General features: G+C 47.3%; 1 protein-coding gene across 2 annotated transcripts; it reads left to right on the forward strand.

Annotated features, from left to right (window-relative positions):
* The first annotated feature begins 3,506 nt into the window (after positions 1 to 3,506).
* npm1b (nucleophosmin 1b) lies at positions 3,507 to 33,919 on the forward strand. 2 transcript variants are annotated; one of them, XM_080465954.1, is made up of 12 exons: positions 3,507 to 3,615; positions 4,202 to 4,284; positions 5,859 to 5,978; positions 6,100 to 6,193; positions 6,537 to 6,628; positions 7,497 to 7,591; positions 7,678 to 7,741; positions 12,271 to 12,378; positions 26,367 to 26,456; positions 26,686 to 26,760; positions 29,601 to 29,659; positions 33,680 to 33,919. In XM_080465954.1, the coding sequence occupies exons 1-11, from the start codon at positions 3,567 to 3,569 to the stop codon at positions 29,652 to 29,654; spliced, it is 924 nt and encodes a 307-aa protein (XP_080322080.1). In that variant the 5' UTR covers positions 3,507 to 3,566; the 3' UTR covers positions 29,655 to 29,659; positions 33,680 to 33,919. The 2 variants fall into 2 exon arrangements, with proteins under 2 accessions (XP_080322080.1, XP_080322081.1); XM_080465955.1 differs by lacking the exon at positions 33,680 to 33,919 and adding an exon at positions 32,604 to 32,847 and having other exon boundaries at positions 3,529 to 3,615.
* Positions 33,920 to 57,500: the final 23,581 nt, after the last annotated feature.

A 57,500-nucleotide genomic window follows, 5' to 3' on the forward strand; every position in this document is an offset into this window, starting at 1 on the left:
GTGGATTGTTCAGGGTGCAGTGGTTATTTCAACATGCAGTGGATTGTTAAGGGTGCAGTGGATTGTTCAGCAAGTAGTGGATTATTTAAGGTGGTTTGTTCAGGGTGCAGTGGATTGTTCAGGGTGCAGTGGTTAGTTCAACATGCAGTGGATTGTTCAGGGTGCAGTGTTGAACAAACCACTGCACCCTGAACAAACCACTGCACCCTGAACAATCCACTGCATGTTGAACTAACCATGCAGTGGCTTGTTCAGGGTGCAGTGGATTGTTCAACATGCAGTGGATTGTTCAGGGCATCGTGCCTGGTTTGGATCCTCTCAGTGATAGGCCGTCCTCCAGGCCACACCTCCAGGCCACACCTCCAGGCCACGCCCCCTCAGCCTCCATTTCCTCCTCCTTTCATCTCCCTTCGTGTCTCTGATGCCTTGAAGATGTGATTTGGCTCATTTGAGAAAAATTCCTTCCTTTGCTGTTTTTGAAAAGCTGCATTGTGTTTTACTACAGGTGCTTCAAGGTTTGTTTCTCCTCTCCTGTCACCCCCCCCCCCCCCCCCCCCCCCATCCTTATCCAATAAAATGTCACCACACAAGATGAACAAGCGACTCGACTGTATCAGACTTCCTATCAAGACTTTGCGCAGCAGCATGGAAGCGTTGTGTTCAGTGTCTCACTCTGTCTGCGCCCATCAGCTGCTGCTTCCCAACAAAGACTAAACGTTTCAGTTCCTCTCAGGCGCTGACGATCCAGTGGAAGAAACTCTGAGTATGAACCTGTGATGGACGGGTGATCCCGTTCACCACCCTGAACGGGATGAAGGTGTGGACGATGGATGGATGAACATTTTAAACCCAGGAAGGAAAGAGTGGCTCAGTTTTGAGGAGGTTTATAAACAAAGCCTCATTATTTTAATGTTTAGTGGTTTTAAACTTCCAACCTGCCAATTTCCCACTGACAGTCCAGCAACAAGCTTCATGTTGATTCTCTTCATTAATTGTTCCCAACATTTTAAATAAATGGGACGGAAAACTTTCCCATGAACTCTGGGCCTTAACGGATTAATGCAGATTATAGGCAGTGTCTTCGAGGGGTCCAGTTCAACCAGGAAACTTGTAATAATCTGTCGTTGACACTCTGACCTTTCCTCCTGCTTTACTGGGCGAATTCATGGCAAGACGAGAAACCTGCTGCGAGACTTTTCCACCGTTTTCTCTGTTGTGACTTAATCTATTGAGAATCGCTTCAGGTACTCATGATGTTTTAATCCAGGTCTGTGTTTCACATCCAACTGGCTCGACCAGACAGATTAACTTTGTTTAGGTTAAGGTTAGACAGAATAACCTTTTTTTAACTGCAGAGCAGTAAGAGACACTGGAACTGAACTTTTTAATGTTGTCAGAGAAAATGAGAAAGTAAAACTAAATCTTCCACCGTGACACGAACCCACAGGTTTGTATGAAAACACTAAAGTCTAAGAAAAGGACTGTGATTGTGTGGCTCTGGACTTTGAGTTGAATAAGCTTGTGTTGGAGCAGCTTGATTCAGCCGGTCGCTCGTTGCCTCCTTACTCAGACCAGTTGATGGTTGGACGCTGGCGCTGCTTCAGCTGGAGCTCCAGGAGGTTGGAGTCGGTTCCAGCTGAATGAAGTGAAGAATGAAAAGCTCCTTCTGCAGCAGGACGGGACTTCAGAGCGAAGTCGACCTGCTGACACGAGGCTCTCTCATCACACTGCCGCTCTCTTTCAGCTGCATGCAGCCACGTCATGGACTCTACAGACATGCACACCTGAAGTTCTGTGAACCAGAGTGCATCCAACCAACAAGCAGCAAACATTTACTTTCTCTTGACATTCAGAATAAGAACAATCATAGAAAACAGAATGAAAAAGGAACTAGTAAGATTCATCAATTGATTTTAGTTTGATTTTGAAGAGAAACTTCAAAGTCTCTGTGCTGATAATAGAATCTCATGATTTCCTGAATTCCTCTCTTTCAGTAATCTGTGTGAAAGTGTGAGCAAACGTGTTGAGTAACTCCATGTGCATCAGCGTTCTGTCAGCCATGAGAACAGATCTGTAGACGTGCCCTGGAAGTATATGACACATTAAAGCTCCCAGTCATGCATGAAGACGACTCATTCCTTTTGCTGCGGCTCCGTTGCTCAATAGGAGCCTGTGACAGGCACATTACTGTGCTTCCAAACACATTTCACAGTCACACAACGCAGCCGCTGTTTCACCATTACATCCAACATCTTATGCTTAAGTTACTTGTTTTTTCTTGCAACAGCAACGACTTGAAATCAAAAGGCAGGAAGAGTCACGTAAGAAGCACTTCTCTGTGTGGCTGTAACGACCAATTCAACACAATGAGCATCTCCGGCTGCAGCTGCTTGGACGCTGGGATTAAAACACTAATTTAGGAGCATCTGACCTGTAATGAACAACAGAAGTTTTTATCATGAAGGAATGAAGATTTATAACCTCCTTTATCTTTGAAACACACAAGAAACTAATCATCTGGTTTATAATTTACTGTGCCTTGCTTTAAAAGTCATCAATCAATTTACTAAATTAAAAAAAGTGCTTATTCAATGCACTTAAAATCATTTATAGCTTTCTAACTAACACAAACAAGTTGCATCATAAAATTATTAAGTGCATTTTGGAAAGTTTCATTTTGGTTAATGTCTCCCATAAACTGTAACTATTCTCTATTTTATCATCAATATTTTTAACGTCCACGGAGGACTCTTCAAGCCTGCAACGGCCTCCAGGGCTGCACTTTTAATATCACTGACCAAAGGCCTCTTTATTTAGTCCAAACAGCATATTGGGCTGCAGACGTCAGGGAGAACATCCCACTCTTATTATGAATCCTGGAAAGATTATTGAGGAATTAGGGAAATGTCGGCTCTCCGAAAGAAATACACACAAGGAACACTTCTTTACTTTTTACCAACAATCTTATGCTTTTGAAAAGGTCGTCATTTTCTGCACATTCTTCATATACATTCATCCATCTGTCTTTAATCCTGTAACATGTGTATGTGGTACTTCTTGTACATAGATTAAAATATTTTGAATTGTGAAGCATTTTTTTCATAACCTATGTAAATCTGCTGCTAATTGTTATTATCCTAATCTTTAATATCAGAAATTCTATCTATAACTCCTCCTTGTAACTTTGCTGTGTTTTCTGTTAACTGCATCCTTTCTGTGCATATATGAGTCATTGTTAAATCTTGTACATTTTGAAAACTGTTTTCAATTTTTTTTGTGTGCCATATTCTGTATGGAGCAATTGTTAAAGTAATCATGGATTCTATTCTATTCTATTCTATTCTATTCTATTCTATTCTATTCTTTACCATAATCCGTATTATCATAATCTGTACTCCCACAGCTCTATCTGGCGTTCATCCTGGGAAAAAGAAAACTCCCTTCCATTTGTCCCGCCCACGTTTCGTTCTTATTGTCGTACCGTCGCTGTGACGTAGCGTCTCTCCATTGGCCCAGACATATGTCGGTCACCGCAGTTGCCGGAAGTGTGACCACCCACTTCAAAGATGGAGGACGCAGCCTCAGCTTTGGGCAGACCTCAGATGTATTTGTTTGGTGAGCCCGTTTCTTCGGATAAAACTCACTTTTCGATGTTCGCACAGTCCGAGTCAGCGCCGCGTTTCGAGGATCAATAAGCTGTGAAGCAGTTTGTGGCGAATAATCAGCGAGCTAACGGCGCTACTCTGCGCGCCTTTTGTTAGCTAGCTGAGCTGAGAGCAACCACACTGATATAACTTCACATTTAGACACACTTACACCACAGAACATCACATTTACACGATATAGCATCAGATTTAAGTGTTCTCCACAAACACCATTACTATTGAAAGTAACTCGCTGAGCTGAGGAGGAACCGAAGAGGTCAGACATAGATCAGATTTATGGATGTAACTACACATTCATACGATAAAACTACACATATTTACAGATGTTTGCGATATAACATATCTATACAGATGCATACACTGTAAATACACATTTCTACTGATTTATACGGTATAACATCAGAAATATACACATTTTATATCCCTCAACTACGATGTCAGTGCAGAATACACATTGAGACAGAGTCCTGCGATATAAATGAACATTTCTGTGTTCTGCAGAAACACTGAGGCTTTAAACGGCGTGTTTTTCTCAGGTTGTACCCTGAAATCGGACAAACGGGAGTTTAAAGTGGACGTGGAGGACGATGACACCGAGCAGCAGCTTTCACTCAAAGCAGTAAGAAACTCCAACAGGACGGTTCTACTGACAGCTCATCTGCTCTGGAGCACGACAGGGAATAATGCACATCTTATTAAATGAGCAGGAAGAAACCTCCACAGGACAGTTACACAGGCGTTAAACTCTTATAATCTGCTCTGAAATATATTAGAATAATATCCATAGTACAGAAATGAGCAGGACGTCACCATACAGGGTCAAACTGGGTAATGAGTGGAGTTAAACTTTATTAATTTACTCTAATATACGACAGACAGAGAGAACAAGGTCCATTGTACAGCAGTCAACAGTAGGAAACGTCACTGTTACAAGAGGTTGATCTTTTACTACATAACAGCTCTAAAAACTCCCAAGTTAGGTACTATGTGGGGTTAAGCAGGCTTTTTTTTAATCTACTCTAAAATAATACATAAATGAAGAGTAAGAAACTCCACTGACACCATACAGACATTTCCAGAGGTTCAGCTGGGTAATGTGTGGAGCTAAACTAACTTCTACTCTAAAATATGACGGAGAGGGAATAATGTCCATCTTACAGAAATGAATAGTAAGAAACTTCACTGTCACAACAAAAAGCTTTACAAAGGTTAAACTGGGAAATGTGTGGAGTTAAACTGTCATGTACTCTAGTATCTAATATATATCAACAGTCACTGTCACCAGAGCTTTACTTGATTAATGTGTGTACGGGCACCACCTAGTGGTGTTGTGCAGTACTACTGTAGACTGAAATGTGAAGCACAGTTTCTATAAGCAGGGTTAATGAATGAAACATTCTGTGGTTGTTTCACCTCTTGGCGTTGTTTGTCTCTGTCAGTGTTCTTCTGGTGATTCCCCAGCTGATGCTGCATCAATGTTCATCGCACCACAGAGAACGTCTGTGTCACTGGGTCAAAGTGTACACTGCCTGGACAATACAACAGTGTGGTTTTTCAACTAGTAAAACAAATATCCTGCACAATGAGAGGATTGCGTCTTCTAAAATCAGCCACATGAGCAGTAGAAGCCACATATTACTGTGAACCCTCCTGCAAAGAGACGAAACTCATCATGAGTGACAGGAATCAAAGCATGAAGGTTCCCCTGCTTCATTTCAGCTCCTTAAAATCACCTCAGTGGTAAAATCTTTCCTAAATCAGAGACATACTTTAACAAGGCCCAGGCTCTGGACTATGGAACTTTCTCTTTTCAGGCTAAATCAGAACCATTTATTCCAGACTCTTCAAACTAAAAAATACAGACTCTTTAATATAAACCTTTGCTTTTGATCTTCAATGGAAAAAGAATATTTGAGATAAAGTGGCACCGTTGTTCTGCTCCCTTTCATGCAGGGATTTGAAAACTTTTGTTCGGTATTATATTGAATTAGTTTGTTTTTTATTTTCTACAGTGAAGCTAAGCTCAGCTTCCAGCAGACTCTCTGAACTACACTCACAACATTTGAAGTACACATGTACTCTTTAAACTGAACCCAGATGAAGTAGAAGTGGTTGAATGACAGTGACCCAAAAACACCGTGAGTTCTAGACATCCTGAAGCATCACGTTGAAGGATTTATTGGTGTTTTCCAGGTGTGTCTTGGAGCTGATGCTGAGGATAAGTTCCACATGGTGGAAGTGGAAGGACTGACCTTCGATGGGAAGACCACCATCGTGCCACTAGTGGCCCTGAGACCGTCTGTCCTGCCGTCTGTGAGTGGAGCCCAGCACCGCCTGTTCAGTCAGGAATAGAATAAGAAGCCAGTGTATTGAGAGGTCAGTGGATTGATGCTCATTATGAGTCTGTTCTGGTCTCTGTGTTTCCATTGGTCAGATGACGTTGGGTGGATTTGAGATCACGCCTCCGGTCACCTTTCGCCTTCAGGCCGGGTCCGGACCGGTTCACATCAGTGGACAACATTTTGTTAGTGAGTATCAGGACTGTGTTTGTGTGACAGATCCTCATGATGAAGTACATCACACGTTTTTTAATCTGATCGAAAATGTCACATTAATATTTTAAAGTAAGATCAAGTGGGAAAAGACACAAATACAAAATACTGAATATGAAACAGTATTTCAGTGATTGATGAGACTAAGGATTATTTTTATGTAGAAATCCTTCAACACTTTCTGAGCATCTTCCCAGGTAAAGGTAAACCTCTCCTGAACCCGATTCAAAGTTCTTCCTACATCTTTAGGATTTAAATGTATTAATAATATTGTGTTAATCAGAACTGAAGAGATTTCAATCACATGTTTACTCTCCAGGTGTGAAAGAGTCGGATGATGAAGAAGAGGAAAACAACACATCGCCGGTGAAACGACCTACAAGCCTGATGTCGGGGAAGAAGCCTCCGCTGGTAATCAGCTGACTTCACTCCTCCTGCAGTTGAACTGAAAAAGCTTCCCGAAGACAAACTGCTTCATGTCTCAGTGTCATGAGGACAAACCCATTTGCTCCATTCTGTTTGAGAGCTCTATGCTAAAGAGTCTTACTGATGTCACTTCCTCTTGGAGTGACTCGTGGTCTTCAGGGAAACTGGTGCAGCAGAAGCAGAACTCCTCTCCTGACAGTTTGTTACACAGAGCCGTCCTCAGAGATGGTTGTGGAGGGTTTCTTTTACTGTCCCTTATGTCCTGGCTGCTCTCTTCATGGGACACCGCAGTAGATCATCCAGATCTGAATCGGAATCGGAATCTGAATCACCTTATTGGGGAAATTCTTTAAACTGCTTTGTAAGAACGATCTGCCTCCAGCTCGTCTTTCTCTGTTCTCCAACCGCCTCCATGCCTGCTTCACTACATACTACATGTACTTGTAAGCATTTGCAGCTTTTTTAGTATTATAATGGATAATTAGTACTAGACGGTGTATTTGGAGGCAATAGGACAGAAAACACTGAAACAGCTTTTAAATCCTGACATGGAGGTTTTATTTTTATTAATTCCTCCAATTTCTCTCAGAAAATCACAAAAATGTGACAATTTATTCCCGATTGTTAAAGTGATTGATTGACTAATCTTTTCACCTTCGATCATTCAATAGGACATAAACTCCTGAAGCCCTGAGTCCCGCTTCACTCTGACAACATAACAAATACTTCATCGCATCATATTACAAATGTGAACTAACACGATCAGCCTCATCTCCTAATAAGAAGAATAATAAGAATAATAAGAATAATCACCATTAATGTGTTTCTTGCTGATTTTTCACGTTTCTTGCAGAAAAAACTGAAGATGGACTCTGATGATGAGGAAGAGGAGAGTGATGATGATGATGATGATGATGATGATGATGATGATGATGATGATGACGACAAGTACGATTTTCTTGATTTGGAACTGAAGCGGTCATCGTGACGTTTTTACCTGAAGACACTAACAGAGTTCTCTTTCTTCTTTTTAGTGACGACGACAGCAATGAACAAGACGCAAAGCCTGAGAAACATGTCGGGAAGATGATGAGAAAGGTACGGCAGGTTATTCAGTTCTTTAAATAATGAGAACTGGAACGTACTGGAGAAGACGTGACAGGAGACGAGCAGCAGCACCAACTAGTGGCCCAACATGCTCGCTACATGGTTCTTACTGTTTCTGCCGTTGCCAAGGAAACGGACATTGTTTCCAGAACAGTGCCGAGTGAAAACAAAACTTTTCTGAAACAAAAATATAAAGACGATTTTGTGTTTGTTAGAGTAACGTGCAAAATGATCCACCAACAGTTTCTTTTATCTAAGATATCCCTTTATTTATCTCGCATGTGGAGAAACTTGTAGTGGTACAGCAGGTACAACATCTCTTTCTTTATTCATCAACAGTTTCACTTATTTTCCATGTTTTTGTTCTCCTGTCATACTTTTCACCTCCAGACATGTAGTTTCTGTCATTGCATCACACATTTTAGATATTGTCCAAACATTAGTGACAAATTGAGTCTTTGCCTTTGACAGTGGAGAGGTATTAGTTCATATAGTTGACCACTAGGTGTCAGGGCAGCCGCTGTCTTCCCCTCAGTCTTCTGGCTCTTCAGGTGTGTGAGAGGAGTTAGTCAGCCCTGCCTGCTTCCTCTTAGTTTCTATATCATCATTTACAGACGATGTGTGGTGGTAGCATTTCATGTGAGCCGGCCCGACCCATCGCTGCACTCGCTGACCGTCCAGCTCTTTGTACGAGACGAAACATCCAACTTTTTCTTCCTGCCCGCTCACGTACCCACCTGTTTTCCTGGAGTAAAACACAGGGTCTGTGTGGTGTAATGATCACATTTCTCCTCTGTAATCTGCTTGAATTCTCACCGTCTCGCACACACGCACACACACACACACACACACACACACACACACACACACACACACACACACACACACACACACACACACACACACACACACACACACACACACACACACACACACACACACACACACACACACACACACACACACACACACACTTAAAGGAGCATGCACATTTGACTGTCTGCACACTGTGTGCAGACATCAACAATAAAGGTCTATTGCATGAAACATATCTGCAGAGTAGTAAAAGTACAGTCACACACACACACACACACACACACACACACACACACACACACACACACACACACACACACACACACACTCTTAGGGGGAACATCTTCAAACTATTTTTCTGAAACGCTGCATATCTTTGTCCCTCTGTCATCCCACTGTTAATATGATTGCTCCTCTTTATCGTTCTCATGCTAGTTCAGCTTTGCACCTGGCTTTTTCCTTTGAACACTTGTTTTTGCGTGTTACCACAATCGCTTGCTTGTGTGTGTGTGTGTGTGTGTGTGTGTGTGTGTGTGTGTGTGTGTGTGTGTGTGTGTGTGTGTGTGTGTGTGTGTGTGTGTATGTGTGTGTGTGTGTGTGTGTGTGTGTGTGTGTGTGTATCTGCCTCATTTGTAGGACGATGTCTGTTTGTGATTTCTTTTTTCCTGAAGCACGCTATCCCAGTGCGAACTGTGCCAGGCAAAAGATCAAAGCAGGGCAGATGCACATACCTGCGACGTGAAGGCCGGTCCTTCCCTCGGGGTTGGACGACAGCTGAGAATTTCTGTCACCTGTTGCTTGGTTCGCTTGTCTTCCACCCAGAGCTCAGTCCTTCTCTTCAGCTCCATTGAGGCCTCGCTCGTTATTTGATAATGAAAAGCTCAAGAAAGGAGGGCTGGGAACATTTAGAGTTCCAGGACAGACGTTTAGTTTAATGTTGGGCTTCATTACTGTACTGCGCACCAACAAATGTATTTTACAACAGTGCTCTTTAACTTTCTCAAATCCACTTTTTTTAAAATCAGAAGGTAGTGATTGGATGGTCCTGGATTGTTTCTTCATGGTAAACACTTTAAAACCTTGGTTTCCTTTACTAAAGGTCACAGTATTTCTGAGATCTTCACTGATCAAACTCACTTTTTGGTCACTTGATAATGATTTGGAGTTTCATTTGATTTCATGTTTTTTTTTAATCTGATCTTTGGCCTTCATGTTTTGTGCTTGTGGTTTTCATTTAAAGCTTTTTACAACATTTTGACCCTGATTGCTTTGACCTATGAGACGTTACGTCGTGACACTGAAAATGAATCTGCTGGTTTCCCTGCATGCTCACATATTATAAAGTAAAAGCTCCTTTTAAACTCAGCCGCTCGGTGTTGTTGCCTCCTGAACTTGCAGTGTTGAGTATTTCTTGATCAAACTTTTGTGAGTTTTGCACTTCGTGCACCGCTCGTTCAGACTGAGGCAGCCGACCTGCCGTGCAGCCTCGATAAAAGAACAAGGAAAACACTAAGCTGAATTACGAGAGAGCGATTTAGACTGTTTATTTGTTAATTATGTGCAGTTACGTGCTAAAGTAGTCACATAAACAGATGTTTAATAGACAGGTGTCTAATTTTTGTGGTAGATGTGAGTACTTCTGCTCCTTCATAATGTCTCCATTGAAATGCCACATGAGGTACATCATGAAACACAAGCCAGTGCTTGTACTTTAGCTTGTGTTTGCTGATTGCTCTGCAGCCTGTGCTCACAGACAAATTCTTCCTGGAACACACTTGGTTCTAGTCGTTTGGAGAAATGTCCATCACACAAGAGTACAATAAGGTTTCTGGCAGTAGATTATTGCTGAAAAAAAGTACATTTAAACTCTGTGTGACCATCAGGTAACCCAATTCATTTTATGAAACCAGCATTTAAAAACACCATGGCTGCGAGGTCCATCATCATGGAGACTTCAGCAACTCCCACAGAACAAATTGACCCCAGAAATTCAAGTTGGAATGGTTGGCTGGATCATAGTGGCTCCTACAAAGTCTTCCTCGCTGTTAGCCTGATGATGGTTTACTACTTGGTGCAAGAAAATGACAGCAGGATCTAACTTCTCTTCTCCTCTGAGTTTTGTTCACTTTTTAAAAGAAAATATCTTTGCAGGGTGAAAAGTGTGTTTTACAGACATTGCATGTGTAATTGCTTCGTAGAAGTTGTGTCATCACAGTAATTATGCCTGTGGTCCATTCCAAACTGAATACAAATGATTACATTGCAAAAAAATAAAAACAAAGAAAAGGGTTTGTGCTCAGGAAGTGCACATACTTGCCTTGGCTATTACAAGGTAATTACAGCAGTGACTGAAAGAAATGGAAACCTAATTTGAAGGCTCTATTGTGGATAACAATGCCAGGACATCAGAGTGCCACATACCTGATTAAAAAAGGTTTGAAGGAATAAAGTTTGTATAACCGGAGCTCTGAAAAGGCTGAGGCAGTAGGTAACCTGTGGATAAATACAACATGTAATGATTTGTAATACTCACAAAACCTCACTTGCTCATATAAAACATCAGATGTTTAAGACATTTGACAGTTTTCTCATTTTGAATTTGAAATAAGTTGAGATAGTTAAAACAAAATGCAGGAAAAATGATTCAAACTCATAAAAACATCTGAATTACGTGAATTAACAACAGGTCAATAAGATGACGTATAAAATAAAACATCTTTCTGAAATAAGAAGCTGTGAGGGAACATTATCCTGAAATGCTGCTGGATTTAAAAAATAAAATAAATCATCTGCACATGCAGCATCCATGTTCTCATTGTACTCGGGCTTACAGAGGAAATAATGAGCGCACGTCATGGTAACAAGCTGCAGAGGATTAATCAACTGCAAACTGTGCAGATGTCAATTATAATCCGTCTTCAGCTGTCAGCGTTTTCACAGAAGAACTCAGTTCTTCTGTTTCCATCAAACATGAGAGAATACTGTGATGATTATCTGATGAGAGAATACTGTGATAGTTACTGTGATGTTATCTGATGAGACAGAATACTGTGATAGTTACTGTGATGTTATCTGATGAGAGAATACTGTGATAGTTACTGTGATGTTATCTGATGAGACAGAATACTGTGATGTTATCTGATGAGACAGAATACTGTGATAGTTACTGTGACGTTATCTGATGAGACAGAATACTGTGATAGTTACTGTGATGTTATCTGATGAGAGAATACTGTGATAGTTACTGTGATGTTATCTGATGAGAGAATACTGTGATAGTTACTGTGATGTTATCTGATGAGAGAATACTGTGATAGTTACTGTGATGTTATCTGATGAGAAAGGAATCGCAGCGTTGATCTGGAGCTCCGCCTCAGGTTCAGAACATTTGCTCCGTCAGTTACATTCTGGTAAACGGACAGTTTGAGTTGGAGGTGGTGGAGGAGGAGTCTGAATGAATTCTGACAGCCGTCCTAAACATAGAGACCTTCACCTGTGTGTTTATGAGAGGGCAGGTTTACTTTATGTGGGGCTTCACTGTTAACATCCATGGAACCAGTTTACCTGGTCAGAGAACGTTCATGTCAGCAACTAGAAGAAATAACGGATTTCATTTAAAGGGATTACCTCCATGTAAGGAGTTTCTTCTTCAGATTTAAATATGAATCAGGATATCTGACTCAGGATGTGTTTGTTTCCTTCAGAGCTCCGAGTCTTCCCCCAAAAAGCCCAGCAAAACTCCCGGGAACCAGAACGGCTCAGCAGGGAAAGCATCAGGATCTGCAGGATCTGCAGGAAAGCCCCAGGTTCAGGTATGGCTGAGGCCGTGTCACATCCACCACTTCAATACAGCCGTTTATTAAAGCTGGCCACTGGAAGGTCATATAATCACACTAACTTCCACTTTTAAAGTGAGTGAAAATGTTCTCTTGTTCTAACATTGGATCCATTTTGACCGTTGACATAAGACGAGAGTCTGACCGGAGGCGTTACCTCCTGCTGTGCACCGACAGACCAACACAAGACTAAGCCTGAACGCTATCAGTGAACCGGGGTAATTGTTTGCATTTATTGTCATTAAACCATTTGAAGAAAAAAGTTGGGAGGGCCTCGTCATTCCAGAGCGGAGGAATGTGATAAATACATGTTGCAATTAGCTCAACCTGATAGTTAATTTCTCAGGTGGAATGTTCCGGACAGCCGAAGCTTGAACTCTGGCTGTGTTTAAGCAAACACACCTGACCTCCAAGCGGGTTTTCCTGGGGCGAGGTTTAAACCCGCGACCCTTCGGCTTGACCCCAACGTCTTGGGTTGCAGCCACCTTTGATGCCCCTCGCCCCCCCGCAGCTCACACGTATATCTGGAAAGAACAAATTGGCGAGCTCCTCTGCAAGTTTACACGTCTGTGTAAAAAGCAGAGATTACAGATTAATCCTCGTGTCGGCCCACAATGAGACAAAGTCTTCCTCAACAGGACCAAAGAAACACGTGGAACAATTTATCACTGCAGAGGGACTGACAGATTATTCAGTTGGGTTTATTAACAGAATCGTATCATTTATTTAAAGGATGTTTTGTGCCACGGCTGTAACTCAGGATGTATGATAGGTGGCGCTCTCATCTTTTCATCTTCTGTCTGTACGGTGGAGTTTCTAAAGATTTACTCTGCATGATAAACATCCTGACGTCAAATCTAATTCAAATAAAGAAAGAGAAAGAAAGCTGTATTGATCCCCTTGGGGAGATTCTTTCTCTCCATTGATCCTTAAAGAGGAACCTTCAAACCTGGGATTGATTCCACATCTGCTGCTCTGAGCAATAAGAGCAAGTTGATCTGAGCTGATGGTTCATCTCACCCAATGTAAATGTGTTGTGCTGAAGGTGAGCTCACTGTGCTGGCAGCGTTTGGTACACCATACAGAGATTGGGTGATATTTATTCTGGTTTGATTGAATCGCCTCTGAAACGTCCAGTGTGGTGCAGTCGTTCTGTCCCCATGTTTGTTTTGTCGCAGTTAATATCCTGTGTTTGACTTTAGTCCCCCTTCAATCGCCTGACTGTGTGTGAACGGCCGACAGAGGATTGTGACCACAGAATGAGTTTTTAAACCATTTCAGTTCAGGGATGACATACTGTCCAGAAAACCGCCAGCATAGTATTCTTTCTAATGTTTCTTCTTTCCCTGAAAACACGATTCAATATCTGATCAAAACTGGAAACCATTAAAATTTACAAACAGAAATATCTAAAAACAAAATAAAAAAATTGACTCAACTTTTCCCGTTCTAACAGTTTAACTCTGCAGAAAGAGTTAAAATCCTCTGCAACAGTTTCCTTTAGTTGGAACAAACATGGCGATTCTCACCACACATGATTCCTCCAAACTACCTGCCCGTTCTGCAGATTCACTCCTGCAGGATTAAAACTGCTTCAAGAACGACAAGAGAACTGACTTACGATTTCTACTGAGCGGAATCAGTGGTGACTTCTATTGAAAGATTTCTTTTTAATTTTTCACTCTAAGATCTGAAGTCCAGATCAAACCAAACGACGAGACACATTTAACTCTGCTGTTCTAAATCACAAGCCTTTATTCCTGAGGTGTCAAACATAAAGCCCGTGGACCAAAACCGGCCCAGAGAGGCTCCAGTCCAGCTGCCAACCCGGAAACATTTCAAAGAAATCATTCGCATTTCTTCAGAGTAGCGACACGACAGTGAGACCAGAGGTGAGACCTCGTGATGCCGCCATGGAAGCTCCCAGGTTACTACCAGAGGTGAGACCTCGTGATGCCGCCATGGAAGCTCCCAGGTTACTACCTGAGGTGAGACCTCGTGATGCCACCATGGAAGCTCCCAGGTTACTACCAGAGGTGAGACCTCGTGATGCCACCATGGAAGCTCCCAGGTTACTACCTGAGGTGAGACCTCGTGATGCCGCCATGGAAGCTCCCAGGTTACTACCAGAGGTGAGACCTCGTGATGCCGCCATGGAAGCTCCCAGGTTACTACCTGAGGTGAGACCTCGTGATGCCGCCATGGAAGCTCCCAGGTTACTACCAGAGGTGAGACCTCGTGATGCCGCCATGGAAGCTCCCAGGTTACTACCAGAGGTGAGACCTCGTGATGCCGCCATGGAAGCTCCCAGGTTACTACCAGAGGTGAGACCTCGTGATGCCGCCATGGAAGCTCCCAGGTTACTACCAGAGGTGAGACCTCGTGATGCCACCATGGAAGCTCCCAGGTTACTATCAAACTCGCCTGGAGTTTGTAAAAACTCCCAGGATGCAACAGCTACAGAAGTGTTTTTTCTGTAGTAATTGTTTGGTTTTTGTGAAAATATAAAAGGCATCAGGCATACTGTGCACAACACAAAGAAAAACCTTAAAGGTTCAATTTAAAGATTCTTATGCACTATTCTAGTGGTCTGGCTGAGTCAGGGTGAAATCAGACTGAATGTGTCTCCTGAACTAATATGAAATGTGACATCGCTGAGTCAAACTATTGTGTTCTGGTTTAAATTGTCACACTCCTGAAAGCTTCTCAATGAAATGAAAATCTAAACAACTAAATATGTGGATTGACACTGTTTTACATTGAGTAGCAGGACCCTTAATCTGATCCTTCAATTCCTCAGGTTCCATCAGAATGCCTCACATTGCTTCTGTTTGCTCACATTACCTCAGGTTGCTTCAGATTACTTCAGATTGCCTCAGGTTACTTCAGATTGCCTCAGGTTGCTTCAGGTTACTTCAGATTGCCTCAGGTTGCTTCAGGTTACTTCAGATTGCCTCAGGTTACCTCAGGTTGCTTCAGATTACTTCAGATTGCCTCAGGTTACCTCAGGTTACTTCAGATTGCTTCAGATTACTTCAGATTGCCTCAGGTTACTTCAGATTGCCTCAGGTTGCTTCAGATTACTTCAGATTGCCTCAGGTTGCCTGATATTGCTTCAGGTTGCTTCAGGTTACTTCAGGTTACTTCAGGTTACTTCAGATTGCTTCAGGTTGCCTCAGGTTACTTCAGATTGCCTCAGGTTGCTTCAGATTACTTCAGATTGCCTCAGGTTGCCTGATATTGCTTCAGGTTGCTTCAGGTTACTTCAGGTTACTTCAGATTGCTTCAGGTTGCCTCAGGTTACTTCAGATTGCCTCAGGTTGCTTCAGGTTACTTCAGGTTACTTCAGGTTACTTCAGATTGCTTCAGGTTGCCTCAGATTACTTCAGATTGCCTCAGGTTGCCTCAGGTTACTTCAGATTGCCTCAGGTTGCTTCAGATTACTTCAGATTGCCTCAGGTTGCCTGATATTGCTTCAGGCTGCTTCAGATTTCCTCAGGTTGCCTCAGGTTACTTCAGATTGCCTCAGGTTGCTTCAGATTACTTCAGATTGCCTCAGGTTGCCTGATATTGCTTCAGATTACTTCAGATTGCCTCAGGTTGCCTCAGGTTACTTCAGATTGCCTCAGGTTGCTTCAGATTACTTCAGATTGCCTCAGGTTGCCTGATATTGCTTCAGGTTGCTTCAGATTACTTCAGATTTCCTCAGGTTGCTTCAGGTTACTTCAGATGGCCTTATGTTGCCTCAGGTTTTTTCAGATTGCCTCAGATTGCCTCAGGTTCCTTCAGATTGCCTCAGACTGCCTCAGGTTCCTTCAGATTGCCTCAGATTGCCCCAGGTTACTTTAGATTGCCTCAGGTTCCTTCAGATTGCCTCAGATTGCCTCAGGTTACTTCAGATTGCCCCAGGTTACTTTAGATTGCCTCAGGTTCCTTCAGATTGCCTCAGACTGCCTCAGGCCACGTTTACACGTACCTTGGTATCTGAAAAGACGGTGATATTTCTCTGTGTTTCGGCCTCACGTTCACACATAAAACAGCTCCGACTCACCACGAACGATGATTCCTGAAAACTCCGGCCACACTGGAGATCTGGATCAAATCTGTTTCTCTGTTTGCATCTAATGGCGGGTAGGCGGATATTTTTATTTATTTTTTTCCAGGATTCTGATTGGCTATCATGGCTTCATGTTTCTTGCTACACCGCCCCCTACAGGTTTGGCTGCTCATAGCAGCTCTGAACCAGGTGGATATGAGGGTCAGTGTAAATGGAGATTTTTTTCTTTAAACATAGAGAGGGAAATATCCGGGGGGGGGGGGGGTTAAACTGTGTACACGTAAACGTGGCCTCAGATTGCCTCAGACTGCCTCAGACTGATTCAGATTGCCTCAGATTGCTTCAGATTGCTTCAGATTGCCTCAGACGGCCTCAGATTGCCTCAGATTGCTTCAGATTGCCTCAGACGGCCTCAGATTGCCTCAGACTGCCTCAGATTGCTTCAGACGGCCTCAGATTGCTTCAGACTGCCTCAGACTGCCTCAGATTGTCTCAGATTGCCTCAGACTGCTTCAGATTGCCTCAGATTGCTTCAGACTGCCTCAGATTGCCTCAGACTGCCTCAGATTGTCTCAGATTGCTTCAGACTGCTTCAGATTGCCTCAGATTGCTTCAGACGGCCTCAGATTGTCTCAGACTGCCTCAGATTGTCTCAGGCTGCCTCAGATTGCTTCAGACTGCCTCAGATTGCCTCAGATTGCCTCAGACTGCCTCAGATTGCTTCAGACTGCCTCAGATTGCCTCAGATTGCTTCAGACGGCCTCAGATTGCCTCAGATTGCTTCAGACGGCCTCAGATTGTCTCAGACGGCCTCAGATTGTCTCAGGCTGCCTCAGATTGCTTCAGACTGCCTCAGATTGCCTCAGACTGCCTCAGATTGCCTCAGATTGCTTCAGATTGCCTCAGGTTGCTTCAGATTACTTCAGATTGCCTCAGGTTGCCTGATATTGCTTCAGATTACTTCAGATTGCCTCAGGTTGCCTCAGGTTACTTCAGATTGCCTCAGGTTGCTTCAGATTACTTCAGATTGCCTCAGGTTGCCTGATATTGCTTCAGGTTGCTTCAGGTTACTTCAGATTGCCTCAGGTTGCTTCAGGTTACTTCAGATGGCCTTATGTTGCCTCAGGTTTTTTCAGATTGCCTCAGATTGCCTCAGGTTCCTTCAGATTGCCTCAGATTGCCTCAGATTGCCTCAGGTTACTTCAGATTGCCCCAGGTTACTTTAGATTGCCTCAGGTTCCTTCAGATTGCCTCAGACTGCCTCAGGCCACGTTTACACGTACCTTGGTATCTGAAAAGACGGTGATTTTTCTCTGTGTTTCGGCCTCACGTTCACACATAAAACAGCTCCGACTCACCACGAACGATGATTCCTGAAAACTCCGGCCACACTGGAGATCTGGATCAAATCTGTTTCTCTGTTTGCATCTAATGGCGGGTAGGCGGATATTTTTATTTATTTTTTTCCAGGATTCTGATTGGCTATCATGGCTTCATGTTTCTTGCTACACCGCCCCCTACAGGTTTGGCTGCTCATAGCAGCTCTGAACCAGGTGGATATGAGGGTCAGTGTAAATGGAGATTTTTTTCTTTAAACATAGAGAGGGAAATATCCGGGGGGGGGGTTAAACTGTGTACACGTAAACGTGGCCTCAGATTGCCTCAGACTGCCTCAGACTGCCTCAGACTGATTCAGATTGCCTCAGATTGCTTCAGATTGCTTCAGATTGCCTCAGACGGCCTCAGATTGCCTCAGATTGCTTCAGATTGCCTCAGACGGCCTCAGATTGCCTCAGACTGCCTCAGATTGCTTCAGACGGCCTCAGATTGCTTCAGACTGCCTCAGACTGCCTCAGATTGTCTCAGATTGCCTCAGACTGCTTCAGATTGCCTCAGATTGCTTCAGACTGCCTCAGATTGCCTCAGACTGCCTCAGATTGTCTCAGATTGCTTCAGACTGCTTCAGATTGCCTCAGATTGCTTCAGACGGCCTCAGATTGTCTCAGACTGCCTCAGATTGTCTCAGGCTGCCTCAGATTGCTTCAGACTGCCTCAGATTGCCTCAGATTGCCTCAGACTGCCTCAGATTGCTTCAGACTGCCTCAGATTGCCTCAGATTGCTTCAGACGGCCTCAGATTGCCTCAGATTGCTTCAGACGGCCTCAGATTGTCTCAGACGGCCTCAGATTGTCTCAGGCTGCCTCAGATTGCTTCAGACTGCCTCAGATTGCCTCAGACTGCCTCAGATTGCCTCAGATTGCTTCAGATTGCCTCAGGTTGCTTCAGATTACTTCAGATTGCCTCAGGTTGCCTGATATTGCTTCAGATTACTTCAGATTGCCTCAGGTTGCCTCAGGTTACTTCAGATTGCCTCAGGTTGCTTCAGATTACTTCAGATTGCCTCAGGTTGCCTGATATTGCTTCAGGTTGCTTCAGGTTACTTCAGATTGCCTCAGGTTGCTTCAGGTTACTTCAGATGGCCTTATGTTGCCTCAGGTTTTTTCAGATTGCCTCAGATTGCCTCAGGTTCCTTCAGATTGCCTCAGATTGCCTCAGATTGCCTCAGGTTACTTCAGATTGCCCCAGGTTACTTTAGATTGCCTCAGGTTCCTTCAGATTGCCTCAGACTGCCTCAGGCCACGTTTACACGTACCTTGGTATCTGAAAAGACGGTGATATTTCTCTGTGTTTCGGCCTCACGTTCACACATAAAACAGCTCCGACTCACCACGAACGATGATTCCTGAAAACTCCGGCCACACTGGAGATCTGGATCAAATCTGTTTCTCTGTTTGCATCTAATGGCGGGTAGGCGGATATTTTTATTTATTTTTTTCCAGGATTCTGATTGGCTATCATGGCTTCATGTTTCTTGCTACACTGCCCCCTACAGGTTTGGCTGCTCATAGCAGCTCTGAACCAGGTGGATATGAGGGTCAGTGTAAATGGAGATTTTTTTCTTTAAACATAGAGAGGGAAATATCCGGGGGGGGGGTTAAACTGTGTACACGTAAACGTGGCCTCAGATTGCTTCAGACTGCTTCAGACTGCCTCAGGCTGCCTCAGATTGTCTCAGATTGCTTCAGACTGCTTCAGATTGCCTCAGATTGCCTCAGACTGCCTCAGATTGCTTCAGACGGCCTCAGATTGCCTCAGATTGCTTCAGACGGCCTCAGATTGTCTCAGGCTGCCTCAGATTGCTTCAGACTGCCTCAGATTGCCTCAGACTGCCTCAGATTGCCTCAGATTGCTTCAGACGGCCTCAGATTCTCAGACTGCCCCAGATTGTCTCAGGCTGCTTCAGACTGCCTCAGACTGCCTCAGATTGTCTCAGACGGCCTCAGATTGCTTCAGATTGCCTCAGACTGCCTCAGATTGCTTCAGACGGCCTCAGATTGTCTCAGACTGCCTCAGATTGTCTCAGACTGCCTCAGATTGCCTCAGATTGCTTCAGACGGCCTCAGATTCTCAGACTGCTTCAGATTGCCTCAGACTGCCTCAGATTGCTTCAGACTGCCTCAGATTGCCTCAGATTGCCTCAGACTGCCTCAGATTGCTTCAGATTGCCTCAGATTGCTTCAGACGGCCTCAGATTATCAGACTGCTTCAGGTTGCTTCAGGTTACTTCAGGTTACTTCAGATTGCTTCAGGTTGCCTCAGGTTACTTCAGATTGCCTCAGGTTGCTTCAGGTTACTTCAGGTTACTTCAGATTGCTTCAGGTTGCCTCAGATTACTTCAGATTGCCTCAGGTTGCCTCAGGTTACTTCAGATTGCCTCAGGTTGCTTCAGATTACTTCAGATTGCCTCAGGTTGCCTGATATTGCTTCAGGCTGCTTCAGATTTCCTCAGGTTGCCTCAGGTTACTTCAGATTGCCTCAGGTTGCTTCAGATTACTTCAGATTGCCTCAGGTTGCCTGATATTGCTTCAGATTACTTCAGATTGCCTCAGGTTGCCTCAGGTTACTTCAGATTGCCTCAGGTTGCTTCAGATTACTTCAGATTGCCTCAGGTTGCCTGATATTGCTTCAGGTTGCTTCAGATTACTTCAGATTTCCTCAGGTTGCTTCAGGTTACTTCAGATGGCCTTATGTTGCCTCAGGTTTTTTCAGATTGCCTCAGATTGCCTCAGGTTCCTTCAGATTGCCTCAGACTGCCTCAGGTTCCTTCAGATTGCCTCAGATTGCCCCAGGTTACTTTAGATTGCCTCAGGTTCCTTCAGATTGCCTCAGATTGCCTCAGGTTACTTCAGATTGCCCCAGGTTACTTTAGATTGCCTCAGGTTCCTTCAGATTGCCTCAGATTGCCTCAGACTGCCTCAGGCCACGTTTACACGTACCTTGGTATCTGAAAAGACGGTGATATTTCTCTGTGTTTCGGCCTCACGTTCACACATAAAACAGCTCCGACTCACCACGAACGATGATTCCTGAAAACTCCGGCCACACTGGAGATCTGGATCAAATCTGTTTCTCTGTTTGCATCTAATGGCGGGTAGGCGGATATTTTTATTTATTTTTTTCCAGGATTCTGATTGGCTATCATGGCTTCATGTTTCTTGCTACACCGCCCCCTACAGGTTTGGCTGCTCATAGCAGCTCTGAACCAGGTGGATATGAGGGTCAGTGTAAATGGAGATTTTTTTCTTTAAACATAGAGAGGGAAATATCCGGGGGGGGGGTTAAACTGTGTACACGTAAACGTGGCCTCAGATTGCCTCAGACTGCCTCAGACTGCCTCAGACTGATTCAGATTGCCTCAGATTGCTTCAGATTGCTTCAGATTGCCTCAGACGGCCTCAGATTGCCTCAGATTGCTTCAGATTGCCTCAGACGGCCTCAGATTGCCTCAGACTGCCTCAGATTGCTTCAGACGGCCTCAGATTGCTTCAGACTGCCTCAGACTGCCTCAGATTGTCTCAGATTGCCTCAGACTGCTTCAGATTGCCTCAGATTGCTTCAGACTGCCTCAGATTGCCTCAGACTGCCTCAGATTGTCTCAGATTGCTTCAGACTGCTTCAGATTGCCTCAGATTGCTTCAGACGGCCTCAGATTGTCTCAGACTGCCTCAGATTGTCTCAGGCTGCCTCAGATTGCTTCAGACTGCCTCAGATTGCCTCAGATTGCCTCAGATTGCTTCAGACTGCCTCAGATTGCCTCAGATTGCTTCAGACGGCCTCAGATTGCCTCAGATTGCTTCAGACGGCCTCAGATTGTCTCAGACGGCCTCAGATTGTCTCAGGCTGCCTCAGATTGCTTCAGACTGCCTCAGATTGCCTCAGACTGCCTCAGATTGCCTCAGATTGCTTCAGATTGCCTCAGGTTGCTTCAGATTACTTCAGATTGCCTCAGGTTGCCTGATATTGCTTCAGATTACTTCAGATTGCCTCAGGTTGCCTCAGGTTACTTCAGATTGCCTCAGGTTGCTTCAGATTACTTCAGATTGCCTCAGGTTGCCTGATATTGCTTCAGGTTGCTTCAGGTTACTTCAGATTGCCTCAGGTTGCTTCAGGTTACTTCAGATGGCCTTATGTTGCCTCAGGTTTTTTCAGATTGCCTCAGATTGCCTCAGGTTCCTTCAGATTGCCTCAGATTGCCTCAGATTGCCTCAGGTTACTTCAGATTGCCCCAGGTTACTTTAGATTGCCTCAGGTTCCTTCAGATTGCCTCAGATTGCCTCAGACTGCCTCAGGCCACGTTTACACGTACCTTGGTATCTGAAAAGACGGTGATATTTCTCTGTGTTTCGGCCTCACGTTCACACATAAAACAGCTCCGACTCACCACGAACGATGATTCCTGAAAACTCCGGCCACACTGGAGATCTGGATCAAATCTGTTTCTCTGTTTGCATCTAATGGCGGGTAGGCGGATATTTTTATTTATTTTTTTCCAGGATTCTGATTGGCTATCATGGCTTCATGTTTCTTGCTACACTGCCCCCTACAGGTTTGGCTACTCATAGCAGCTCTGAACCAGGTGGATATGAGGGTCAGTGTAAATGGAGATTTTTTTCTTTAAACATAGAGAGGGAAATATCCGGGGGGGGGGTTAAACTGTGTACACGTAAACGTGGCCTCAGATTGCTTCAGACTGCTTCAGACTGCCTCAGGCTGCCTCAGATTGTCTCAGATTGCTTCAGACTGCTTCAGATTGCCTCAGATTGCTTCAGACTGCCTCAGATTGCCTCAGACTGCCTCAGATTGCTTCAGACGGCCTCAGATTGCCTCAGATTGCTTCAGACGGCCTCAGATTGTCTCAGGCTGCCTCAGATTGCTTCAGACTGCCTCAGATTGCCTCAGACTGCCTCAGATTGCCTCAGATTGCTTCAGACGGCCTCAGATTCTCAGACTGCCTCAGATTGTCTCAGGCTGCTTCAGACTGCCTCAGACTGCCTCAGATTGTCTCAGACGGCCTCAGATTGCTTCAGATTGCCTCAGACTGCCTCAGATTGCTTCAGACGGCCTCAGATTGTCTCAGACTGCCTCAGATTGCCTCAGATTGCTTCAGACGGCCTCAGATTCTCAGACTGCTTCAGATTGCCTCAGACTGCCTCAGATTGCTTCAGACTGCCTCAGATTGCTTCAGATTGCCTCAGACTGCCTCAGATTGCTTCAGATTGCCTCAGATTGCTTCAGACGGCCTCAGATTCTCAGACTGCTTCAGATTGCTTCAGACTGCCTCAGATTGTCTCAGACGGCCTCAGATTGCTTCAGACTGCCTCAGATTGCCTCAGACGGCTTCAGATTGCTTCAGACTGCCTCAGATTGTCTCAGACGGCCTCAGATTGCTTCAGACTGCCTCAGATTGTCTCAGACGGCCTCAGATCGCTTCAGACTGCCTCAGACGGCCTCAGATTGCTTCAGACTGCCTCAGATTGCCTCAGACTGCCTCAGATTGCCTCAGACTGCCTCAGAATGTCTCAGGCTGCCTTACTGCTTGGTTGCCTCCAGTGACTCCTGCAGTGTGTAGAAATGCTGGCGGGGATTAGCCAGCAGGCAACATCCCACCACTTCACAAGTGTAACCCTGGTGCTGCTCCTTCACAACTGTTGTGTGGACGGCCTCCTCACACCCCTCACTTCCTGAACACACCTTCTCCCAATTGCTCTCATTACCAGTGTTTGATGTCTGCTGCTGCCTGCACTTCCAGATGCCCCTGAGGAACGAGGAAGCGGGCGTGGACGTCTGCTTTTTTCTCCCCTAAATGCAAGTGACTGGTCATTAGATTGTCCTGTCAGATGTGCTGCCAGTTCTCACCTCTGGCCGTCCGGCGCTGCAGCGGCGTGTTGTGTAACGGGCTCGGCATGAGAACCCGCCAACTCCACTTGTGCTGATCTGAGTAACTTCATCTCGCAGCTGGTGTCCTCTGATGGACGACTGCGGAGAAGCTGATGCCTTCCAGCTCACGTCACAGTCGTAAAGTTGTTAACCACTTCACGCAGCCTCGTCCCAAAAGCATGTGAGTCATTGTTTGAGCAACTGATTGACATGTGTTACAGCAGGTGCCGACCGTCTTCATTTATCTCTCCTGTGAGGTTCTGAACGTTTGCCATGGATGACTTTACTGTTTGGATCTGAAGAGTCCGTGTACGTCCACGTGTACGTACAGGATCTGTAGGGTGAGTCACGGCTCCCGGCGGCCTGGACTTCTCTCCAGACGTCAGCCTTCCAGCCTGTCATTCCAACAAAATGACAATTGCTGTTCCCGGACTTGATGAGCGAAGGTGTCGCAACCATGTGTTTGCTCTGGATTGAAGGCGAGAGGCGGCATCAAATGATAGCGTGCTTGTGATTAAGTTCCATGTCTCGTGGCATCTGTAATCAGCGTCTGGCCCAGATGAAAAAGCTTGCTGGCTTTGTGTGTTTATCAGCTGTTTCAGGTCCACAGCTGTCCTTTGGAAGTTGAGAACTGCCCGTAAATAATAAATACGTAGAGCATTTGTCTGGCTGGGAGCCAGGAGCCTTTTTTCTGTAGTGAGGCATGTCTGCATCATGCTTTTGTTGCTTATGTCTTTTGATCTCTCCTGTTAAACACAGATCTCAGGGACAAGGACACATGAATGTTGGGTTTTTTAACTTTGAGAGGAGGAGTACTTTTCTGAAGGTTATTCAATGTGTACAAATATTTCTGATGGATTCTTTTACTGCTCAGTTTGTGACCGAAACCATCCAGAGCAGCTGAAGTTCTCAGGCGCAGTATGAAAGAACTGTTATCAATATTGAATTCCGAATATGTTGATGGCGTTTCCATCCATCTACCGTCTAGACATTTCATCTGGGTGAGAGTCGCAGGATGCTGCGGCTGACGTGGGAGGAGGCTTCACCTGCTCAGGTCTCCAGGACAAACGCAGGCCTTCACTTGTTTCAGACGTCCAGAGGAAACAGCAGAGTGTTTCCTGCCGGGTCACTTTTCAGACCTGAGGGTTCCAGCATGCTTTCCACCATGATTGTGAGCAGCATCTTCCCACAGTGGATTGATCACTTTTCCTTCACAGTGTTTTGTCAGTCCATCTCTTCTAAAGTTGGGTCCATTCAGGGCTGAGCAGGACAACGTCGCCCCCTGCAGGCATGTTGGCAAGACACTGCATACACAGGGAGGTCATGCAAACTCCACACATAAAGGCCTGATCTGGACTCAAACCAACAACCTTCTTTCACTGCAGCATTGCAATCCAGTGTCGAAATCACAAATCCTTTAAATCATAGCTGAGTTTTCCACTTGTCAAACCGACCCTGCTCCTCTGGGAGCCGGTTCTGGCCCACACGCCTTATGTTTGAAGTCCTGATGGATTCTGCAGCGTTTCAGAATTGATTTCAGTATTTAAGCTGTTACTCACCTCATGTGGGTGTTACACATACACACTGGTTGATTGGAGCCGAAGTGAAGAACAAGTTTAGTAGAAAGTCTCTGAAGGAGCATGTTAGTTCCAGTAGGAACAAAGACGCTACCAGAACATTTCTCAACCCTCTCATCTGATCTGTCAAGACACAAGAGAAATAGTGTCCCGAGGTGCAAACAGGCAGAAACTGATCAGCAGTGTGATTTGTGGACAACTATATATTGTTATTCATCTTTTTTTTTTTTTAAGTTGTGGGTACAAATCTGTCCTACATTTAGCTTCTGCTGTCTTTCAAATAGTCTCCAGCTATCAATGAAACCCTACAATTTCCCTGGATTCCTCCCCGGCTTTACATGTAGGGACAGGCTTGTGGCTTGTGTAACATCAGGCACAGCGGATGGCGTGCCTGTTGGTATTGGGTCACCTCCACAAACGGAGGAGCTCTGGATCTCTGCTGCCCAGATCTGGACCGGCCTTCCAGCCCCATGGTTCCGTAAGAATACAAGAGAGACTTCATGTTGACAAACGGCTCCAATAATTCCACCACAAGAAATAAAGTCTTTTTTCTGTTGTAGACTTTAATGTGAAATCAGCTTAGTTCTGCAGAAAAGCAGCAAATAGCTGCACTTGGACCTTTTATTGTTGGTTCTGTCAGAAGTTTCCATCAGTGGAAAAACACGTTTGATAAAGAGTGGGCCCGTGTTGCTCATCGGGGCTCGCCCTCTCCTGCTTGCAAACAATAAAAACATAATTTGTACCTGATGTATTTGTAAAGAAAGATGGTGTAATTAGGCTAGAATTTGTTGTCCTTCTTAATACTTTAATCGTCTTCCAGCTGGTTGCCCACGCCAAGCCTGTAAACACAGACCCAGACTAACTGGGTCACGATGGGCTGCAGCGCCGACCGGCCGGCCGCTCAGCATATTACTTCTTCAACACGTTACAGTCAGCGACTGTTGGCTTGGAGCTGGACGGCAGAGAAACGACTGGAAGTGTAGTCGGCTATGAATCTCTTTGTATTTGATATATTGATCCGAGGTTCTCTTCTGATTGATGTGCTTTTCCAGACGCCCGGCCCAGGAAAAAACAAAGTCCCGGCAGGACCGTCCAAGTCTCTGAGTGACATTCGACTCAAGTTATCAGCAGCAGCCAAAGAGGTGAGGCCGATACCCTCCTGTACAGATATCAGTCTCACTCTGATATCTGGTACAGAGTGAGACTAATATCTGTAGCGATATCTGGTACAGATATCGGTCTCACTCTGTACCATCTGTACAGATATCTGGTACAGATATCTGTACAGATATCAGTCTCACTCTACCCTCTGTACAGATATCCATCTCCTCTGATATCTATCTGCTCACGTGGTGTTTTATGTTTTTTTAGGGGAAACCTCTTCCCAAGACGGAACAGAAGTTTGAGAATTTTGTTCGCAGTTCATTTAAAATTTCCGACAAAACGGTAAGTAATCATATGGACTGTCTTTAGTTCTTATTTTAATTACAAACAAATACAAAATGTGATACATTTTTCAGGGTCTTCAATCCCACTTTAGCAGTGTAAATTGTAAAAAGGTGGTAGATTTTCTGCTCTGCCTCTAGAAATGTACAGATCAGCCATAAGATTAAGGTCACGTCCATACTTGACCAGGTGATAGTCACAATGAGCTGTGATTGGCTCTCATAGCAGGCCGGATCACGGTGAGCTGTGATTGGCTCTCATAGCAGGCCGGATCACGGTGAGCTGTGATTGGCTCTCATAGCGGGCCGGATCACGGTGAGCTGTGATTGGCTCTCATAGCGGGCCGGATCACGGTGAGCTGTGATTGGCTCTCATAGCGGGCCAGATCACGGTGGCTCCAGGTGAACCAGTGTGGTTGGCAGCAGAGACTCTTGGTTTGAAGTCGTTGTGATCCAAAGTGAGTTTTTTAGATTTTCCTCCTGCTTTTCTAACAAACAAACCACACTGACTTGGGTTCTCTTATTTTCCACCACAATGTTCTATAAGTGCAGTACTGTGGTCAGAGAGACCACTTCCTGATGTGTCCTGCTGTCCTCTCCACCCTGTCTCCACCATGTCCTCTCCACTCTGTCCTCTTCACCCTGTCTTCTCCATCTGGTCTCCACCCTGTCCACTCTGTCTCCACCCTATCTCTACTCTGTCCTCTCCGCCATGTCCTCTCCACTCTGTCTTGTCCACCCTGTCCTCTCCACTATGTCCTGTCCACTCTGTCTCCACTCGATCTCTACTCTGTCCTCTCCACCCTGTCTCCACCATGTCCTCTTCACCCGGTCTCCACTCTGTCTTGTCCACCTTGTCTCCACCATGTCCTCTATACTATGTCCTGTCCACCCTCTCTCCACCATGTCCTCTTCACCCTGTCCTCTCCACTCTGTCTCCACCATGTCCTCTTCACCCGGTCTCCACCATGTCCTCTCCACTCTGTCTTGTCCACCCTGTCCTCTCTACTCGGTCCTCTCCACCCTGTCTCCACCATGTCATCTCCACTCTGTCCTGTCCACCCTGTCCTCTCAACCACGTCCTCTCCACTCTGTCCTGTCTCCACCATGTCCTCTCCACTATGTCCTCTCCACCATGTCCTCTCCACTATGTCCTGTTCACCCTGTCCTCTCTACTCTGTCCTCTCTACTCTGTCCTCTCCACCCTGTCCTCTCCACTCTGTCCTCTCCACCATTTCCTGTCCACCCTGTCTCCACTCTGTCCTCTCCACCCTGTCCTGTCCACCCTGTCTCCACCCTGTCCTCTCCATCCTGTCCACCCTGTCTCCACCCTGTCCTCTCTACTCTGTCCTCTCTACCCTGTCCTGTCCACCCTGTCCTGTCCACCCTGTCTCCACCCTGCCCTCTCCACCCTGCCCTGGTGGGACGGCTCCTCCTCCCAGTCTGTTCTTGTTGACTCAGGTTCACTCAGTCTGTGGTTGTGAGATGTGATGGGAGTACACCTGCCAAGGCAAACTGTTTCTCTGTGATTTACTGGACTGTGTCTTTGTAGCCTTAATGAAGGGACTGCTGGTATGTGGATGGTACCAGTCGTTTTCACATTCAAGGCCTTTGAACCTAAATCTTTTCTAATGCTGCTTGTCATTTGTGGAGATAAACATCCTCTGCACATTGTTTAGCAAGGCATGCGTTAATCACCTGAATCCCCGGAGAGACGTCTGCAGAGTAAATGATTCTGAGGAGAAAATAGCTGAAAGCTTTGTCTTCTGAGTCGGAGCTCTTTTGGGAGGTGCGTGGCTGAAATGATTGAACTCCAGTGTTTAGTGTAGTTAGTGTGTTGATATGCCAGCAGGTGAAAGCTCTGGATCTGCGAGGGCCGGCTGGACGGGAGGGAGTGGGTGGGGGTGGGTGGGGTGGGGGTGGGGCGGTCAGGGAGAGCCTGTTGATCCCAGAGTGTAGAAACATCTGTGGAGGTGCTTCAGTTTCATCAGCCGAGGCTGAGCTCTGTCAGACCTGGAGCACCGAGTCATATACTGTGGTAAGCACTGCTGCCCCCACCCAGACCCTCGTCTTCCACCGGCAGACCCTCGTCTTCCACCGGCAGACCCTCCTCGTCCCCACCCAGCCCCTCGACGTCCCCCGGCAGACCCTCCTCGTCCCCACCCAGCCTCTCGTCGTCCCCCGGCAGACCCTCCTCGTCCCCCGGCAGACCCTCGTCTTCCTCCGGCAGACCCTCCTCGTCCCCCGGCAGACCCCCCTCGTTCCCCGGCAGACCCTCGTCTTCCACCGGCAGACCCTCCTCGTCCCCACCTAGCCCCTCGTCATCCCCCTGCAGACCCTCGTCTTCCTCCGGTAGACCCTCCTCGTCCCCCACCCAGCCCCTCGTCATCCCCCGGCAGACCCTCCTCGCCCCCACCTAGCCCCTCGTCATCCCCCACCCAGCCCCTCGTCATCCCCCTGCAGAACCTCGTCTTCCTCCGGTAGACCCTCCTCGTCCCCCACCCAGCCCCTCGCCATCCCCCACCCAGCCCCTCGTCTTCCACTGGCAGACCCTCCTCGTCCCCACCTAGCCCCTCGTCATCCCCCACCTAGCCCCTCGTCATCCCCCACCCAGCCCCTCGTCGTCCCCCGGCAGCCCCTCGTCGTCCCCCACCCAGCCCCTCGTCGTCCCCCACCCAGCCCCTCGTCATCCCCCGGCAGCCCCTCCTCGTCCACCAGGAGACCCTCCTCGTCCCCCGGAAGCCCCATGCTGTCTTCAACCGGAGAGACGGTTCAGTGAATCCTGCTGTACGGGACCGTCTCTAATAGTTTCTCTTCTCTGTGTCCCCTCACCTTCCTCAGGTCATCAAGGATCTCTGGGGTTTTGTGCAGACACTGAAGACTGAGAAGAAGTAACGCAGGTGTACATAAAGTACTTGTTTTATGTAATATTATTTTGCATCTGCAAGACGTTTAAAGGCACACTCGGTGAGATTTCCTGCTCAGCCTCGTCCAGAACGTGACCCGAGCTGAGAGCTGAAGCCATCGACACACAGGCTCAGGTGTCATCGGATTATTTCAGATGCAAAGCACCTGATGGAGACGTTTGTCTGAGGAGCTCCGACAGACTGCAGGGTCTTCAGTGGGAAACTGTTCAGAAGAAGTAGTGAAAACACGAGCGCTCACGTTCTATCAGGGCGCCACCTGCAGACAGTAACAGTTGATTTGTTGTTGGAGGGGCGTCACTAACATGATGTCTCCAGTGTGGTCCACACCTCCACTCTCTGAGAAAGGAACTGGTAAATACAGCATCTAAAGAAATATAGAGGATTTATTTTTCCCATGAATATTCATGAAAACGGTGCGTGTGAGGCGTCGTGTGGTGAGTTAATGAACAGAAACACAAAACCAGCCAATCAGATCATGAACAGGTTTACTCTGCCCCCATCCACCCAGACTGGATCAACCTGATCTACTGGAAGTCTTTAGAATCTGATACGATTCTAATGGGATCGACTTCAATCTGATGAGTTTTGGTTCATGGAACCGCAGCTAGTGAGTCTCCACAGATAGTATTCATTATGAGGCAGAAGTACTTCTAATAACTTACGATCTTTTCTAGACAAACCAATCCAGACCTGTCCCACCAAGGTTCTGTTAGTAGAGACTGTTGGTAGAGACTGTTGGTAGAGACCGTTGGTAGAGACCGTTGGTAGAGACCATTAGTAGAGACCGTTGGTAGAGACTGTTGGTAGAGACCGTTGGTAGAGACCGTTGGTAGAGACTTCTGGTAGAGACCGTTGGTAGAGACTTCTGGTAGAGACTGTTGATAGAGACCATTAGTAGAGACTGTTGGTAGAGACCATTAGTAGAGACCATTAGTAGAGACTGTTGGTAGAGACTGTTGGTAGAGACCGTTGGTAGAGACCGCTGGTAGAGACTTCTGGTAGAGACCGTTGGTAGAGACCGTTGGTAGAGACTGTTGGTAGAGACTTCTGGTAGAGACCGTTGGTAGAGACCGCTGGTAGAGACTTCTGGTAGAGACCGTTGGTAGAGACCGTTAGTAGAGACCGTTGGTAGAGACTGTTAGTAGAGACCGTTAGTAGAGACCGTTGGTAGAGACTGTTGGTAGAGACCGTTGGTAGAGACTGTTAGTAGAGACCGTTAGTAGAGACCGTCGGTAGAGACCGTCGGTAGAGACTGCTGGTAGAGACCGTCGGTAGAGACCGTCGGTAGAGACCGTTAGTAGAGACTGTTAGTAGAGACTGTTAGTAGAGACCGTTAGTAGAGACTGTTAGTACCTGCAGGTTGAGTTTCTGGGAGAAAAGCAGCTCCTTGTTCCTGCTAGAGAGAAAAGCTTTTCCTTCCTGTCTTCTTCCTCTGATGTCTCACCACTCTGGACACTGTCCATCCTGTCCTCCTGGTTCCCAGTGCTTTGCATCGATGACCCTGTGTGTTCAGTCCATAATGCAATAGGAGAGATTGCAGAATGTGCCTTTAAATCTCTCCAGTAGTTAGTTCCAGAGTCTGAGTCCCGTTCTGTGTGAATGTCAACAGGCCGTCTGTTCTTTTCATCTTCAACCTCTTCAGACGATTATTTTCTTACTCTAGCTTTTATCTCGGTTCACCAGCTTGATTAAAGTGAACTTTACATTTGATTTCCGTACCATGGATGTATAAGCTTTCTTTGTGTTGTGTCACATTTTCAACTGACCAGCAAATCAAGTGATATTTTATTGTTTTCATTAGTTAGGAAAAGTCCAATCAACTATTTTTTCAACTCTAAAGACAAACGAAGAGCCGGCCATAGTTAAGCAGTGTTACTCCAGAGAACCGGATACTTCCTGTTCACATGCAGTTATCCTGTGTCAGTGTCACCTTAACTAGCAGCCTGCCAATCGAACACATCAGGAATCCATATCAGGACCATTAACACCTGTTACAAGAGGAGCAGGTATTCATTATGCCGACTGCAGCTGAAAATCATCTGGAGAAATAGTTCCAACACAAACCACAGTCCGGAGTATTATGAGCTCCATAAAACCAACACAGATGCCACAGCCACATTCTCTTCCCAACACATTATCCATTCCAGGCAGAAAGCTGTAAACAAGGTGAAAGATGAAGTCCAGCAGAGGAGCTGCCTTTTCACTGTCTTACTGCACACTAACGCACTAAACAGATCCCGAGCATGATTAACACAGGCTGTCCTGTTTAGCGCAACATAACCATCAGGTAGATGCCAGACAATTCCATTGGAGTGGCGTGACGTCACCTCGCCTGAAACCACATGAGGAACTGAAGCCCTAATTGGTTTCACCCAGGATAAAACGCTCTGAGCTTAGAATGTGTTGATGGTCCTGGGGAGTTCCTTCAAAGAGCCCAATGTTGATGTCTGAGGAGCATCTTTAACCAATCGCTGCGTCCCCATCCGTCTCGGCGGCGTCTCCCGACAACGCCACATCGTCTGGGCTGCAAACGTCCGTCCTCCACCTGCCGGAGGGGGTGACCTTCAGTCTGCATATCAAACCTCTGCAGTCGCCGGTTCCTCCTCCTCATCCTCAGTCCTCCTTACCTCATTCTGACTAAAGTTTTTCTTTCTGTGAATAATCCTCGTTTTTCCTGGAAGGTTCGGCAGCTAAACTGTTAAATTCTACATTTCCTGTGCAGCTCGTGTTTCAAGTATTGTCCTGTTTTTGTTGACCGTCCATTATGTCTTCCTGTTTGTCGTCTTATTGAGAGACATCCTTGTTTCAGCTGTCCAAGACGATTTGTTTAAAATCCCACCGCAGAATGTCGACTGTAATCTGGATTTAAGTACTTCTGAGTTTAATCCAGCTAATTATCTGCTTCATCAATCTAAAGAAAAAGACCGAATCCTGCAGTGGATCCTTTTAAACTGGGAACTGAAACGCTGACCGGACGATTTGAACAGAGCAGAAACCAGCAGCTCTTTCCTCCAGATGTTCTGATGGGTTTTGTCCGTCCCGACTCTCAGACAGGCGAAGGGAAACTTCCTGCTTTCTTCTGATCAATTTGTCCTTTTTTAATCTGTTTGCTTCCCTGAAACATTCTCCTGAATAAAATCGTCCTCGCTGGTTTGAGTTCCACGTTCATGAGTGCTCCGTTCCTTCTCGGTGGTATGGACAGCGTCTTCGTCCTCATTGTTTAAATGGCGCCGCGTTTAGAGGAAACGTGCATTTGTGGGATTAGAAAAATGTCTTCGACTGACGAACTGTTTCTCTGTTTCTGTTTCTCTGTTTCTGTTTCTCTGTTTCTATTTCTGTTTCTCTGTTTCTGTTTCTCTGTTTCTGTTTCTCTGTTTCTGTTTCTGTTTCTTTGTTTCTCTGTTTCTTTGTTTCTCTGTTTCTGTTTCTCTGTTTCTTTGTTTCTGTTTCTGTTTCTGTTTCTCTGCACTCGACTCTCGTTTGTTTGATGATTCAGAAACGAGAGTTTTGTTCAGTTTGACTCTTCAGAACAAACTGAAGCCTCCCAGTTCGGTTGCTGCAGCAGAATCTGGACTCGTCCCCAAACAGTCTTTTACTTTGCTGAAGATTCTTTGGTCCACTTGTCCTGGTCCTGGTCCTGGTCCTGGTCCTCGGCTCGGCTGCATGTTTCCCCCGTCTGGCACCGTTCCAATAGAAACCAACTACTTTTCCAAAAAGCCAGAGGAACACTGAACACCTCCTTCCTTCTGTCTGTCACATGTGAGACAAACTTTAAAATGACTTTCACTTCCACTCAAACACGCAGTATTAGGTTGAGTCTCATTAACTTTAATAAAGTCGTACTATTAGTTTACTGATAAACGTCCTCGGGGTTGTAATGTTCGATTCCTTCGTCTTTTCTAAAGAACTTGGTGTGAATTGTCTTCTGCTCCGTCCTCTAGATCATTTCTACCTGGACTATTTACGTAACGTAAAACTTTCTCAACATTTCAGAGACGAGTATTTCGGATGGTTTTCTCCCGCCGCCTGATCTTCTCCGTTGGTTTAAGATTTACTGCCTCCAGAAAGAAACGTCAGCTTTTTGCATCGACTGGTTTATTTGAACTTTGACCTTTCTAGTCCTAAAGATTGATTCTGTTTTTTTTTCTTGAGACGAGTTGATGAAACTCTTTATATTTAGAAGCTAATTAAAGAAGAAAATAGTCCAACAATTAAAATGCGACTTGTAAGATCAGACCGTCCTCCAGGTGTTTCTATCCTGCATGTTTCTCTCTGCTTCAGCTTCACTCACATCCAATGTTGATTTCTTCATGTCGTCATGGTAACCAGGTGTGTTTCAGCTGGTGGAGGTCTGGACATGCAGGACGGGGTCTCTCCGAGGCTGAACTCCGACCTTAACCTGGTGAACTGGACATTCTGGATATGTTTGACCTGGATCGCAGAACATAGAACTGTGATTCAGGCTCCAGGAACAGGAACGTCTCCACTGGGTGGCGCTGAAGACGGTCCTCCAACACGCTCCTTAATGCTATAAATTGATTAAGGCTTTTACCTGAAGTGTGAGTCGAGCGTGACGTCACTGCCAGCTCAACGCGTTCTGCCCCGGAGCCTCCAGGAAGTGAGGCGGCTGCAGCGGCGTGATGACGCACCGCTTTCAGCTCCAAACCACAACGGAGCGGCGTGGAAATCCCCCCAGTGGTCCCAGCCCAGGGTCTGAACCAGCCTGGAGGCACACACACACACACACACACACACACACACACACACACACACACACACACACACACACATCCTTCATTACTTTGACTATATTCTATATTCATCATGATTTTAACAAAACCACAACTTGAAAATTGTTAAAAATCAAGTTGCACTTTCCACATTATCCTGTTTCTCCTGGTGAAACCACTGGGACGTGTCCACACCACTGGGACGTGTCCACACCACTGGGACGCGTCCACACCACTGGGACGCGTCCACACCACTGGGACGTGTCCACACCACTGGGACGCGTCCAAACGTCATTCATTCATTCCATGTCTGGATTTTCTCATCAGGTTTATTATAACTGAACATTTAATGGTTCACTTGATATTATTTTCTCCAAAATCTGATGAGACTTGAAGTTTTGCCAGTCGCGGCTGCTGCGGTTAATAAAACCGTTGGTTTCTTCTTTGTCATCCTGTGGACTGAAGCTTCTGAAGCCTCCGGCCACTTCAGCCCGTTCTGTCCTCAGAGGTGCTCAGAGGCTCTGGAAACATTTCGTCAGTCACTAAGGAAGCTCATGAGTTTGTCTTTGGACGGGCGGAGGAACCAAGGATGAAGATGGAGAACAAACAGAACAGCTCACAGAAAGACCCAGAACTCACAATCACACCAGCTCCATCAGTCTGCAGGAGGGGGGGGGGGGGGGGGGGGGGGGGGGGGGGGGGGGGTGGGAGGGGAGAGAAGGAAAGAGGGAGACAGAAAGAGATGGGGCGGCCATGATGGTTTCCTCCAGGTGTGTGTGTGTGTGTGTGTGTGTGTGTGTGTGTGTGTGTGTGTGTGTTCAGGGGTAATTTAGCTCCAACTAAACATGATTTACATGTTAAAGCAACTTTAAAGAGACAAACCAGAATTCAGTCTTTACAAGTGAGAGGAAGAGGAAGAGGAGAACATCTCAATCATCTACTCTTCCTCTTCATCCAAACAATCCCAGAATGTCAGGCAGCAACACTCTTTTCTTAACTAATAGAATGAAATATTTGTGTGAGACGAGCCAGAACATGAATCACAACATGACTAATAATCCAGATTAATGTCCAAAACATCTGGCTGGACCAAAATGCAGAATGTGAAGGAAACATGAGAAGAACCTGCTTCAGACGTTTCATCAGAGAACTGAAGAATCTAACCTCTTCCTCTTCACCTCTCATCTTCCTCACTGCTCATCTTCCTCACTGCTCACACACACACCCATCCACCCGTCCTGATATTCCTACAATGATCTTCTTGAAGTTCAGCTACTAGTTCAGTTTGAAGGATTTCAGATAAAATTCTACACATATTCATCCAGTAGTAGAAAAGTATCGTCTGGGACTCCGGCTGCGCCACAGGTGGAGGACGTCTCAGGGGACGTTCTCCTTAGAACAATGAAGAGGACGCATAATCTGGAATTGAATGAAACAGTGTTACTGGATGTAATCCAAGCTCTTTTCCCAGAGTGAGTCTGAGATCTGTAGCTTCACCTGCTTCCCATGTCCTCCTCATCTCCTCCTCATGTCCTCCTCATCTCCTCCTCACCTCCTCCCATCTCCTCATCATCTCCTCCTCATCTCCTCCTCACCTCCTCCTCATGTCCTCCTCATCTCCTCCTCACCTCCTCCTCACCTCCTCCTCATGTCCTCCTCATCTTCTCCTCACCTCCTCCTCATGTCCTCCTCATCTCCTCATCATCTCCTCCTCACCTCCTCCTCATGTCCTCCTCATCTCCTCCTCACCTCCTCCCATCTCCTCATCATCTCCTCCTCACCTCCTCCTCATGTCCTCCTCATCTCCTCCTCACCTCCTCCTCATGTCCTCCTCATCTCCTCCTCATCTCCTCCTCATGTCCTCCTCATGTCCTCCTCATGTCCTCCCTTATCTCCTCCTTATGTCCTCCTCATCTCCTCCTCATCTCCTCCCCATGTCCTCCCCATCTCCTCCTCATGTCCTCATCATGTCCTCCTCATCTCCTCCTCATCTCCTCCCCATGTCCTCCTCATGTCCTCCCTTATCTCCTCCTCATGTCCTCCCTTATCTCCTCCTCATGTCCTCCCCATCAGCTGGTCTTATGGACTGTAAAGTATTACAGATATGAGCAGTGGACTTGTCCCTGTTTGAAGGAGGACACAGGCGTCTGTCTCGATCTGAGTCTTAGGAAGTCTCAAAGTTTTGGAGATTTTTTCTGACATAATCTTGATTTGCAAGAATCTAAAAAATGGTTTCCTGGCAATTTATATTTTATATTTTATATTTTATATTTTATATTTGCTCTGCAATGGAGAAAATGAAGCAGAGGTCCTGTTAATGTATGAATCTATTGTGTAGCTCCGCCTCCTGCCATTGAATGGACGGGTTCTCTCAGCAGGGTGGAGAAGGGAAGAGTTCTGGACGCTGACTCAGTGAAAAGTCTGGGTTTCAAACCAACATGAAGCTTCATCTGTTTCCACAGTGTCACGGTCACTCCAGTGTCCTGGTGCACAGGTGTTACCACAGTGTCACGGTCACTCCAGTGTCCTGGTGCACAGGTGTTTCTATTGTGTCACGGTCACTCCAGTGTCCTGGTGCACAGGTGTTTCCACAGTGTCACGGTCACTCCAGTGTCCTGGTGCACAGGTGTTTCTATTGTGTCACGGTCACTCCAGTGTCCTGGTGCACAGGTGTTTCCACAGTGTCACGGTCACTCCAGTGTCCTGGTGCACAGGTGTTTCCACAGTGTCACGGTCACTCCAGTGTCCTGGTGCACAGGTGTTTCTATTGTGTCACGGTCACTCCAGTGTCCTGGTGCACAGGTGTTTCTAAAGTGTCACGGTCACTCCAGTGTCCTGGTGCACAGGTGTTTCCACAGTAGAAGGTGATAATAAGGGCAGCAGGCTTCCTGTTCTAATCTGATGATTCACTGATGGAGCAGAAGGTCCAGATTGGACTCATTACTGCTCTACATTCAATTAACTCCAAACATCTCGTCGTCCTCTGATCTTCCTCCTGCTCACACATCCAGCTGACCTCTGACCTCTGACCTCTGACCTCTGACCTCTGACCTCTGACCTCTTCTGTCCCTCTGATAGGGCTTTTCCACCAACAAGAACCAGGTTCTAGTTCAGAGCCGGTTCTTAAATGAACACCACCAAAGAAGCGGTTCTTTTTCCAGCGTTAACGGAGCCAGAGAGAGAAGGTGATGCGTCACCAATGTAGCGCTGACAGCGCTCCAGAAGAACCAGGAGACGGACTGTACCAGTGGTTCGGTCCGGGTCGCTCCATCTAGTCTGACCTGAACCTCGGATAAAAACATTGAGTCTCCTCGTCGCTCTATTGGGGTTTATTCACCTCCGTCTTATTTTAGTCCAGAGCCCCAGAGCGGACATAGAGGGGAATGATGATAATATTAATAATAATAATAATAATAATAACATGAATGATCTTGGGTTTTATTTTTCACCATTCCGACATTCCATAGTGACTTTCTGCTCCTTTCACTTTATTACAGCCTCGCTTCCGCCTTTTAGGTATCGATAACTCCAGAGATACTCCAGAGATACTCCAGAGATACCTCCAGAGATACCTCCAGAGATACTCCAGAGATACTCCAGAGATACCTCCAGAGATACCTCCAGAGATAACTCCAGAGATACCTCCAGAGATACCTCCAGAGATACCTCCAGAGATAACTCCAGAGATACCTCCAGAGATACCTCCAGAGATACCTCCAGAGATACCTCCAGAGATAACTCCAGAGATAACTCCAGAGATAACTCCAGAGATACCTCCAGAGATACCTCCAGAGATAACTCCAGAGATACCTCCAGAGATACCTCCAGAGATACCTCCAGAGATAACTCCAGAGATAACTCCAGAGATAACTCCAGAGATACCTCCAGAGATACCTCCAGAGATACCTCCAGAGATACCTCCAGAGATACCTCCAGAGATAACTCCAGAGATACCTCCAGAGATAACTCCGCCCCCAGCTGATGACACATTGGTCCCAGTCTGGCTCCTCTGTGGTCCAGCTATGAAGTAGGACCAGCGTAGCAGCAGGTCAGCCCCTGGTAGTTCGGGGCCTTGGTGGTGGAAAGACAAAGAACTGGTGCTAAGGCTGGTCCTGGACCAGAACTAGAACCTGGTTCTTTCCGGTGGAAAAGCCCCCTGGTCTTGTTTGGCGTTCTGACCGCAGGCTGAAGTCTGCATGAGGCAGCAGGGGGCGCTCCGCTATGAGACGCTCTACAGAACTTCTTTCTAATGAAGCCAGACTTCTGGTTCCTCAGGAACTACTAAACAAACTACAAACTACTGGAAATGAAAGTTGGAGCTTTTAGAGCTAAAATGAGCCTTTTAATGTCTTCATGTGAAAGAGAACTGTAATCAGAGTGTTTACCTAGGTTACCATGGAAACGGCTGTAGAGCAGTTCTATCATTCTACACCTCCATTCCTCCATGTTGAAGCTTTTGATTCAGACACGTCCAGAAATAAAGTGAAAGGAGCAGAAAGTCACTATGGAATGTTGGAACGGTGGAAACTAAGAGCCAAACTCAGACACGTGTTACTTATTCTTCCCTCTATGTCTAGAACCTGGTTCTTTTTAGTGGAAAAGCCCTATTTGGCCCCGCTCTGGCTCCACTCTGGCTCCGCTCTGGCCCAGCAACGAAGTGGGGCCAGCATAGCAGCAGTTTAGCCCCTGTGTGGCCGGTCTCCCGAGCATCTTGAGCTTCTTGAGTTTCATGAGCTTCTTGAGCTTCATGAGCTTCTTGAGCTTCTTTAGTTTCATGAGCTTCTTGAGCTTCTTGAGCTTCTTGAGTTTCATGAGCTTCTTGACCTTCTTGAGCTTCTTGAGTTTCATGAGCTTCTTGAGCTTCTTGAGTTTCATGAGCTTCTTGAGCTTCTTGAGCTTCTTGAGTTTCATGAGCTTCTTGAGTTTCTTGAGTTTCATGAGCTTCTTGAGCTTCTTGAGTTTCATGAGCTTCTTGAGCTTCTTGAGTTTCATGAGCTTCTAGAGCTTCTTGAGCTTCTTGAGTTTCTTGAGCTTCTTGAGTTTCATGAGCTTCTTGAACTTCTTGAGCTTCATGAGCTTCTTGAGCTTCTTGAGTTTCTTGAGTTTCATGAGCTTCTTGAGTTTCTTGAGCTTCTTGAGTTTCATGAGCTTCTTGAGCTTCTTGAGTTTCATGAGCTTCTAGAGCTTCTTGAGTTTCTTGAGCTTCTTTAGTTTCATGAGCTTCTTGAGCTTCTTGAGCTTCTTGAGCTTCTTTAGTTTCATGAGCTTCTTGAGCTTCTTGAGTTTCTTGAGCTTCTTGAGTTTCATGAGCTTCTTGAGCTTCTTGAGTTTCATGAGCTTCTTGAGCTTCTTGAGCTTCTTGAGTTTCATGAGCTTCTTGAGCTTCTTGAGTTTCATGAGCTTCTTGAGCTTCTAGAGCTTCTTGAGTTTCATGAGCTTCTTGAGCTTCTTGAGTTTTATGAGCTTCTTGAGTTTCATGAGCTTCTTGAGCTTCTTGAGTTTCATGAGCTTCTTGAGCTTCTTGAGCTTCTTGAGCTTCTTGAGTTTCATGAGCTTCTTGAGCTTCTTGAGTTTCATGAGCTTCTTGAGCTTCTTGAGCTTCTTGAGCTTCTTGAGTTTCATGAGCTTCTTGAGCTTCTTGAGCTTCATGAGCTTCATGAGCTTCATGAGCTTCTTGAGCTTCTTGAGCTTCATGAGCTTCATGAGCTTCATGAGCTTCTTGAGCTTCTTGAGTTTCATGAGCTTCTTGAGCTTCTTGAGCTTCATGAGCTTCATGAGCTTCATGAGCTTCTTGAGCTTCTTGAGCTTCATGAGCTTCATGAGCTTCATGAGCTTCTTGAGCTTCTTGAGTTTCATGAGCTTCTTGAGCTTCTTGAGCTTCATGAGCTTCTTGAGCTTCATGAGCTTCTTGAGCTTCTTGAGTTTCATGAGCTTCTTGAGCTTCTTGAGCTTCTTGAGCTTCATGAGCTTCTTGAGCTTCTTGAGCTTCTTGAGCTTCATGAGCTTCTTGAGCTTCTTGAGTTTCATGAGCTTCTTGAGCTTCTTGAGCTTCTTGAGCTTCATGAGCTTCTTGAGCTTCTTGAGCTTCTTGAGCTTCATGAGCTTGGTTTGGTTTGAAATATTTATTTCGAATATCAAGGTACAAAACAAAACAAAAAATAAGTAAAAAGAAAAACAACAACAAAGTTTTCCTCTCAAATAAATAAGTAAATGAATAACAGTAATAATAATATAAAATAAATCAAGAAAAACATCGTCAGATGAATATTTGAAAAGGAGTGAGAAGAAGTAAAACTTATTTACTCCCACCCCTCGTCCTAAAGTAAATAGTATAATCAACTTCCTTCCATCTCTTACACACACACACACACACACACACACACACACACACACACACACACACACACACACACACACACACACACACACACACACACACACACACACACACACACACACACACACGTACATACAGCCACATACATGTCCTGTGCAGTACATAGAATATATATACATACGCGTCCATTCATAAATATCTACAGACAGACATAAACACTTATACCCACACACACGTAGTACACACATAATACATAACGCGTATTCTGTGAGTAAGATGTACTTAACATTCTATAATATATGCACACCTAATTAAACACTCATACTAAATACATTATTACATATAAACATACACACATCGCCTAGTACCTTCATCCATTAACACATGTACAGTCCCACATATAAATCTACATGTACCATACAAGCACAATACACACAAACAATACACACAAACACTACACACAAACAATACACACAAACACTACACACAAACAATACACACAAACACTACGAGCAAACAATACACACAAACACTACACACAAACAATACACACAAACACTACACACAAACAATACACACAAACACTACACACAAACAATACACACAAACACTACGAGCAAAACTAATCAATACTAGGAAATAAACAAACAATAGAAATATCCAAAATAAACAACGAGACATTTGTCCCTAAAATACCCAGTGACTGGCCACACCTTCTTCATCCTCATCCTCTTGAAAATCATATTTTTATACTGCATTTTAAACTGTCTCCTATTTGGACATTACTTCAGTTCCACAGTAAACCAATTCAGTAGTCTCAGTAGCAGTTTCCAGAGCCTCCAGAGTTTCCAGAGTTTCCAGAGTTTCCTAAGTTTCCTGTCTCCAAACCAAACCTGCCAGCAGGTTCATCACAACCTCCTCCTGCGCTGCGTTCACTCCATCTCTCTGTCCCTCCATATCTCCCTCTGTCTCTCCCTCCGTCTCTCCCTCCCTCCGTATCTCCCTCCCTCCCTCCCTCCATCTGCCCCTCTGTCTCTCCCTCCGTCTCTCCCTCCCTCCCTCCCTCCGTCTCTCCCTCCCTCCCTCCCTCCGTCTCTCCCTCCCTCCCTCCCTCCGTCTCTCCCTCCCTCCCTCCCTCCGTCTCTCCCTCTGTCTCTCCCTCCGTCTCTCCCTCCCTCCGTATCTCCCTCCGTCTCTCCCTCCCTCCCTCCCTCCCTCCCTCCCTCCGTCTCTCCCTCTGTCTCTCCCTCCGTCTCTCCCTCCCTCCGTATCTCCCTCTGTCTCTCCCTCCGTCTCTCCCTCCCTCCGTATCTCCCTCCGTCTCTCCCTCCCTCCCTCCCTCCCTCCCTCCCTCCCTCCCTCCATCTGCCCCTCTGTCTCTCCCTCCGTCTCTCCCTCCCTCCGTATCTCCCTCCGTCTCTCCCTCCCTCCCTCCCTCCCTCCCTCCCTCCCTCCCTCCATCCCTCCCTCCCTCCCTCCATATCATCCATACAGTACATATAGAACCTCACTCAGGTACCAGTAGAACATGAAACTCCACCAGAGCAGATTCTTAATGAAAGAACCTTTTTCTTTCTCAGGCTGTTGGAACCAAACAGTTAAAGTTCCTGCTTCCAGCAGCTCATTTCAAACACATTGGAACCCAGGAGAAGTTCCTCTTTTGAAAAGGACACAAAGGTTTTTCACCAGGTTCCTCTAAAACACCAGGTTCCTCTAAAACACCAGGTTCCTCTCAAACACCAGGTTCCTCTAAAACACCAGGTTCCTCTCAAACACCAGGTTCCTCTCAAACACCAGGTTCCTCTAAAACACCAGGTTCCTCTAAAACACCAGGTTCCTCTAAAACACCAGGTTCCTCTAAAACACCAGGTTCCTCTAAAACACCAGGTTCCTCTCAAACACCAGGTTCCTCTAAAACACCAGGTTCCTCTAAAACACCAGGTTCCTCTAAAACACCAGGTTCCTCTCAAACACCAGGTTCCTCTAAAACACCAGGTTCCTCTCAAACACCAGGTTCCTCTAAAACACCAGGTTCCTCTAAAACACCAGGTTCCTCTAAAACACCAGGTTCCTCTCAAACACCAGGTTCCTCTAAAACACCAGGTTCCTCTCAAACACCAGGTTCCTCTCAAACACCAGGTTCCTCTAAAACACCAGGTTCCTCTCAAACACCAGGTTCCTCTAAAACACCAGGTTCCTCTAAAACACCAGGTTCCTCTCAAACACCAGGTTCCTCTAAAACACCAGGTTCCTCCCCACTGCTGTGGTTCTAAAGCTCCAAACCAGCTGACGTGTTGCTGAAGATTCTCAAACAGAACAGAGACAAACTCCAGCTTGGTGTCAGTCGTTGACTCTCTCCGGGTCAAAGGTCAGAGCCACTTGGTCTTCAGTCATCCTGGAAACATCCTCAGCCTTCCAGAGGAGATCGGTGCTCGTCAGCGTCTCCGTCAGCGTCTCCGTCAGCGTCTCCGTCAGCGTCTCCGTCACAGCGAGCACCAATTCAGCTCCAGATTTCCAGTTGATACAGTCGCTGGTGTTTCTGCCAACACCGTTCCTCGGTGTGTTTGAGCTGGACGTGTCAGGCCGCCTCCCGTCTCCACCAGTCAGGCGGTGGTTATGTAACGCCATCGCACGCCGCTCTGCAGAGCGCCCCGGGGGAACGCTAACACCACTGTCAGGCGGACGGCTGCTCCGCAGCTGCAGTTTCTTTAGCTAAAAGCCGAGATGGCAGGAGGAGCTGCTCTCATTATTCTGTCTTTCAGGCGCCGCCGCCCTTCAGAGCGCCGCTTTCTCCCCCGGCCTTGTGCTGCAGGCCACAACCACAACACTGCTTCACTGCTTCACTGCTTCACTGCTTCACTGCACGAGGGACGGAGGACTGTGATTACAAACTTCTTCCGTACATGAACACTGGTGGCGCTGCAGAGCTGCTCTCCCATGTCTTTGAGCTTTAGCTGCAGCTGTGGTCTTAACGCTCACTGTTTCCTGTAGCTCCTGTTGATCAGAGGACGAACTGTTGCATGAAAGATGTCCCCCTGCATTTAGCATTAGCATTAGCATTAGCATTAGCCTGTAGCGACAGTGACCCTGGTGTTTGAGCAGCTGTCTGCATGTCGCTGGTTGACAGCAGCGCACTACCAACAGGCTGTAAAGCAGGTAACCGCCTCCGTCACCACCGTTTAAAGAAGCAGACGTCCAGTGGAATCAGGTGTCATCAGTCGTGTCTCCCTGCAGGACGTCTGATCCAGGACGTCTGATCCAGGACGTCTGATCCAGGACGTCTGATCCAGGACGTCTGATCCAGGACGTCTGATCCAGGACGTCTGATCCAGGACGTCTGATCCAGGACGTCTGATCCAGGTTTCATCCTCCGTCTGGTGGAGACAAATGTAAGGTCATGTCTCCGCAGGCAAACACATTTCTGTGATTTGTGATTTTAGAGACATTTGTGTGTCTCGTTCGGGGGAACCTCGGAGGACAGCAGGTGTTGCTAACGTGCTAACGTGCTAACGTGCTGGATAAGAGCTGCGGTCAGGACTGTAACTGCTGAGCAGTGTTATTTGGACTGATTGAAATGAAAAGCAGTTTAAAAGAGGGACATGGAGATGAGCAGAGGAATACTAGGTTTTTCCAGCTGCTCTGTTCCGTGAGCACTCTGGTGCCCCCAAGTGGTCATGTGATGTAACAGTCCCCTGGATTGTTGGACAAGTTTAGTTTAATGGTTATTTCTGCACATTATAATAAGAATTCCGGAATGAAACGACATGTTGTATTATTCATCTTTCTAAACCGACTAAATATCACAACAGATTGAAAATCTTTCACTGAAAAATTTGAGTGAAAAACGTGAAACAAAACCTACTGAGGGTGGGTCATCACTCCATCACACATCCCCCCATCTCTCTTTCTGTTTATCACTCCATCACACATCCCCCCCTCCCTCCCCCCATCTCTCTTTCTGTTCATCACACATCCCCCCCTCCCTCCCCCCATCTCTCTTTCTGTTCATCCCTCCATCCCTCCTTCCCTCTCTCCTTTCCACCCCTCCCTCCCCCCCATCTCTCTTTCTGTTCATCCCTCCATCCCTCCTTCCCTCTCTCCTTTCCACCCCTCCCTCCCCCCATCTCTCTTTCTGTTCATCCCTCCATCCCTCCTTCCCTCCTTTCCACCCCTCCCTCGCTGCGATTGTTTTGACCTTTGCTCTGAGGGAATCAGGCCGTCAGTGCTTGAAGTGACAGGTTGGCACATCACCTGGATACAAGCAAATAAACGAGCAGAAGGAAAGAATATCAAGGGAACATTTCAAGCTTTCAAACTGGAACAATGAGTTTGCCCCGAGGGAAAAAGTGATCATGCTGGTATGTTTATATTAGACAGAAAGGAAGCCATCATTGTCATCACCAGCGATTTTCTCTTTCACAGCACGACTCTGACAGTTGACTGTATCTTAATAACAATTCCTCCTATGTATAAGTCAATTGTCAAGGATGATGCGCTTATATAAACATTCAGCTTTTTTTTCCTGTCAGGATTCATGAACTCTTTGGCATTATTGTTGGATCCAACAGCTATTTTTAACTAATTCAGTCTCAGTGCTCGTCTTCTTCATACCACATTCTGTGTGTGTGTGTGTGTGTGTGTGTGTGTGTGTGTGTGTGTGTGTGTGTGTGTGTGTGTGTGTGTGTGTGTGTGTGTGTTTTATTCAGTGAAACAGACATCAAGTGGAGGTAATAGTGTAAATTAGAGGAAGAGGTGGGGGAGTTCATCGTCTGTCTTCCCGTAAGCGAACCCCGGCCCAGTAAACCCGCCCGGGTGATCCAGCAATAGGACATGTGGTTATTAATACAGAGGAGGGAGGTGTGCTCACCTCGACAAGCGCCAACACGCGAGCGCATTACCTCCACGGCTGCTATGGCAAAGATGTGAGCTGCATTCCTCTGCCCACAAACTCTTTTCTCCCCCGAATGCCGTGAAGAGGCCGTGAGAGCTCAGGTCTGGAGGAATTCCAGGGCTCGGGCATTGTGAGAGGAAAACCTTCACCGCCCTGTGGGATTATACTGGTCTTGTATCCCACCTTCACCGCCCTGTGGGATTATACTGGTCTTGTATCCCACCTTCACCGCCCTGTGGGATTATACTGGTCTTGTATCCCACCTTCACCGCCCTGTGGGATTATACTGGTCTGGTCACATCACTACTCTTCTTCACATTTAGAATGAGGCCACTGTTCACACTGTGTGAGCTCACTTCATGTTTAACTACATTTAAATTCAGTTAAAAAAAAAGACCACTGACAAGAAGATTTATTAACATTTTAATGTCAACTTTTACTGTGAAATGTGTTTATAATGGTTGTGATATTGTAGTGTTAGCATTAGCATTAGCATTAGCTGAGCTGTAGCACTGTGACTGTATGAATGATTCACTCATTAGGTTGAGCTGAACTCACACCAGTAAGAAGAGGAAGATGCTCTATAATCTGATGTTAGAGGAGGAAGATGCTCTTTAATCTGATGTTAGAGGAGGAAGATGCTCTATAATCTGATGTTATTGCTTCTTAAAAAAGAAATCAACCAAAGAAGAACCAGATGAGCAGCTGAGGTGAAGCAGACTGCGGCAGCGGCGCTCATAAAGGAAAGTCAGAGCTAATGCTAATGCTAATGCTAATGCTGCTCACAATTGGTTAATGCTGCTCATTAGAGAACTGAGCTACTTGAAGATTGCTGTGGTTGTAAACCTCCTGTCAACAGGAGTTTGGTTAAATAGTCACAGTTCTGAAAACAGCTGTTGATAAACACTAATTTGGTCATAAAAATGAAATTATTTGAGTTGTTCTAAAGGATTCTTCCACTATTTTATTTCTGCTTCTATTTTTGGACTGAACCAACCGTTTCCTCCAGCAGGGATTAATGTTGAACAGCCGTTCACCTCTGAAGGTACAGACTGCTGGGCGTCACCTCACACAGCGTCTGAAGTGACGGTGAGGAGGTGAGCAGAAACATGTGGAGCCTCTTCTTACTTTGTCCCTTCCACATGAACCGAAACCCTCTTTTGTCTCCCCGTCCCGTTTCCTTTACATACGGCACCATGAGAACCACTCAAAGCGATGTCGCAGCGACGCCAGGTCGATAGTAGGCACAGTAACTCTGCCACAGAAATACACCAAAAATGTAGAAGAAGAAACTGAGAAGTGAGAAAAGAACAAATCCAGCATGTGTCCTTATTAAAGCGGCTGCTGCAGCGCCACCTGGAGGAGGTAGTCCGCCATGTTGTTGTTGTTCAGTGATGTCACGGGGTTTACAGGTCGAGAGGCGGGGCCATGACATCATCATTTTCAGAAATGTGCATCTTGTCCGTCCACATGTTTTCTGATTCCTCCACCCTGGAACCTTTAAGAAGAAGAGAAACTCTGAGACGCAGCGCCGATTGGACGATCAGACAGAAACCATGGGGACATCAAACGGTGTTGTGGTGTGGACACCTAGAGAAATGTGTTATTCACTCCGTGGAGCACCTCAGGGATCCGTTTTCGGGTTACTGCCGTTCTCAGTCGTCTCCAGTAACTTTGGGATGTTTGGCTCCGGAGCACATGCTTTAGTTTTGTTTTTTTCAAATGACCATTGGAGTCAGAACCTGTCGGTGGTTGAAGGTCCGTCTGTGGACTCAGGAAATCAGGCACAGCTGGGAGCATTCATGTGACTTGTGCTTTCTGAAGCGAAGTGGGTGAAATCCAGCCATTCCTCTGTGACAGTCCTGGTGGAGGACGACAGGACGCTGACGTTCACTGAGTCTCCAGCTGCATGCTGGGAGACGCAGCACCACCAGACAGGCCAAGTTCCCTGCCATCGGACCGGTCCGGGTTCTGGACGTGCCAGATAGGACTGTCAGCCACGTAATTACCCAGAATTAAAAAAAAAAGAAGAAGAAAAAACAATATCGGGGAGAAAGTGTGAAAAGTTTGAGGAAGACTTGGAAGACAATCTAATTTGCTTCATGGGAGATTTTCCATCGTGGCTGAAGGTGGAAAGAAAAGCAGAATCAGTTTGGACGTGACGGAGCCAGAACGGAGGACTGGTCCGTTGAAAGGCTGAAATGATGACGTTCTGTTGGTTCCTGTTCTTTTGTGTCACTTGAGCACAGCTAGAGCAACTTGGTATGCGATAGGCTGAGTGTTGAGAAGGGGGGCGGAGTTAGCAGTGTTCTGGTAAACAGCAGCTGCAGCCCTCTAGTGGTTTCCATGGCAACAGACGCTGATCTCCTTTGATCTCCATGAGCTGTTTCTCATGGGACGTTTCCTGTTAGCTTCCGAAGATCTAAAGGATCTGTGATGATGACGAATCATCTCGGCAGATTTCATGCAATTTGGGTTCATAGTTTAATAATCATACATACACACATAAACAGAACCTTCCTCCAACCTCCATTAGTAAGCTGTTGGTGTGATGAACTCAATCAGGGAACCGAGTGACAAAATATTGAAATGACTCCTGAGATGTTTGTTGTGGTGAAGAAAGGAGAAGTTCAATCTGCACTGCAGCAGCGTCTGGTTCGCCTGACTGGATTCATGGATTCATGTATTTCACTGCTGTCAGTCGTCCGTCAGTCCAGCAGCTTCAGGCGGCTCTTTCATCCCGTCTCTGACAGACGAGCCTCGCTCACAACTCTCTGCTTCAACAAGGTCATTTGTCAGTTCCAGAACCTGAGAAAGCTGATATCTGTAATGAGTGGAGCCCCGAGCGGTGAGGCTGCTGTGAGGCTGCTCCTCACGTCTGAGGCTGCGGTGAGGCTGTGGTGAGGCTGCTGTGAGGCTGCTCCTCACGTCTGAGGCTGCGGTGAGGCTGCTGTGAGGCTGCGGTGAGGCTGTGGTGAGGCTGCTGTGAGGCTGCGGTGAGGCTGTGGTGAGGCTGCTGTGAGGCTGCTGTGAGGCTGTGGTGAGGCTGCTGTGAGGCTGCTGTGAGGCTGTGGTGAGGCTGCTGTGAGGCTGCTGTGAGGCTGCTCCTCACGTCTGAGGCTGCGGTGAGGCTGCTGTGAGGCTGCTGTGAGGCTGCGGTGAGGCTGTGGTGAGGCTGCTGTGAGGCTGCGGTGAGGCTGTGGTGAGGCTGCTGTGAGGCTGCTCCTCACGTCTGAGGCTGTGGTGAGGCTGCTGTGAGGCTGCGGTGAGGCTGCTGTGAGGCTGTGGTGAGGCTGCTGTGAGGCTGCTGTGGGGCTGCGGTGAGGCTGCTGTGAGGCCGCGGTGAGGCCGCGGTGAGGCTGCTGTGAGGCTGCTGTGAGGCTGTGGTGAGGCTGCTGTGAGGCTGCGGTGAGGCTGTGGTGAGGCTGCTGTGAGGCTGCTGTGAGGCTGCTGTGAGGCCGCGGTGAGGCCGCGGTGAGGCTGCTGTGAGGCTGCGGTGAGGCTGCTGTGAGGCTGTGGTGAGGCTGCTGTGAGGCTGCTGTGAGGCTGCTGTGAGGCCGCGGTGAGGCTGCTGTGAGGCTGCTGTGAGGCTGTGGTGAGGCTGCTGTGAGGCTGTGGTGAGGCTGCTGTGAGGCTGCGGTGAGGCCGCTGTGAGGCCGCTGTGAGGCCGCGGTGAGGCCGCGGTGAGGCCGCGGTGAGGCCGCGGTGAGGCTGCTGTGAGCCTGCGGTGAGGCTGCGGTGAGGCTGCTGTGAGGCTGCTGTGAGGCTGCTGTGAGGCTGCGGTGAAGCTGCTGTGAGGCTGCTGTGAGGCTGCGGTGAGGCTGCTGTGAGGCTGCTGTGAGGCTGTGGTGAGGCTGCTGTGAGGCTGCTGTGAGGCTGCGGTGAGGCCGCGGTGAGGCTGTGGTGAGGCTGCTGTGAGGCTGCTGTGAGGCTGCTGTGAGGCTGCTCCTCACGTCTGAGGCTGTGGTGAGGCTGCTGTGAGGCTGCGGTGAGGCTGCTGTGAGGCTGCTGTGAGGCTGCTCCTCACGTCTGAGGCTGTGGTGAGGCTGCTGTGAGGCTGCGGTGAGGCTGCTGTGAGGCTGTGGTGAGGCTGCTGTAAGGCTGCTGTGAGGCTGCTGTGAGGCTGCTGTGAGGCTGCTGTAAGGCTGCTGTGAGGCTGCTGTGAGGCTGCGGTGAGGCTGCTGTGAGGCTGCTGTGAGGCTGTGGTGAGGCTGCTGTGAGGCTGCTGTGAGGCTGCGGTGAGGCTGCTGTGAGGCTGCTGTGAGGCTGCTGTGAGGCTGTGGTGAGGCTGCTGTGAGGCTGCTGTGAGGCTGCGGTGAGGCTGCTGTGAGGCTGCTGTGAGGCTGTGGTGAGGCTGCGGTGAGGCTGCTGTAAGGCTGCTGTGAGGCTGCTGTGAGGCTGCTGTGAGGCTGCTCCTCACGTCTGAGGCAGAAACTGTAAAAGCAGGCGGAGCTTTTCAGACGGCTGCTGGTTTCAGTCTCTGCTTGTCCTCCAGTCGCAGGATAAGAGAGAAAGAAAGCAACACCTTGTGTTCCTCTTCATCCTCCTCACTGGGCTGACGAAGCTCTGAGGTCAGAGCAAACACAAATATGTGCTTTTAATCTAAATACTGCACTTATGTGATGATTCGTGATATAGACTGTATAAAAGGAATGAATTAAAAGATCTAGTACACATTGAACTGACCCATCCCACAGGCAGCAGAGAAACAAGTAAAACTGCACTAAAACCCACTTTAGAATAAGATAAACAAAAATTCATTTATGACCTTTGTATGAAAGATTCTTTTCTGCAGCGTGCTGCTGCCATTGCCTATAAATAGAACAGAATATATGAGTTTCAAAATCTACAAAATCTTATATATATATATATACTTTATATATATATATATATATATATATATATATATATATATATATATATATATATATATATATATATATATATATATATATATATATATATATATATATATATATATATATATATATATATATATATAAAGTATCGGGAAAGTATCGGCCGATACCGATACTTTCCCGATCCGATACTCACATTGTTATTGCAAAGATACTCAATAGTGTATTTCTGGATCAACTAAGATGTCTGAAGCTAAAAGCAGAAGCTTTGTTTACCTAGAAATTATTGTAAAACTCATTTATTGAATCAAGATTCTTCTCAGAATGACTTAAGAACTTATTTAAACTTTATTCAGTCAGAACAACAAAAACCCAGTTACACTCTGCAGTCTTGTTTCTCTTATTTATCTTAACTTAAACTACTTCACCTGCATTTTGTGGTAAATAAAAAAAAAAATTGACTAACATATAAAGTATAAAAACTACAACATAAACAGTATTCAGTAAAACCAATTCCACTTCAAAGTGTCTTTGGCTGGTTGGGTTGAAAATAAGTCCTAAAAAAGTGCAAATACAATAATAAAAATAAATAAATAAATCTTAAACATAAATACTCTCAGGCTCCAATGTAACTTCTTTGTGTATTAAATTCCAGTTTACCTTAAAGCAGTATGAGAGGTTTGACCTGAATGTCACTAAACATTTACATTTCAATGTGAATTATAAACTCTTCATTCTACTTCAAAGTGGTAAAACCTGTTTGACAAAAGTACTCTGAACATAGTACTCTCAAACACTTATTCAGAATATCCCAGTCTCCCTTCAAACTAGAGGAACCTTCTGGGTTCTTGTTTCACCATATCGCCCCCCCTGTGGGGACTGAGCCTTTATTTTAAAATCCTTTATTTTAAAATCCTTTATTTTAAAATCCTTTATTTTAAAATCCTTTATTTTAAAATCTTTTATTTTAAAGCTTTTTTTTGGTTTTGTATTTCAGGCTTTTTCTTTAGTTGTTGTTGTAAACTGAGGAACATCCACACGACAAATAAACAATCTTTTTTGTCCTCCCTGTCCTTCTCCCAAACCTCCGTCCTCACCTCACTATGAACACGGCTCAACACGAGGCTCCAGGCCATGTAGTACACATGCCAGGCCTTTAGGGGCGCTGTGACTCACCAAACACAACAAAAACGCAGAAGAAGACAGACCACATAGACATTTAGAAGTAGACCTCTGAGATAAACCACTATATAACTCTAGTTTTATAGGTCTATGGCCCCACTCCGCCTGCTTCTAGCTTCTGCAGCTCCACCTGAGCTTCTAGTCCCTGATTGTTGTGGTTATTAGGTGACGTAGCGGACCTCGGTGGGGGAGGAGGGGGGCATTACGTCATCTTTTTTCCTCGGATGATGGTCTTTGCTGAGCGTACTCCACCACATGTTACTTTTTAGATGTCTTATCAGATTAGTTGTGTTAAACGAAGCTCTGGTGCTCCACCTCTCAGGATGGTGGTGAAGCTCTGGTGCTCCACCTCTCAGGACTGTGGTGAAGCTCTGGTGCTCCACCTCTCAGGACTGTGGTGAAGCTCTGGTGCTCCACCTCTCAGGATGGTGGTGAAGCTCTGGTGCTCCACCTCTCAGGACTGTGGTGAAGCTCTGGTGCTCCACCTCTCAGGACTGGTTTGGTTATCCACCCTAAACTCCCTCCAGACTGCTGGTTGATCCTCTCACTGGCTTCAGGCTGCTCACCTCAGTTTACGGCAGCTGATGGGAAAAAGGTTTTTTGGGTTGTTTTTTTTAGATCGGCTGGATTTGCTGATTCCCGATCAGTCACAAATCACCAATATCGGTCCCGATGTGATATCTACCGATCGGATCGGGACTTCCCTAATCTATCTATCTATCTATCTATCTATCTATCTATCTATCTATCTATCTATCTATCTAGATCTATATATATAGATATATATTACTATATATATATAGATCTAGATATATAGATCTATAGATATAGATATCAGGGTTACATTCAAACGAGGCGTTTTCTTCCTGAACAGAGTAAAAGTGACCAAGTTAAGAAAACGTGTTAATGCTGCACGCTGGAGGCACTAAAAGTCTTCTTCTATTATTTTGAACCAAGAGAAGCAAATCAGCAGGAAGTTAGATTTCATCTGCTGTTCTGATGGTGTAACAGACAGACTCCATCACCTCTTCATCTCAGAGTTTAATCTCCATGTTTAATGGTCATGAATGATCCAGAACGTTCTCGTCTGGACGAAGAGCCTGTTTCTGACGCTTCATTAATCATCTTTCATGAATCATCTTTCATCCGGCTGAGTTGAGCGAAGCAGCACATACTTGTGTGACGGAGGTTGCGTAGGCCAGAGAGAAGGAACAGGAGCCGATGGCAGATGGAAGGGTGTGGACGGGTCGGGTGGAGGTACCAGCCTGCCTTACATCTGGAACCAACACTTCTCCTCCACAAAACGTGTGCAGCTGAGAAGCCGGACTCATGGATGCTTTGCTCTCCCTCCTCTCTCCACGTCGCGCTGCTTCTTTCTGTCCTCCAGAGTCGTGTTTCACTGATTACAGAGCCCCTCCATTTCAATGCTGCTTTGTGTATTGTCAGAACAAAGCAGCCAGCGGCCTCTGAAGAGGTGCTAGACGGGGGGGGGGGGGGGGTGCAGGTGGAGGCAAGCTGAGCGGAGCGGAGCAGAGACCAGACCAGGTCTCGCTGCAGCACGGCGCTGAGCTCAGCAGGTTTTCACTCTAATCCCTAGATACACACCTGGGATTAGAGTTTACACTGCTGGTACTAAAGTCTGAGTCTCAGTATCAAACCCTGAATAAAGGAGCGGGACGTGGTCCTGCACAGTCTGCTGGACTCTGCGGGACGTGGTCCTGCACAGTCTGCTGGACTCTGCGGGACTTGGTCCTGCACAGTCAGCTGGACTCTGCGGGACGTGGTCCTGCACAGTCTGCTGGACTCTGCGGGACGTGGTCCTGCACAGTCAGCTGGACTCTGCGGGACGTGGTCCTGCACAGTCTGCTGGACTCTGCGGGACGTGGTCCTGCACAGTCAGCTGGACTCTGCGGGACGTGGTCCTGCACAGTCTGCTGGACTCTGCGGGACGTGGTCCTGCACAGTCAGCTGGACTCTGCGGGACGTGGTCCTGCACAGTCTGCTGGACTCTGCGGGACTTGGTCCTGCACAGTCTGCTGGACTCTGTGGGACGTGGTCCTGCACAGTCTGCTGGACTCTGCGGGACGTGGTCCTGCTGGACTCCACATTGTTCACAAGACAAACGTAAAAGAGAGACGAGGTTCCAAGCTGCAATAAACAACATGATGATTTAAACTCTACTGTGCTCTTTAGTTTATCTATTTCATTCATTGTACCCTCACCTCACCCTCACCCCCACCCTCACTCTCACTCTCACTCTCACTCTCACCTCACCTCACCTCACCTCACCTCACCTCACCTCACCTCACCTCACCTCACCCTCACCTCACCCTCACCTCACCTCACCCTCACCTCACCTCACCTCACCCTCACCTCACCTCACCTCACCCTCACCTCACCCTCACTCTCACCCTCACCCCCACCCTCACTCTCACTCTCACCTCACCTCACCCTCACCCTCACCTCACCCTCACCCTCACCTCACCCTCACCCTCACCCTCACCTCACCCTCACTCTCACTCTCACTCTCACCCTCACCCTCTTCCTCACCCTCACCTCACCTCACCTCACCCTCACCTCATCCTCACCTCACCTCACCCTCACCCCCACCCCCACCCTCACCCTCACCTCACCTCACCCTCACCCTCACCCTCACCTCACCCTCACCCTCACCCCCACCCTCACCTCACCCTCACCCCCACCCTCACCTCACCTCACCTCACCCTCACCCCCACCCTCACCCTCACCCTCACCTCACCCTCACCTCACCTCACCTCACCCTCACCTCACCCTCACCCCCACCCTCACCTCACCTCACCCTCACCCCCACCCTCACCCTCACCCTCACCTCACCCTCACCCTCACCTCACCCTCACTCTCACCCTCACTCTCACTCTCACTCTCACCTCACCTCACCTCACCTCACCCTCACCCTCACCTCACCTCACCTCACCTCACCTCACCTCACCCCACCCTCCCCAGTAATCAGATCAGCGTTGGTCTGACAGGGTTGGGCTTTGAACACTCACTCCGTAGTTCTCACCCTGAACATGAGTGAGAATCAAAGTGGCCCCGGTCACTCTCCTGGTGGGCTTCAACATCCTTTTGATTCAACAGCAGCACCTTTTCAAAGCTGCTTTCAAGCACATTTTTAATTGACTTTGGGCCTTGAGCTCATTAATGTGGTTTGCAAACCCCCATCCATCAAGGTCCAGGACCCGTTTCAACCCAGCGGGACGCCGCCGGCGGTTCAATAAGCCTCTGATCATCTCACCTTCTGTGTCACGGACTCAAACCTTTCAGAGTCTCTGAGCAACTTTATGTCACATCACAAACAAGCAGACGCTTAATTTGATAATTGTGGCAATGGAGAGCTGCAGTAATGTGGTCGATCAATCCAGGGAGGAAAAGAACTTAAAGAGCTGACAACAAAACTCTTACATCATTTCAACTTCCCAAACTTTCAGCGCCCGCCCTGCTCTATTATGTCATTAAAACACTCACATTGTTCAGCTGAAGCTGCGAACAGAAACACGACTTTGTGATTCGCTGGGCTCGTCCAAGGGAGTCGACATTTATCTGTCAGACACTCAGAAACTCAGAACGCATGACGACGGTGGGACGATTGTTGTTCAGTCGGAGCTCGGTGACACATTCTGGATCCGTCTGTAACAAGCAGCGTCCATCAAGTCCATCAAGTCCCAAAGGTTCAGTGAAGACTTGAAGTATGGACTCACCGAAACTTATTGCAGAAGTTTGAAAGCAGCAACAGCAGAGCTCCGGCCGACACGTGAGACGAAGACGATTGCTGGAGTCTGAGACGACTGAGACCAAAGGAAGCAGGCGTGTTGGACGTTCTGCGGGGGGCGATTGGTGGAAGAGCTTTGATGTCCTCTCCTCGTCCCCTCATCCCCACACTGTCCCATTTCCCCTTGTCCCCACACCGTCTCCCCCTCGTCTCCACACTGTCCTCCCTCATCCCCACACCGTCTCGTCTCCCCCTCGTCCCCCCGTGGTCCCATTTCCCCTTCGTCCCCACACGTCTCATCTCCCCGTCGTCCCCACACGGTCCCCCCTCATCCCCACACCATCCCCCGTTGTCCCCCCGCCGTCTCCCGCTCATCCTCACACCGCCCCCCCCCTCGCCCCCACACCATCCCATTTCCCCTTGTCCCCACACCATCTCCCCTCGTCTCCACACTGTCCCCCCTCATCCCCACACCGTCTCGTCTCCCCCTCGTCCCCACGCGGTCCCACACCATCCCCAGTTGTCCCCCGTCGTCTCCCGCTCATCCTCACACCGTTGCCCCCCCCTTATCCTCACACCGTCCCCACCTCCCCCTCCCCCCTCCCCCCACCACCCTCCCTCACCCTCCAGTCCCCACGCCGCACCCCCCTCGTCCTCACACTGTCCCCACCTCCTCGTCCCCCCCACCCCTCTCCCCCCTCCCCCCACCACCCTCCCTCACCCCCATTACCCCCGCCGCACCCCCCCCGTCCCCATGCCGTCCCCCCCACCGCCCTCCCTCACCCTCCAGTCCCCACACCGCACCCCCCTCGTCCTCACACCGTCCTCACACTGTCCCCACCTCCTCGTCCCCCACCCCCATCCCCCGGCGAAGAGGCAGGATGACCAAAGTCTTCAGGCCTAAACGCTCCCTAATGACTCCGTGCAAACAAAGTGTGACTGGCGACAAATTACTGAGACACTTCCTGCTTCTCTCTCCTCCCTCTTCTTCAGGTGATACTTGAAAGGAACCCCCCCCCCCCCCCCCCCCCCCCCGCTCCTGCTCCTTTCTCTGTCACCCTCCACAATGTCAAGGTGTCACGACCCCATTATGACCTGTGCTTGCTATGAGAAGGCCATGATCAGCAGTGTGTGTGTGTGTGTGTGTGGGGGGCGGGGGGATACTAATGGGGTGAGGCTGAGTTTTCGGGAGATGAGAGGAAGAAGGCCGTCCCATTTAGGCCTCACATGCTTGCCGGCCTGTGACTTGAGGTTTGCAAAAGGCTTCTGGGTGGCTTTATATGAGCCAGTGGTCCAGTGGTCACCCCGCGGCATCAATCGCTTCACCTTGGGAACTGAATGGGACCCACCCCACCCCACCCCAACCCCCCCCCACCCCCTCCCACACACACACACACACACACACGCACACACCCCACCCCAACACACCACAGCTCCTCGCTGCCACGGTACCCCTCCTCTCCTTTAAGTCAATATGTCGGTGTCAGAGATGAAAGTGCAAAGTGGGAGGGACGCCGAGGGGGTCCTGACACTAATGTAGTACATTGGGCTTCACTTACTGATCTGCCAACTTCTTTTGTCAGGTCTTAAATGGCTGCTGGGCTCCTTTGAACTGCTGAGCGCTCGCCCGCCTCCTCCTTTTACTTCAATGAGATATCCTCGCTGACATTCCCACAGTCCTGTCGCCGCAGACAGACACGCATAGCTGCACGGCAGCAGAGGTTCAAATTCAAAGGCCTGAAAGGACTCGGGGAGTCCTCTGAGTACCGTCCACCTCTAACCGTCTCAGGGAGTCCTCTGAGTACCGTCCGCCTCTGACCGTCTCTCAGAGGACTCGGGGAGTCCTCTGAATACCGTCCACCTCTAACCGTCTCGGGGAGTCCTCTGAGTACCGTCCACCTCTGACCGTCTCTTGTTGAACCGGAGGCGAAGCTGCTGATCGCGGCTGCAGACGACGTTTTAACGTTCGGTCTGCAGCCTGCAGGTAAACCAAGACCTTTAACTCACCCGCTTGTTTTTCTCACTCCTTCACTGTCAGCTAATCTGTGTGGGTAACCTTATCCCAGC

Source organism: Lipophrys pholis (assembly GCF_963383615.2).
Source record: "Lipophrys pholis genome assembly, chromosome: 6".
NCBI lineage: Eukaryota > Metazoa > Chordata > Actinopteri > Blenniiformes > Blenniidae > Lipophrys > Lipophrys pholis.

Coding starts and splice junctions, on each gene's coding strand:
- npm1b (XM_080465954.1), top strand. CDS start 3,567: ATGGAGGACGCAGCCTCAGCTTTGGGCAGACCTCAGATGTATTTGTTT. Junction 7,742..12,270: donor TCGGGAAGATGATGAGAAAG/GTACGGCAGGTT, acceptor TGTTTCCTTCAG/AGCTCCGAGTCTTCCCCCAA. Junction 26,457..26,685: donor TATCAGCAGCAGCCAAAGAG/GTGAGGCCGATA, acceptor ATGTTTTTTTAG/GGGAAACCTCTTCCCAAGAC.